Genomic DNA, 72,089 nt, shown 5'->3' with positions numbered 1-72,089 from the left:
CTGACATCACATTCAATGGCAGGCACAGGACACCCGTGGCCGCCAGAGGACATCAGGGAGCAAGTAATAGAACTGGAACTCACAGCCTCGACGTCTGACTCCAGATCCAGGGCAACTGTTACTGGAATATGACCTTGCTTTTGAAATTCCGTCTTCAGCTTGGTCTGTTCAAGTCTCGTTGGATGGTCTGTCTCAGTCTGGGGACAGTGGTGGGATGATGTCTAGGAGGGAGGATTTTAGGAGATCTGGCATCCGGAGTCAGCCTGGAGCATTTTTTTCTTGCCTCTAAGGAAGTGTAACAAAGACAAAACTTATTTAAAGCGTCTGGTGTTTGATCTTTGATCCCTAATGAGAACACTTTTTTTTTTTTCTTTCAAGAAGACTTGTCATTGTAGAATCATTTTGAAGCTCTAAAGCTGTATTCGGTAGTTTGCAACTTTTAGACTAATGCACAAACACATTTCCAGTGAAGGAAATGAAATAAAATTTTGGGTCAGGATGCGATCAGAGAAACTTCCCAGGGCTTGCATTGGCTGAATGAGAATTATAATTGTATACAGTCCTGCTTTCCTTTTTTCCTTTCTTTTTCTCTCCCCTCCCTTCTCCTTTCTCTCTTGGAGAGGATGCGTGACTATATTACATAATAGGTGAGTGGCGCATCCACAAAGGAGAAGCCTTTTGTAGAGTCATTTTCTAAAGGATGCTGTTTTTCTGGTCTTCCCACTGGGGCACCAGAAGAGTAACAGAAAATTTTAGGTGAATGTATTGACTCTTGAGCACCCTCCCTCTGCCCTCCAATGTCCTTTTGACTTGGGACTTTAGGAAACATATTAAAAGATTCATTGGAGTTCCCCTCGTGGCTCAGCGGTAATGAATCTGATTAGCATCCATTAAGACGCAGATTCGATCCCTGGCCTCGCTTGGTTAAGGATCTGGCGTTGTCATGAGCTGTGGTGTAGGTCGCAGACACAGCTTGGATCTGGCATTGCTGTGGCTGTGGTATAGACCAGTGGCTACAGCTCCGAGGGGACCCCTAGCCTGGGAACCGCCATGTGCTGCAGGTGCGGCCCTTAAAAAAAAAAAAAAAAAAAAAAAAAGATTCATTGAGCAGAATTACATGGACTCCTTGAAATAAACTGTACAGTATACTAAATATATAAGATAAAAATGGTAATAGCTAACTCAATTCTGGTAGAATCTACCAAGTGCTACTTTCCAGGTATGAGTGAATTCCTTCCAGGGATTACTTCCTATGGCACCTGTCTTGACGGGTCCAAACACCTTTCCCCCCATCTCCCTTGATCCACAGCACTCCTCAGCTTCTGCTTCTTATCTCAATTTACTATTCTCAAAGTTCCAAGTCTCATGGTCCACCATCACTGAAAGTCAAAACTTCTAAATACCTGGCAGCATTCTGCCCAATGAGATGGACTGTCCACGCTTCAACTGCTAACATTTTTTTTTTGCTCACAACCAAGTGCCTCTCTGGGTGTTAGCCTCAGCATTCAAGGACCATGTTCTCCAAGATACCCCCCTTCTCCCCTGTCATGAGAGCAGCCTCATGCAAAGGGAATGAGGGAGGTGGGGAGTGGATCGTAGAACTGGGTGTTCGCAGCTTGTTTGCAACAACTCTGAGGAGCCACTTAGCTCAGTGCTTCCCATGGAGTCACGAAGCCCCCATCCCGATGGCACTGGAGCCCAGCCTCTCCCTCTCCCTCCAAGTTCTGCTTCCCTCTGTCTCTTAGAGATCTTGTTTCTTTCCCATAAGATAAACAGTGTCCTCCAGAGAAACCATCGCCCCTCCATCTCCGCATCCATTTCCAGGAAACCCAACCTGTGACATAGCAGAAGTCCTTTTTTTTTTTTTTTTTTTTTTTTTTTGCCTTTTCTGGGGCTGCTCCTGCGGCACGCGGAGGTTCCCAGGCTAGGGGTCCAATCAGAGCTGTAGCCGCCGGCTTACGCCAGAGCCACAGCAACGTGGGAGCCAAGCCTGGTCTGTGACCTACACCACAGCTCACAGCAACGCCAGATCCTTAACCCACGGAGTGAGGCCGGGGATCGAACCCGCAACCTCATGGTTCCTAGTCGGATTCGTTAACCACTGCACCACGATGGAAATTCCTTTTTTTTTTATTTTTGATTTGGGTAGTATACTTACATATTTATTTGGGTTTTTTTTTAGCATATACTTGATTTATGGTTTTGTGACAATTTCTGCTGTGAGTGACCAGTCAGACATACATATACGTTCTTTTTCTCATAGTATCCTCCATCATGGTCTATCCCAAGAGACTGGATGTAGTTTCCTGGGCTGTACAGTAGGACCTCATTGCTCATTCATTCTATCTCAACCTGTTTATACGTTTCTGCTTTGATTTAACTTCTGGTATAGCCATCCCCTTCGGGCATACATTTGCGTTCCAGCTGGAGGGAAGTGCTCTCAACGTGCCATCAGAGGTCTTTGGATTCCAAGTCCCCCAACTCGCCCTTCAAATTGACATCCCAGATATAGAATGACACGGAGAAAAAGAAACATCTTGGGGTCATTAATGTGTGCAGTGTAATCCAGCCCAACTGCCCAACTTTCCTCTCTGCCATTGTTTAGAAATTTAGGACCCCAATTGCCAAACGGTCTCAGGGCTTGTGAGTGAAACGCCTGGGCCCCTTTAACCTTGGACCTAAACGATGCTCTTACCGAAGGAACTTTCCATCTCTGTGATAGGACTTGGAATATTTTCCTGTCTGGGTGACATCACCTAAAGTTTTGATCTCCGCCACCTTCGCTTGGAGAGCTGCTCCTTTGATAGACGTAGCTGGTATAGGAAAGAGCAGAGACAGGTCTTAAAAGTGTGGGGGCGGAGGAGTGGGGGAGGGGACGCCTCCATCCGTGCTTTCTCCGAGCCTGTTCACATTCCACAGTTTATGTGCTGAGACCAGGGCATGTTTGGTGAAGAAAGTTATACTTGACTAAATTGTCCTCCTGACGTAAACCTATAATTTAAAAATTATATATATTTAGAGCACAAGTCAAAACAGGAAACACTTTCCCAAAGAGGATAAAGATATTTATGTGTTAAAATACTTACTATTACCATAGGAGACCTGGGTCCCAGTATTTAAATAGAAAAACTCTGAAAAAATAAGGAGAAAAGGAGCAAAGAAGTCAACCTACATGCCTGCTTCTGGATGGGGCCATGGGCACTCTTGGGTTGGCAGATATTTCTTCCTTGCTGTCCTTCTCGGAGAGACCCTGGTGCCCACTGCCCCCCACATGGGGGCCGTTGTAGCAGCAGAGGTTGGAATGAGGCAAAGCATGACAAAAAGGAGAGGATGTTTTTGTGTGGGGAGCGGGGAAGAGGTTAAGGGACAGGATAAATGAACTTAAAACTCAAAGAAAGCCAGAGCAGAAGAAAGGAATCAAAAGTTGGGCAGGGAGTTCCCTCGGTGGCACTGCAGTAATGAACCTGACTGGTATCCATGGGGATACGGGTTCGATCCCTGGCCTTGCTCAGTGGGTTAAGGATCTGGCATTGCTGTGAGCTGTGGTGTAGGTTGCAGATGCAGCTCAGATATGGCATTGCTGTGGCTGTAGTGTAGGCCAGCAGCTGAGCTCGGATTTGACCCCTAGCCTGGGACCCTCCATATACCGCTAGGGCAGCCCTAAAACAAAAAAACCCCAAACCCACAAGGTATCAAAAGACTAAATGTGGAATTTTTTTTGTGGCATAGCAAGTTAAAGGATCCGGCATTGTCACTGCAGTGGCTTGGGTCGCTGCTGTGGTATGGGTTCAGTCCCTGGCCTGGGAACTTCCATAAGCTGTGGACATGGCTAAAAAAAAAAAAAAAAAAAAAAAGCCTAAATGTATTTTCCATGGCCACCCAAGGAAGCACTAACAAAATAAGAAATGGAGTTTAAATACCATTCCGGGACTTATTTTCTCCTAGACAGAAGATGATGGCAACCTTTTATGAGAAACATTATTAGTTTTGTTGGTTCCATGAGGTTCGTAGTCATAGCTCCTTTCTTACCTTCATTGAATTCCATTTTTATCTCTTCATGGAGTAACCATTCACTCATTCAGTGCCATCTCTCAGGGTATGTTATTCCTTTAACAAGATAACTTTGTCTTTTCTAAAGAGGGGGGGCAGATTCTAGGCATTCAACATGCATTTGAACAAAATGAGATGACGCATTGGAGAAAAGTAACTTTGAAATAAGCACATAATTATCAAGCAATCGTCTTTCTACCTATCATGTTTGGAACTATCCTATTCTCATTCTTAATTTTGTCCCCAAATTGACAATGCATAACGAAGCACCTCATAATTATACTTTTTTTTCTGTTTCTTTCTTTCTTTTTTTTTTTTTTGCTTTTCAGGGCTGCACTGGTGGCATATGGAGGTTCCCAGGCTAGGGGTCGAATCAGAGTTATAGCTGCTGGCCTATACATAGCCACAGAAACGTCAGCTCCAAGCCATGTCTGCAGCCTGTGCCACAGCTCACAGCAACGCTGAATCCTTAACCCACTGATTGAGGCCAGGGAGCCAACCCGCAACCTCATGGTTACTAGTCAGATTTGTTTCCGCAGCACCACAACAGGAACTCCTGCGCCACAATGGGAACTCCCTTTTTTCTTATTTAATCAAGTGGAAGGAGAAATTATTATATGTGCAAGAGCCGTGTTTTCCTTTCTAGTGAAGTGTTCAGCCAGGATCCTCAGCCTTCTTCCCACAGGGAAATAATAGTTTTGCGTTATCAATCCTGTGACTGAGTACAACATTTGACTATAAGAAAGCATCGCATCAACTAGGCCAATTTAAAACATGTATTGAAGAAACCTAACATGCGCTTAAAAAGAAAAGAGCCGTCTCACACTGTAGAATTCTATACTTCGAGTCTATCTATGGCTTAAGTGTTCCTTTATGATAATTCCTTAAGTACACCAAAAAGGGAGGCACTAGATTCTTACTGTAGTGGGGTCCTCATACTTAGTGACCATCCATGGCAAGCTGACCCTGGACCAGCTCCAAAATGCAGTGGCTGTATAACAAAGATGATTGTGCAAAGCTTTCATTATTGAGTGGTCAGTGAGATAGGAAGCTGTAAGCCTGACATTGGAAGAAAAATAACTTCATCGCTGGGGAGAAAATGACAACTCTAGGACAACACTGCCACTCATCTATGGCTCAAGGGCAAGGTGGTGCTTGAAGCCCTTGGAACAATGACAGGCACCGTCTCAGCAATGACACAGACACCATAAACAAGCTTCTTTAGATGAATAATTCCATGTATTCATCATGACAGCCCTGCTACTTAAGTATCACTTTCCCCATCATGCTGGTGGGAATCAGAGATGAGAAGCTGAATAACTCGACTAAGACCTTTTACCTAGAGAGGGGTTCAGATGATAGTTTTCCAAGCTGGATCACTTCAATTCCAGGGTCTGAGTGCTCTTGACTATGCTAGGTTGATTCTAAACCTCTGAATTCGGAGAAAAGTTGAGCTTCAGGCTTTTAGGTCCGGAGCTTTAACCCATGCTGGTGAAACACAGCTGCCCTTGGTAGAGTATACACACATCGGCAGTGTGGTCCCCTGGGTAGAGAGGAGGGGCTTTCTGGGGAGAACCATTACAAAGTAAGAGGCAGAGCTGAAGCCTCCAAACAACGAAGGTCCCAGAAAGATCAAAGAGTTAATCTTGGGGTTGGCAGCTGGTGAGTATTTTTAAGAGAGAAGCCCAGCCCAATTTTTGATATTCCCCTAAAGAACTCACATGCAAGTTTAGAATAACACAAAGGCCTTGGAGTCACTCACTGTCTGTTCATTATTATTAAGAAAGCTGAACATTTTAGGGCCACACCCACAGCATATGGAGGTTCCCGGGCTAGGGGTCAAATCAGAGCTGTAGCTGCTGGCCTATGCCACAGCCACAGCAGCTCAGGATCCGAGCCACATCTGCAACCTACACCACAGCTCATGGCAATGCTGGATCCTTAACCCGCTGAGTGAGCCCAGGGATCAAACCTGCATCCTCATGGATTCTAGTCAGAGTCATTAACAGCTGAGCCACGATGGGAACTCCAAGAACACTGAACATTTTAATATTTTCTATCCTAATTGAAGAATAATGCGGCTTTTTTCCCCCAATAGGGGCACTCAGCTTGATGTACCATAAATACTATCATAAAATCTGGTATTTTTTGTGTCATTTTCCCAGTAAATAAAATAATCTGACTTGTAACCCCAATAAATTATTAAGATATTCTTTTAGGGCCAATACTAATGCTCCTTTGATATTTAGAGTCAAAGAGGGGAAAAAAAAAGTAATGCATGCTTCCATTTTCTACAGTAATTCCAATTCCACTTGATTAAGTTCCCTAAGTGTTGATTTCCAATGGACAGAGACTCAATCTACCTACAAGTGTTTACTTAATGTCTATTAAAAATCATATTATGGCTATTATTCCCTGTTAGCCTGAGCCATTTGTAGTGAATTTCTCATATTTCCTGTCATTCTTCTGGTGATTTTCTCTTTATAGCTTCTATTTCCCCCCATTAATCCTTCAAAACCCCTGGGAGGTAAGACTGTGCATATAATTTCCTCTTTATTCTAAAATACTGTTTAGAGTTTTGCTTTGAAATTGCTTTTAGGGCTGAATGTTTGGCTTTCTTAAGTGAACCTGTAATAAACACTGTTGAATTCTCTCCAAATTACCTCGAAGAATTACCTGCTTATCTGGAAGAACCATCAGTGTAATTTTAAGGGATTTTATTTTTATTCGGTGGCTCTGGGTCTTTGAACTTCCCTGCCTCCATTTTTCAGTCTTTCCACAGGAAGAGCTCTGCTGCGAACAAGCACTTTGACTCATAAATGCAGAAGGGAGTGTTTTTGTTTCTACTTTGGTGCGTGTGATTCTAGCTCCAAAGGAAGCAAGATTTCCCAGATTAGGACAGTTTAGTCTGGAAAGGAGACCGGTTAAAGAGGGTGTGATTAAAACGTACTTGGGGATTGGAGAATGCTTCTGAAAACTATAGGATCCTGCCCCCCTCCTTTGAACCTTTCACAAAACTCCACAAAGAAACACTCCATGAACCGGAGTAACAGTAGACGTTTAGGTCTGGTGATAAATTCCTCGTACAGGGTTTAGGTACAGGTGCCATTATGAGCCCTATTTTGCAGAGAAGGAAACTGAGATGCAGGGAAGCTATGTGACCTGCTTCGTTAGAATCACAGAGGAAGCCACGGACTAGATGGTGCCCATGGCTGGATTCCAGAGCCCAACCCTTTTATTATAGTCGTATTGTGTTATTTATTATTAATGATCTGTGACGTGATCATTACTCTTGAAAACCAACGAGTAGCTAGACGTAGGGAATAATTGCACCAAAAGAATTTAGGAATCCTCCCTGATGATCCACCAGTTCGCATGGGTAAGCAGAATCAAGGTGCTGCCCAGGCCAGTACTGTTCTCCTGGAGGTAGGTTAGCGCGACCAAGTAAAAACACCAGCAAAGGAGGTTCAAAGTCTGCCTCTTCCAGCTGCAGGACCTGGAGATGTTATAAAGTCTCTCCAAACCTCAGTTTCTTTATGTGCTAAAGAAATGCAATAATAGTAACTATTTCGGAGGGTTCAAGGGAGCCTTCATTCAAGGATGACCACAGTGTTCCCTCAATATGAGTTATTATCATTGTTTTCTTGGAGAGGGTATAAGAAAGAAGCGTGATGCTGGCAGAACCCAGTGGAGGCATTGTATTCACTCCTGTAAGCTGGTGAGAGGAGGGCAATAAACTTGTCTCCCTTGAGTATTTGTGTCTATTTGTTACAGCATATCATGCACTCTGCTGACCTATCCTAATGCACAATGTCTTTTCTGTACTGGCCACTGCAATGGTGATAACAGCAGCTATTCTTCTTCCTTCCTTCCTTCCTTCCCTCCCTCCCTCTCTCCTTCCTTCCTTTCTTTCTTTCTTTTTAAATTTTTTGGTCTTTTTTTGTCTTTTCTAGGGCCACACCCACAGCATATGGAGGTTCCCAGGCTAGGTATCTAATTGGAGCTGTAGCCACAGGCCTACACCAGAGCAATGCAGGATCCGAACCTTGTCTGTGACCTACACCACAGCTCACGTTAATGCTGGATCCTTAACCCACTGAGCAAGGCCAGGGATCGAACCCACAACCTCATGGTTCCTAGTCAGATTTGTTAACCACTGAGCCATGACGGGAACTCCAAATATATTTTCTTTAATGCTTACACCATGCAGGTACTGTCCGTAACTATACTCAACTAGTTAATAACAGTCATATTCTTTTACTGAATAGTGACCATGTATTGTAGGCACTATTCTAGGTTCTACATATACTAATTCATAGAATCCATAAAACTACCCAAGAAGGCAGGTAGTATTTTTCCCTCATTTTACAGATGAAAACACTGAGACACAGAGACGTAACAATTTGCCTAAGTAACATCCAAGAAGAGCTAAGATTAGTATTAAACTGAGGAGTTCCTGTTGCGGCTCAGTGGCAACTAACTCATCTAGTAACCATAAGGATGAAGATTCGATCCCTGACTCCACTTAGTGGGTTAAGGATGCTGCGTTGCCATGTGCTGTGGTGTAGATCACAGACGTGGCTTGGATTTGATGTTGCTGTGGCTGTGGCGAAGGCTGGCTGCTGCAGCTCCAGTTGGACCCCTAGTCTGGGCACTTCTGTAGGCTGCAGGTATGGCCCTAAAGAGAAAAACAAAAAACAGAAACCTGAGATACACTGGTAGCAGAGCCTGTCCTTTTAGCCACTGCACTGTTATTTCCTCTCTGTTCTATGGACATTTCACGAATCTCTATCAGGGAGGTTTTGGGGTTTCCAAGGAAACCTTTAGTAACTTGCATCTCTCCTGCATCTCTGTTTATTTTTATAAAAATAAAATAGGAGTTCCCGTTGTGGTGCAGTGGTTAACGAATCCAACTAGGAACCATGAGGTAGCAGGTTCGATCCCTGGCCTTGCTCAGTGGTTTAAGGATCCAGCGTTGCTGTGAGCTGTGGTGTAGGCCGGTGGCTACAGCTCTGATTAGACCCCAGCCTGGGAAACTCCACATGCCACCGGAGCGGCCCTAGAAAAGGCAAAAAGACAAAAAATAAGCTAAAATAACATTAAATAAGGAGTCAAGATATTTTATTATTGATGTCACGAAATTAGAGAAGCTCATTTACTGTGAGAACCTACAGGCTTACTCACTGACTGCAGAAATAGGTAGAATTATCCTCCCAAGAAAGCCATGTTGCATTCGTGTAGAGAATCTTACCTCAGGAAGACCAAGGCTTGGGAGAACCAATGGGCAGTCAGCTTCCCATGGGAAGGGCTTCCTCCAGAGAAGGGAAATTGAGCTCTGCCTGCCCGGCCGTTTCCCTCAAATGCGTCACGGAGGCCATTCCGTCTCCCCAGAAAGGAAGGGACCAGAGAGAGATTTGGAATTACACTGATTGAACTCCCTTTGCAGAAAATGAGTTCCTTTTCCTAATAAGAATGGGGCATTAGTGTTCAAAGGACTGGGTTAAAGCATTTTACAAGAATTGGCTGCGAGCAGACATGAAGTTGAAAAACAAAACAAAACTAGGAGTTCCCGTTGCGGCACAGTAGAAATGAGTCCGACTCGTATCCATGAGGATGCCGGTTTGATCCCTGGCCTCGCTCAGTGGGTCTGGGATCTGGAGTTCCTGTGAGCTGTGGTGTAGATCAAAGATGCCACTCGGATTCCGTGTTGCTGTGCATGTAGGGGAGGCCAGTAGCTGCAGCTCCAATTTGACCCCTAGCCTGGGAACGTCCATATGCCACAGGTGCAGCTCTAAAAAGCAAAAACAAAACAAACAAAAAAACTAAGGCTCAGAGAAGTTTAAAGATGTGTCTAAGATTGTAAAGTGGGTTTCCAGTGGAATCAGGACGTAAGTCCACACTATTCTTCACCCTGAGTACTGATGCTTTGCTCTCAGAGGAGGAGGCGTTATGCTTCAGCAAATTGTCTGGCTACACATGTGAGTAAATCTCAGAAAAGCTTTCAATACTAAAGAGGGCAGCAATCAGATAAAATATTTCTTATTTAAATCAACAAAGGCCTACTGTATAGCACATGGAACTATACTCCATCTTTTGTGATAACCTATAAGGCAAACACATCTAAAAAAGCATCTGAATCACTTTGCTGTCTACCTGAAACTAACACAGCATTGTAAATAAATTATACTTCAATTAAAAATTTTTTGAGGTTGTGGGTTCGATCCCTGGCCTCGCTCAGTGGGTTAAGGATCCTGCGTTGCCGTGAGCTGTGGTGTAGGTCGCAGACTCGGCTTGGATCCCGCATTGCTGTGGCTCTGGCGTAGGGCAGCAGCTACAGCTCCGATTAGATCCCTAGCCTGGGAACCTCCATATGCCACGGGAGCGGCCCAAGAAATGGCAAAAAGACAAAAAAAAAAAATTTTTTTTTTGGTTTTACTAAATTAAACCATTATTGAAGCAGGCAAAAATATATCTAGGTATTATTCTAAACATGCATTCATTATTATTAAAATGAAAACGTAAGTGACTCATCTTTAATATATATTTTTTTCTTTTTAATGACCACACCTGTGACATATGGAAGTTCCTAAGCTAGGGTTTGAATCTGAGCTGCAGCTGAAAACCTACACCACAGCCACACCAATGCTGGATCCTTAACCCACTGAAAAGGATAGGGATTTGACCTGTATCCTCATGTTAACTCTGTCCTGTTCTGAACCTGCTGAGCCACAATGGGCACTCCTAATCTTTTTTTTTTTTTTTTTTTTTTTTGTCTTTTGTCCTTTTTAGGGCCACACCTGTGGCATATGGAGGTTCCCAGGCTAGGGGTCTAATCAGAGCTGTAGCTGCCAGCCTATGCCACAGCCACAGCAACACCCGGATCCTTAACCCACTGAGCAAGGCCAGGGTTCGAAGCAGCAACCTCATGGTTCCTAGTCGGATTCGTTTCTGCTGCACCACGACAGAACCCCCTAATCTTTTTTTAAAACAGAAGTTTGTGCGTGGTTTTGTGTGAGGTTTTGTGTATGTAAGCATCTTCATATTGTGATAAACTTGTGGGCTAAGTGACAAATTTATGTCTATTCTTCTTTTATAAGAATAAAAAAAAGTTTGAAATATTGCAAGAATGACCAAAATGTGACACAGACATGAAGTGAGCCAGTGCTGTTAGAAAAATGGCATTGATAGACTTGCTCAATGCAGAGCTGCCACAAATCATGCTTCCACTGTTTTCTGGTGAGTAGTCACTTGTTATTTGTATGATTGTTCCCTCTCTGTACTCTATCTCCCCACCCACCCCGTGCCCCCCAACTGTCTACTTTTAAGGTTTGGTCTTTGTCTTTAGTTTTAAGCGTTTGACTGCTATTTGCCTATGTGTCTATTTTTTTTTTTTTTTTTTTTTGGTATTTATCCTGCCTTAAATCACCAAGTTTTTGAATCTATAAGTTAGGTCTTTCATCAACCTCTCAAACTTTTCTACTCTGTCTCTTCAAATATTTCTTCTGTTGTAGTCTCTCTCTCCATTCCTTCAGGGGTTACCACTTAATATTTATAAGCTTGTTTGATATTGTCCCGGAGATCTCAGAGGCATTATTCTCTATTTTCATCTCTCTAATTCTCACTCCCTCTCTTTATCCTATTGAAAATCATTCTGTCTTTCACCATTAAGCACATATTTGCTAGCAGTTTTCCTGCAGATGCTCTTTATCAGAAAGAAAGTTCATTTCTACTTCCAGATTGCTGAGAACTTTTATTAGGAATTGGTTTTAGATTTTGCAGAATTTTTCTTCTTTATTGATAGAGATGATCCAGTTTTGTGGTTGTTGTTTGGGTTTTTTGAGCCTATGCCACAGCCACAGCAACACCCGGATCCTTAACCCACTGAGCAAGGCCAGGGTTCGAAGCAGCAACCTCATGGTTCCTAGTCGGATTCGTTTCTGCTGCACCACGACAGGAACCCCCCTAATCTTTTTTTAAAACAGAAGTTTGTGCGTGGTTTTGTGTGAGGTTTTGTGTATGTAAGCATCTTCATATTGTGATAAACTTGTGGGCTAAGTGACAAATTTATGTCTATTCTTCTTTTATAAGAATAAAAAAAAAGTTTGAAATATTGCAAGAATGACCAAAATGTGACACAGACATGAAGTGAGCCAGTGCTGTTAGAAAAATGGCATTGATAGACTTGCTCAATGCAGAGCTGCCACAAATCATGCTTCCACTGTTTTCTGGTGAGTAGTCACTTGTTATTTGTATGATTGTTCCCCTCTCTGTACTCTATCTCCCCACCTCACCCCGTGCCCCCCAACTGTCTACTTTTAAGGTTTGGTCTTTGTCTTTAGTTTTAAGCTGTTTGACTGCTATTTGCCTATGTGTCTATTTTTTTTTTTTTTTTTTTTTTTTGGTATTTATCCTGCCTTAAATCACCAAGTTTTTGAATCTATAAGTTAGGTCTTTCATCAACCTCTCAAACTTTTCTACTCTGTCTCTTCAAATATTTCTTCTGTTGTAGTCTCTCTCTCCATTCCTTCAGGGGTTACCACTTAATATTTATAAGCTTGTTTGATATTGTCCCGGAGATCTCAGAGGCATTATTCTCTATTTTCATCTCTCTAATTCTCACTCCCTCTCTTTATCCTATTGAAAAATCATTCTGTCTTTCACCATTAAGCACATATTTGCTAGCAGTTTTCCTGCAGATGCTCTTTATCAGAAAGAAAGTTCATTTCTACTTCCAGATTGCTGAGAACTTTTATTAGGAATTGGTTTTAGATTTTGCAGAATTTTTCTTCTTTATTGATAGAGATGATCCAGTTTTGTGGTTGTTGTTTGGGTTTTTTGTTTGTTTTTATAGTTTGCTAATATTGGGAATCACGTTGATTAATTTTTGACTATCAAACCAACCTTGAATTCTGGGGATAAAGCCTAGTTGCTCTCTGGGGCCAGCAGTTCTTAAGGTGGCTTCCAGGATTCCTGTCCGCTGGTATTCACCTTCTTGTCTCATCTCTTCCCCTTGATTCTGGACATGAACTGTGATTTGCTGCTAATCAATGAAATGCAGCAAAGGTGATGGAATCTATATGATTCTGTGTACATGATTATATGGTTACACTACATTAAACTGTAGCACTCATCTTACTTAGGTCTCTCACTTTCTCGCTGGCTTTGAGGGAGCAGATGGTCATATTGCTTCCCCAAGTTGCAGGGAGCTGAAGCTTGCCTCTAGGAGTGAGGACAACTTCTGGCCAGCAGCCATTAAGAACCTGGATTCTTCAGTCTTACAGTCACTGAACTTTGTCATGAGTTTTGTCAACAGAGGCATGAATTTGGAAGCATCTCACTCCCTTCATGAGGACCTAGCTCTGGCCAACACCTTGATTGCAGAGAGTCCAGCTAAAGCATGCCCAAACTCCTGACCCACAGGAATGGAAAGATAATAAATATGTGTTGTGTTGAAAGCTGCTAAATTTGTGGCGATGTTCTTCTGTTGCATAAGGTAATTGACAGATTTTGGTGATGGAAGTGAAGTGCCCATATAACAAACACCTAAAAATGTCGGAGTAACTTTGGAACTGGGCAGTGGGTAGAGGCCAGATAATTTTGAAAGGCCTGAGAGAGAGAAAGCCTAAATTGTCTTGGAAAGACTGTTAAAAGAAATTTGGACCTTAAGAATGTTGCCAGTGAAAGCTCAAAAGGGAATGAGGAACATGTTATTGGAAACTAGAGGAAGAAAAAGCCTTGTTACATGGTGCCAGAAAACTTAGCACAATTGTCTTCTGTAATTATGTGAAAAGCAGAACTTGAAAGTGGTGAGCTGAGTTATCTAAGGATATTTCCAAGCAAAGTGTTGAAGATGCCATTGGGTTCCTTCTTGCTACTTGGAATATAGTGTGTGAAGAGAGAAATGGAGGGAAAAAACTGTTAAACTAAAAGGAACCAAGCCTTGATGAGTCTGAAAATTCTCAGCCTGTCTAAATGGCAAAACATGCTGATATGGAAGGCAGCTTCCAAACACTCTCCAAAAAGTGCACTCTGGAGAACAAGATGAGGGTGTGACTATACAATATTTTACTAAAATCTCAGTGTGATCAAAAGGTTAGAGTATTCAGCCACACAAAGAGCCTTTTCAAGAGATTAAGGGTGTGCCTCACAGATCCTCTAGGAAATTCAAAGGCATGTCATCTCAGCAGAAGCCTAAGGTAGAAAAGGGATTTTTTTCAAGAAGATCTGTGGGTGCAGCTTTTGTCTAATGGAGTAAATGCCAGGAAAATCAATGGAAGCCCATGAAGGCCTTGAGAAAATTGTTTCAGAAGGAGCACTGCCAGCTTGGACTGAAAATACAGACAGAGTAACATAACAGAAGACTGTCGTAACGCCCAGATTCTCTGGGAAAGAAGCAGGTCAATAGAACTACTCAGCAGCAAACACATATACAATAATTCTGCACCCAATTCTCATGTGGGGAGGGGGAGCCAGTTTTCTAGCACCAACAAGCAATTCTCTGATACCAGCTAGGCATCCTATAATTCAACTTACTTCTTACATTATCTACCCAGAGACAGTATCAGATCCCACAAATTAAGGGCTCAGCCCCACAAGGCTGCCTGCCAGCCCTCTAGCGCCACTTCAGATGCCAGTTATGAGTCTGGCTTATCACCTGTGCTTCTGATCAACTGGCTGCAGATTGGAGGTTCCAACAACCCCCTGCATAGCTTTGATTAATTTGTCAGAACTGCGCATAGAATTAAGAGAAATATTTTAGGTGCTAGATGACTAGCGTCTTATAAAAAGATATAACTCAGGAATAGTCACATCTTGGAATCGATGGATGGAAGAGACGCACACGGCAAGGTATGGGAAAGGGCATAGAGCTTCCACACCATCCAAAATTTCATGTGTTCACAAATCCAGGAGCTCTCCAAACTTTCTCCATGTAGATTTCCAAGGAAGCTTCATTACAGAGACCTGAGTGATTAAATCACTGGCCATAGGTGTTTATTTTAACTTATGGCAACTGTGGCACATAGCAGTTCCCAAGCTAGGGGTCACATTGGAGCCGCAGCTTCAGGCTTATGCCACAGCCACGGCAACACCAGATCTGAGTCACATCTGCAACCTGTGCTACAGCTTGTGGCAATGCTGGATCTTCATTGTTCCCGCCGTAAGTTCCCATCATAAATGCCCACCACAGATCCTTTATAAGCCTAACATCTCCTAGCAGTTGGTGCTGGTACCATCGTGAGCTCAGCCCATCCACTGCAGATGCCTTAAATTTATCTGGCTTTACCACCCTTTCCCAGGCTAGAGGTCAAATCGGAGCTACAGCTGCAGGCCTATACCACAGCCACAGCGACTCAGGATCCAAGCCACACCCATGACCTACACCACAGCTCATGGCAATGCAAGATCCTTAACCCACTGAGTGGGGACAGGGATCAAACCTGCCTCCTCATGGATACTGGTCCAATTTGTTTCCACCGTGCCACAGTGGGAACTCCCCGTTTCAGTTTTAGTTTGATTCAGTGTCCCACTGGCTTCAGATGGTTAGGGAGAAGTCAGTTTCTTCCTTTGGCAGGTCTTATAATCTGAGGATCTGAGAGTCTCCAGATATGGCTTTGTACTTTATCCAAAGGCGCCAGTTTTCCAAACCATGGGATATCTCTCTTTGCCTTATAGCCTGGAAGCCAGGCTCACAGGTGACATCTCTGTTCCCCTGAGATCGGAGAGCCTGGGCTTCCTGTCCCACCTCCTCACTCGGACAGTGTCCTATATGCTCCCCTGCCCTGCCCCCACCTTCTGAGATCACTTGGGCAAGATGCCCTCTTATCTCATGGGAGACCTCTCTCAGCTCTCTGGTCCATGAACTTGGTTAAGACCCTATAAAAACATGTGGTCTGTGGGTATAGATTTACTCTGTGGCTAGAGGCCCTGGGCGTTCTAATTTCTCACACGATGTCACACCCTGCCATTAGCATTGTCTTACAAGTTTGGCAGGTGCCTCCCTACCACCTATAAGTGGATCTCTCCTCTTCCTGTGGATTCATCTTGTTTTGGTTGTGAAAGAAAGCATGACCATATTTTTCACTGCCTACACCACCACCAGAAACCAGAGATCCCCGAAACTTTGTTCTTAACACCCCACTTTGTAGAAAATGAAAAGGACCTCTCTCTCACCAAAGTTGAGATTTCCTGCCATAGACAAAATTCCATCTCTTGGGAGTTCCCATTGTGGCTCATTTCAGTGGAAATGAATCCAACTAGTATCCATGAGGATGCAGGTTCCATCCCTCAGTGGGTTAAGAATCCAGCATTGCCGCGAGCGGTGGTATAGACTGCAGACTCAGCTAAGATCTGGCGTTGCTATGGCTGTGGCTGTGGCCAGCAGCGGTGGATTTCTAGGTTTGGAAGGACTTTTAGGGATGAGCCAGTTCAGTTTCCTGGCTGACACTTCTTTCTTAGGATCTCTCCCACTGAGCCAGTCTTCTGTGTGTCTTTTGAGTGCCTGCGTGTTAATGTGTGATCATTTCTGACTGCAGTTGACCCGACCATTGCCACTGCCCAGGGCTCATTTTGTTCTTTCTGAATTTGGTACATGAAACCAAACCGACCCTCAGAAAACTTTCCAGGTGCCCAATCAGCTTTGGTGTGGTTCCCATGAGGGACTGAAACATGGATGGTGCCAGAATGAATGGATCCATATGAATCCAGGATCTCTGGTCTTATTTGACTCCTAAGTTGCTTAATTGGGGTTTGAGTTCTTTTGTTTGTTGTGTTTGGAACACTAACATCTATTCATTTTGTGCTTTGTTTGTTTTTTTTTTTTTTTTTAACTTGGTGGTCTGTTGTGGCAAGAAAAGTTTAGAGGAAGCCCTGCTCATGGTAACACACAAACACCATTTAATAATAACTTTGTATGTATTTAAAAACAGGACCTATAAATCCTAAACTATTTGTCATTTTATTGGTCAAGTGGGAATGTGCTGTGGTTAATGTCATTATACAAAATCATGTTAGCTACCGCTAGGAAACACGTGATATCACTCTTTTTAAAGGACAAATTAGCACATCTTGTGACTGCTAAGTAATCTGTTCTGGGTATGGAGAGTGCTGACGTTTCATGGCGAAGCAAGATCCTCTCCTCTGATCTGAGCAGATCCGTATCCTGCCATCCTTGTTGAGCAATCTCTCCAAACAATTTAAAAGAAAACAATTTACTAAGAGTGGGGATTACCTGGCAGTAGTAACACAGCCACTATGGACTATTAAGCTTCCAGAATGTGTCAGCAATGCACAAGGTCTTTTAGACACAAATCCTCCTTTTTTTCTTTTTAGGGCCACACCCTGTGGCATCTGGAGGTTCCCAGGCTAGGGGTAGAATCAGAGCTGTAGTCTTTGGCCTACACCACAGCCACAGCAATGCCAGATCCAAGCCACATCTGCAACCTACACCACAGCTCACGGCAACACTGGATCCTTAACCCACTGAGTGAGACCAGGGATTGAACGTGCATCTTCATGGATACTATTCAGATTCGTTTCCACTGAGCCACAGCGGGAACTCCCTTCATCTTTTTTTGGTCGGTTTAATTTGCGGGGTCCAGCTAAAAATGGAAGAGAAGAGAGAAAAAGTTTTCCCTCCCCAGCAGAGGCTGAGGTTCAAGGACAACCAGGCAAAGAAGGATCCAGGTACCACAGAGCTGAGGTCTTAGCAGGAGAGGGAGGCATGTGCAGAGTCGTGTAGGTGGCCACAAAGCAGGTCACTCTGACACAGAACTAGTCCTGGGTCCAATTGCCCTTGCAAGGTAAAGCCAGTCTGCTGACTCCAGGTTATTGCAGGGCATCAAGGCAGGAGACCAAGGCACCTGATGCTCAAAACACTCAAGAGGTTGCAGGAGAGCATTTTTTTGTTTTGTTTTGTTTTTTGTTTTTGCCTTTTTGCTTTTTCTTGGGCTGCTCCTGTGGCATATGGAGGTTCCCAGGCTAGGAGTCAAATCAGAGCTGTAGCCACCGGCCTACGCCAGAGCCACAGCAACGCGGGATCCGAGCCGCGTCTGCAACCTACGCCACAGCTCATGGCAACACCGGATCCTTAACCCACAGAGCAAGGCCAGGGATTGAACCCGGAACCTCAGGGTTCCTAGTCGGAGTTGTTAACCACTACGCCGTGACGGGAACTCCAATTTATTTATTTAGTCTCTTTAGGGCCGCACCCATGGCCTATGAAGTTTTCAGACTAGAGGTCAAATTAGAGCTGCAGCTGCTGGCCTCCACCACAGTCATGCAGAGCCATGTCTGCAGCCTACACCACGGCTCACAGCAACACTGGATCTTTTAACCCCCTGAGCAAGACCAGATTGAACCGGCATCCTCATGGATACTAGTCAGATTTGTTTCCACTGAGCTGGAACTCCCCAGGAGAGCATTTTTAAAGGCCAGGAGAGAGCAGGTGGGTGGGTGCACAGAGTACCTGATCCGCTCATGCACAACTCTCTGGTTGATGGGCGGTGGCAGGGCAGTGTCACAGACCTTAACGTTATCAACCCTTAGGGGTCAGTGGGTGTGTGTTTTGGGGGGAGACATGCTTATGCTCATCAGCTTGTTGAAGCCTCTCCTTTGGTAATGGTTTTAGCATCAGTAAAATAGCTCAGGAAATATGCATCAGTACTGCTATCTAGGTACTTCAGAGAGAAGCTATAGCAGAGGATATGGGGACCGCATCTGTCCTGGGAAGACCTCCTAGCATCCTGCTTGTTTCCAACCCTCCATAAAAGGGGCTCTGTTCCCAGCCATCATTCCACACTGGCCTATGCTCTTTCAGAAACTGGGTCACAGCCAAGGGCAAGGGCTGAGGACTGGCAGACTTTCCCAGTTCTGGCCACGAGGCTCTGCCACGAGGAGGTGAACCCTCCGCCACGCCTGTCTCCTGCCTTCCCTGTGCAATGCTGGTTCTCAAACCTCCAAGGCCCCTGGCCCTTGAAAGGAGAAGGTCAGCAGCATCCCGAGACCCTGGACAAAGCCACACCTTGAACCCTGGGCAAGGGTGGCCCCAGGATCATCCAGCGCCTCAGCTTCTAACAGGCATCAGCGTGCAATAGCAAGGCCAAACTTCCATGGAGCAGCAGAAGTCCCAGGACCACTCCGGCCTCTGCCCTCCTCTCCCGCTCCCTCTCTTCCATCCCCTAAACTGATTTGCCTTTGATCTAGCCCATTATAGACATGTTTACACTCTCAAGACAAGAATACAGACAAAAGTAATGAGAGATGAACATTGAATGGCTGAGCCCAGCTCAGTGGGGCTGGGCGGGAAGCTGAGTCAACCAGCTCTAGCAGCAGAGGTTTGCCTCAGACGGCCCTGGCCTTGCTCTTCCCAAGGTCCTTTCTTTGTAGAAGTTGCCTCTGTGACAGCCACTGCCACAGAACTGTGCCATCTCCCCTTTAAACAAGTTCCAAGGACGCTCCAGGCCCCTCACCCCAATACCTGGTGTTCAGTGAGCACCAGGCATCCTCTTCCTCCCACTCTGCTATCAGTCGTGGACACCTTAGTGAGAATTTTTTTTTTCTAACAATTTACTTAGAGTCCAGGGGGTGACAACCCCTCTGCTCCAGCACTCCGGATATCAGCATGAAGAAGAAAGATGGTCCGAACTAAAGCCATTTCAAACTGTCTTGCTGAGAAATAGCTACATGATTTATGTTCTGGAAAATGCAAAGCATCAATTTCACGAACATGCAAAGCATCAATTTCACTTACAGGCCAGGCCCACTGTAATTGGCTTCTGTCTGCAGGCACCCTATGGAAACCTAGTGTGCTCTAAGAGAAAGGCAGCAGCCGTGTCGGAGTCCTTTTTGCATGATAACCTGTTATTTTGTGATCGATGTAATAGCCTCCTAGGACTCTATGAGATTTTTCTATTCCAACTGAAAAGAAATACTGAAAAGCCAGGGGGGGTTTCTTTCTTTTCTTCTTCTTCTTCTATTTTTTTAAAATGACCAAGTACAACATTATTACCAGTGATCCCAGTCTGGGTCGCCTTCAGGAACCAGGAAAGAGATGAAGTCGTCTGTACCCACTTGGCAGCTCTTTACTCTGAAGCAGGAACCACGACCAAGGTCAAGCGAGCAGGCGGCATCTTTCATTACCACGGAGCGAGCCTCCAGGCCAGCCATCAGAGGAGAGCCTTCTGGTCTCCAGCAAGTCATTATGTACTTAGGATTATCATTAATTTTCTCTCCCTGAAGTGATTCTGATGAATGGGAGGGCTGTGGGCTAAAGCCTGCCTGCATTCCGGGATAAAAGGTTCTATGTTCAATTTTCTAAAAGTGCCCTTAGAGAATCCGCAATGTCCTGCCCCTTCCTAAGAAGAAACCTGAATGTGTGCTGCCTTCTAAAGGAGAACTGAGTCCTCTTAGTGTAAAAGCGTCCAGAAGTTTGGAGGGAGGGGCCACCGGGACACTTTGGAGTCTCTCCTGACCCCTCCTTCTTGGGACTAGCTATGAAGATATAGCTGTTATTATTGATTTGGACTTAAGAACCATACAAGTCTGTGTGGCTTCTGTTTCTCCGTCTCATATGCTATTAGCACAGCCTTGGCCTACTTTCTGGGAATCCTACATAAACTCCTACAAGTGCTACTGAGCCCAGTGCATTAAGCCCATGTAGTAAGTCTGGTGCATTAACATTTTGCTGATGGATCCACACAGCCAGGGCTCCTCCAACTTGGCCCATCCTCTTGGCCACATCCTCAGGTGTCACATTTAATGGAGGACATCGGCTCACTTAGACACACTGAGGATGAAGATGGTGTCTGAAAGCCAGAAGACACCCAGTGGGCTAGGCTCCCTGTGTCAGATGGGGTTGGTAAGGACCCAGAGGCTCCAGGCAGAAGTGGCTTGGAGTAGACAGTGTGCTCACATGTAGGGCTCTGTAGCACCATCTTTTTTGAGCCATTGAGACTTAGGGGCATTGGTTGCCAAGCTCTAAAGTGTTTATTCATTGTCATGAACCAGAAGTGCCTGTAGATATGTCCACGTGTTAAAAGCTATGCCTTCTGGGTGGGGCCCTTGTGAAGGACACTCTGGGGCTCAAAGGACGATGACTCCCCATATTCAGGGGCCCTGGTGTGTCACATTCCTCTATTTGGACCACTCCTGCCAGCAACCAGAGTTCTCTGTGGCATTTTAGCCTGTGCTATTAACATCTGCCATACATGCCACGCGTTTCCTCCTCGTAGTGCTAAGAAAGGCCAAGCTATGCAGGCCAGCATCCTCCAATATCTACTAACTCCTCCCTTGCAGTAGCAGGTGGTGCTGCAGCTGACCCACGCACGTGAGCAGAAGAGCTCTGTCCACACACAATAAAGTTCTTCAATTTCCATATGTTCTGATATAGTTCTAATGCCTCTATCACACCACAGACCTAGCAAAGTCTTGATTTTGCTTTCTTTCAATCACCCAAATGAATAATCCCACCTCAGACACCAGAGGGTAGCAGCTAGATGTCAGCTCAATAGTTTGGACACACGGAATGGAAGTCAGCTCTGTCGATAGACTCTGCCCTCAGCCCTGGGGCTCTTCACTGGCATTCTTGGCCACTGTTCTGAGTTCTGAGTTTTCAAGGGGCTAAGGTGAGCGGTCCTGGTCTTGGGCAGAAGGGAGGCATTTGTTCAGGACAGCTGGAATTCCTAGTCATAACTTATAGTCATAAAGCCTGTATGTGATGACAGGAAGCATAAGAGTTAACTCTTGACTCTCACGAGGAGCTCCCAGATCTTGGTCAGGCATGCTCAGAATTTGAAGTTTTCATTATCATAAAGAGTCTTCTGGAGAGTTCTGGTATGTATGTATTTATTTATTTATTTATTTTGCAGAATCTCAGGGACATAGGAATCAAGAGAGAGATCAGGTAGGACATCACTGTATTTCACCCAGAACACCTCCCGCCTGTCTTCTCCTAGAGATTGTGGCTGAGGAGGATTTGTTTGGGACAAGGATTTTTATTGCTTATAAAACACCCCCTTAGAACTGTTTGAAGACTTCTGGCTTAGACACTCTCAAAGGCCCAGCCCCATTCTATCTTTCTAAGGTTTGGAGACCCTAGCTGCCGTGTAAAGCCCATAGTTTGTATTTTCACTGAGAGACAAGTGAACCCATCCTGTGACCCTGGCTGGAGGCTGGCAGAGGCTGCAGGAACACACAGGCCTGGCTTGGGCCCCGTGGAATGGAACATTAAGCCACCGCATTTGGAGGCAGATACTAGCACAGTTGAAAGATGACTGTTGCTAAAGGAGTGAGAAATGTAATGAGGTCCCACTGCCCAGCAGAAACATCAGTTCAGGGAAGCAAAACGATGGAGGGCTTTTGAAGGTATAAAGGAGAATTTTTGGATCCCCCACACCCCTCGTCTACAGCCCCCTAAGCTCCCTGAAAGGAATTGTAAGAATATTCCAGTAGGTTTGGGACCGTCAGCAGGAAGTTGGTGCAGCCTTTTGGGCAACATCATCTCTTACTCTTTTTCCTGACATACCAGCTCTTTCAACCACTATCCCCTTGCTAGTGTGAACAAATCCACAACCCTAGAATATTAGTTCCTCCGAAGAAGTTGACCTTGTATTTACAATAGAGGAAGCTGGTCCATTTTATTGAGATTAATCAGTTTGAGGGAAGTCTTTTGTCATATACAACATCAAACAACTGATTCTTCCGCCTTAAACAATTTTTTTTTTTCAAGTAATTCCTTTGAAGTTAGGTAGCCTCAAGCTCTGTGTGAGAACAGCTATCGAAAGTGCTGGGTCATTGAGGCTTTGCGTTTTCAGTGTTGAGGACCATGTACGAAGCCTTCAGGCACAACAGGGAATCTGAGATGCCCTTTCAAAAAGGGACCGGTAGAGTCAACCTTTTATCTGCGCTGGGATGCGATTTAGATATTATTTCTGTACTCTTGTATATCTCCTTATAAATGCTTTTGAGATAGTAAGGCTTTTTCTTTATTGCGACTGTATTCCATTCAAAACTCAGGACCAGAAACATGTGACAGGACGCTCTCTTTAAGATAAAGCCATCTTACTGTCACGGGGACAGTCAGATGAGGTGGATGCTAAGGCTGTGTGTCTACAGCGAATTGCTCAGCGTCTCTTGATTGAAAGCTTTGTCGAAGTGTAGTTAGGAGCACACACGTGGAATCAACCTGGGTCACATCACTTTAAAAGCTGAGTGAAAAAAAAATAATAAAATAAAATAAAATAAGTAAAATAAAAGCTGAGTGATTCCATTTAGAGTGGAAAAGCAATGAGGTCCCACTGTACAGCACAGGGAATGATCTCCAGTCTCTTGGGATAGAACATGATGGAAGAGAGTATGAGAAAAAGAATGTATGTATTGACATGACTGGGTCACTCTGCTGTACAGCAGAAGTTGACACAACGGTGTCCATCAACTCTACTTCAATAAAAATAAAATTAAAAAAAAAACCTTTTAAAAGGCTAGGTGATCCTGGGCAAGTGAAGCTGAGTGATCTTGGGCAAGTTACTTAACCCCTCTGAGTCTTGGTTTTATACCCCTACCAAGGGCATGATAACGACACTCGTCTCAAGAGGGGGTTGGGAAGATTAAAGCACACCCAGTCAGTGTGGATTATTCTTCTTATGGACCTTGATTCTCTACCCAGTGATGAGTTTGTATAAGACCGCCTCTAAGATTCTTTTCCATTTGAACATCCCGTGATCTTCAGGTTTGCTCAATCCAGGCTTCTTCCTCCAGAGTTTAACATGTACAGCTGGTCCCAGGGGTACAGTTGAAAAGAGCCCTTTTCTGCTGCTTCTTGCTGGGGTGACCAAGTCCTAAAGAACCCTGCTCTGGGAGTTCCCATGGTGACTCAGCAGGTTACAAACCTAACCAGTAGCCATGAGGATGTGGGTTCGATCCCTGGCCTTGATCAGTGGGTTAAGGATCTGGCACTGCTGAGAGCTGTGGTCTAGGTTGCCAATGTGGCTTGGATCCTGCATTGCTATGGCTGTGGCCAGCAGCTGCTGTCCGATTTGACCCCTAGCCCGGGAACTGCCATATGCCACAGGTGTGGCCCTAAAAAGAATCCTGCTCTGGCACTCAGAACAGGCTGGCCTAAGAGAATGGCAGGGATGCTGAAGGCTGGACTGGAGGGTCTTCAGTGGGACAAGTTGTAGGAGTGGGCGATAGACCATAAATCAGACAGGAGAGACTCAGCTCCAAGTGCTGAAAGGAGGAATTGGGGTTCGGGAGGGACAGGAAGTGGGGGTTACAGGCAGGTGTCAGTAGAGACTTCCTAGCTAGGGAGAAGCACACACATGAGGCTCCTGCATGGAGGGGGTCCTGAGCAGGTCAGTCTGGAGGTGTGGTTCCTGGTGCCTGGCACTCAAAGTGTGTGGCCACTGGACTAACAGCAGGACCCCAGACTTGGTTGGAAATTGAGACCCTCAGGTCCCACACAGATCAATCTGTGCATTTTAACGGGACTCCCAGCTGGATAGGTGGATGAATGAAGCACAGCCTAGCTTTCATCCAGTTCTTTGAGGTAGAGACACTTACAGTGAGATTTTTTTTCTTTTTTTTTTTTTTTTTTTCTTTTTATGGCTGAACCTGTGGCATATGGAAGTTCCCAGGTTAGGGGTCAAATGGAAGCTGCAGCTGCCAGCCTACATCATAACCACAGCATCGCCAGATCTGAGCCGCATCTGTGACCTACACCACAGCTCGTGGCAGTGCCAGATCCTTAATGCAGGGATTGAACCTACATGCTCATGGACGCTATGTTGGGTTCTTAACCCACCAAGCCACAGCAGGAACTCTGAGATTTTTTTTTTTTTTTAAAGGCAAGTGGGAAATAGTGCCCAAAGCATGAAGTAGTCCTTGGCTGAGAAACTTCCACAGAGAAACCTGGTTTTAATTTCACCTTCCCAAAAAACTAAAATTTCAAAGATGTCTTCAAAACATGTTTTTCCTAGGCAGAGCATTAAACCATCATTTCTAGTGGCTCTTGCAGCAAATGTCCAGCAGCAAGTCATCTGCAATCTTCTGTTCTCCTGTCACCTGTCACAGGGTGGAGATGCCTGGGAGAGAAAAACCAAATGGGATTCTGTCCAATGATCCCATGCCCTGGTGGGCCTCCGCTTTCTTACTTGGAGGGAGTTTGCTGTAGGACATCAAAAGTCAGTTTTGCCCCATGGGAGACTCAGGAGAGGCTGACAGCCTTGGATTCTGGGAGCCCCTGATGGGGCCAGTCAGGGGCTTGTCCCAGGAAAATCTGTGAACTATGGGGGTTCACCATTTTTTTTTTAATTTTTTAAGTGCAGGGATCTGAGCTGTGTCCTCCACCTCCACCTCAGCTCAGAGCAACACCGGATCCTTAACCCACTGAGCAAGGCCAGGGATCAAACCCGCCTCCTCATGAACACTGTGTCAGGTTCTTAACCCACTGAGCCATGGCGGGAACTCACAGGTTCACCTTCTTACCTAGCCATCTCTCATCTCTTTTGCTCACAATATTCTCACTTGTTTTATGGCTAAGGGGGCTCAGGTTAGGTAATTTGTCCAACATGAGGACTCTTGCATGTTGTTTCCAGAGGGGGAATCTAAATGGGTACCTCTGTTTCTGAAAGCGTTTGGGTCTCAGCTCCCTGGTGTCTTGCCTCTGACCTTGTGGGCCCCTCCTGGGATTAGGTGAGGTGGCTGTTCCCCCAAAAATGTCAAGTTCCTGTTCTGATCATTGTTCCAATTTTAATAGAGTGGGCATTTGTTTCAGCCTGCTTCAGCCGGATCCTGGAAACCACACGCAGGGATGTGAAATGAGCAAATCACAAAGGCCCCAGAAAAAGTCGTATTCTGCTTCAGCTCAGAGACAGGGCATTTCTTTGAGGTTGTGATGCTTCTATTAAAACAGAACATCAGTCAAATAGGAAACGTTTTCTGGGTAATGGGAAAGCACTCAGACAAAACATTTAAAACTATCAAGAGCTAAAAAGACCCTCCCAGCCAAAAAGCTGGGGGGTGAGTTTATTTTCTTGCTGGGGGCATGAGAAGTGCATGCCCAGAAGGGTCTGTGTGGAAGCCATTTGTGCAACATTGGTCTGGGGCGCAGTCTCAAGATAAAAGTCAATTTTGAGGTCTTGCTCCTCAAAGTGTTGGCCCCATTAGCCAGAAGCTCTTAAGAAATGCAAAGTCTCAGGCCTTCTGACTCAGAAACTGTATTTTTTAAACATTTTTTTTATTATTATTACTATTGTTATTATTATTATTTTGTCTTTTTTTTTTTTTCTTTTCTATGGCCTCACCTACCGGCATATGGAGGTTCCCAGGCTGGGGGTCTAATCAGAGCTGTAGCCACCAGCCTACTCCAGAGCCACACAAACATGGGATCCGAGCCTTGTGTGTGAACTACACCACAGCTGACGGCAATGTGGAATCTTTAACCCACTGAGAGAGGCCAGGGATGGAACCCAGAACCTCATGGTTCCTAGTTGGATTCGTTAACCACTGAGCCATGATGAGAATTCCACATTTTTTAAACTATAGTTGATTTACAATGTTCTGTCAATTTCTGCTGTACAGCAAAGTGACCAGTCATACACACACACACACACAATGTATATGTGTGTGTGTGTATATATATATTCTTTTTCTCATACTATCTGCCATCATGTTCTAACCCAAGAGATTGAATGTAGTTTCTGTGCTTTACAGCAGGACCTCATTGCTTATCCATTCTAAATGTAATAGTTTGCATCCAACAACCCCAAACTCCCTGTCCTTCCCACTCCCCCTTCCCCCTGGCAACCACAAATCTGGTCTCTGTGAGTCTGTTTCTGTTGTGTAGATAAGTTCATTTGTGCCATATTTTAGATTCCAGATATAAGCGATATCATATGGTATTTGTCTTTCTCTTTCTGATTTACTTCACTTAGTATGAGAATCTCTAGTTGCATCCATGTTACTGCAAGTGCCATTATTTTGTTCTTTTTTTATGGCTGAGTAATATTCCATCGAGTGTATGGACCACATTTTCTTAATCCACTCCTCTGTCAATGGACATTTATGTTGCTTCCATGCCTTGGCTATTGGGAATAGTGCTGCAATAAACATAAGGGTGTGTGTATCATTGCTCCTATATACTTCAAGTTTGAGAAATCCTGTTGGAAGGTAATTCATTAGGAGTCTTAAGTCTTTATGACTCAGGAGATGATTGGAATTACCCTCCTGGCCTTTGAGAAACACTCGTGCTTTACTGGGGGTTCTTCTTACCAAGAGGCTGAGCCTTTGGGGAGGAGTAAAGAAAATCATCTGGCAACTGTATTGGGTGTATCATATCTGATGCCAATTTTTGAAGGCCCAAAATATCATAAAATGCCCTTCAAACAAAAATGACATTGACATTTGAATCTCTGATGGGCATTGGGGACTGACCTTGCAGGAGATCACAGTCTCCTTAGGAATATCAGCTCTCTTGGTGGAAAAGATGTGCAAAGGGCCAGCTAATGGAACATCCTGCTGCTGGAGTTGCCAGGGCAGGCAGCTCAGGGTAGCACTGTGAGCCGAGGGGGAGGGCTCTACCTGGACAGGGAAGCATAGCAAAGAGTGGAGGCATTCTTTACCTTGAAAGGGCTGGTTTCTCTGGTTAGGTGAGTCTGGATTGATGGCACTAGGAATTTAACTTAATGAGGGCCAATCCTCCCCATGGGAACTTCTTAACAATGTAGTTCTGCCTCCAGGCTGGGCTTGGGGCTGGGATGATCAGGCAGGGGAGTTTCCAAACCCTCTTAGTCTGGCCTGAATTCTGCTGAGAAGGATTGCTGTTATTTTTGTTATTTCCCTCCCATCCATGTGGACTTAAAAGATTTGGCAATGCCTAGACTTTTTCAGCCTGCCCTGGCCCAGAACCCTGAGTCCAGTTTCTTTCTGTTCTGTGGTCTATGTTTGCACAGAACAGATGTAAAGCTGTAGACCCCAAATTCAAGTGATGCCAGGTGGGCTTCTGTCTCCACTGCCGGTCACCTGGGAAAGTGACTCACCCTCCCCGTACTTGGATTTTTGCAGCTGTAATGGAGCTGATAAGCATGCGACCTTGACAGGGGGCCTCAGAGAACTGTTCTGAGGATTTTTTTTTTTTTTTTGCCATACCCATGGCATGTGGAAGTTCCCAGCCTGGGGGTCCAATGAGAGCTGCAGCTGCTGGCCTACACCACAGCCACAGCAACAGAGGATCCAAGCCAGGTCTACAACTTACACTGCAGCTCATGGCAACAACAGATCCCTCATCCACTGAGCAAGGCTGGGGATCGAACCCATGTCCTCACGGATACTAGTCAGATTCGCTTCTGCTGACTACAATGGGAACTCCTGTCCTGAGGATTAATGAGTTAACACATGTTAACATGCTGTCTGATGCCATAAGCTTAGGACACATAGTAAGCATAGTTACCATCTTAAGACATCAGATTCAGAACCCACACCCAGGCACTTTTCCCCCATAGGGGAAAAGGAAGAATTGAATTCCCATTAGCCACAAGGAAATTGGGGTCACCGCCCTCTCTGCCCCAGTCTCGGGGTTCTGAGTGTCCCAAGAAGAGGAGGAGGCACCCTGGGGGGAAGGAAGGCTGGAGTTTGGGATACCCAGATGCTCTGAGTGTGTACCTCGACCCAACTTGACCCCACCATGCAGAAAGTCTGGGGCTAGAACCACTGCCCTCTGTATATATGTATGACTGGGTCACTTTGCTGTACAGCATAAATTGACAGAACAGGATAAATCAACAATAATAAAGGGAAAGTTATAAAAAAATAAACGATCAGAAAGTTCTCTGAGGCCACAGGTTTGTTTAGGTGGTTCCTGCTTGGCTGGAAAGCCTATGCATATTGGAGCCGCTCGGCTAAATTCTCTGCATCCTGGCAAAGTGGAGTTCAGCCTGAGGTCAGGCTCTGCTGAAATTGGCACAGTGACATAATGTGAGATAAGCCCCGGGGGTTTCCCTTGGAATTTACTGCTGTCCTGTTCTCCAAGCTGGCATTGCCACTTCAGAAGTTTATCCTGGGGCGGGACTGGACCAGCACATTGATTCCACCAAGATAAAAACAAGAAAATCCTTTAGGAAGAGAGAGCTGCTTTAGGGGACAGATAAACTAGCTACCTAAAGGGCAGACGGTCAAGGACATGGAGTGACATTCTGGCTCATACCAAGCTGCTTCTTTTGGCACCAACAGCAGCCAGGAGACCTATTAACCCTTAGCAGACTGTTCGTGTCTGTGTTGGCTTTGTTTTTGTTTTGTTTTGTTTTGTTTTTTTCAGGGAGACTACCTTTAGCATTTATCTTGCAAACCCAGAAAAACAAAGAACTCCCAAACTGTCCATCTCAGCCAGCCCATGGAACTTTGCCTAGTCATAGGAAAGAGTTACAAGAAGTAGGCAGAAGTGTCATCACTTGGAAACCAAACCGGGATCGGGTTCGATCCCTGGCCTTGCTCAGTGGGTTAAGGATCCGGCATTGCCGTGAGCTGTGGTGTAGGTTGCAGACACAGCTCAGATCCTGTGTTGCTGTTCTTTTGTCTAAATATGTCTTTGTTCCAAGAACTGTCATCCTTCTAGTTCTCTAAGTAAGCTCTTGCTGCATCGGGTTCCTGTGTTGCTGTGGCTGTGGCGTAGGCCGGTGGCTACAGCTCCGATCCGACCCCTAGCCTGGGAACCTCCATATGTCGAGGGAGCGACCCTAGAAAAAAAAAAGGCAAAAAGACAAAAAAAAAGCAAAAAATAAAATATTGGCTATATTGCCTGTGCTATACAATATATTTTTAAGGTTTGTTTTTATCAAAGTAGAGTTGATTTACAATGTTGTGCCAATTTCTTTTTTTTTGTTTGTTTGTTTGTTTGTTTTTTATTTTCCCACTGTTGTGCCAATTTCTGCTGTAACTTCATATGCTTTGAGGAGACCAAAAAAGAAAAAAAAAAAAAGGCTACTATTAGCTAACTCATTATTTTGCGCTCACATCACCCTTAAAATTGAAAGTAGATTAAGTTTGGGGCAGTCACTTGGAAGATGAAGGCACAAAGTGTGTTAGGTTATTTATCTAGAGTCTGCATTTTTTTTTTTTTTTGTCTTTTTGGGGCCACACCTTTGGCATATGGAAGTTCCCAGACTAGGGGTTGAATTGGAGCTGTAGCCGCCAGCCTACACCACAGCTCACAGCAATGCCAAATCCTGAACCCACTGAGGGAGGCCAAGGATGGAACCCGCAACTCATGGGTCCTAGTTGGATTCATTTCCACTGCGCCACGATGGGAACTCCTAGAGTCTGTAATTTTTTAATTGTCAAAATAGAGTCTTAGAATAATGGCTCTCGCAAAATTATCAGAATCTAAAATTCCACCTGCTAGGAAAGGAGCAAACGATAAGAAAACAGACCCATGTCATGGACTCAATCAAAGCAGAGCTTGTGAGTCTTGGAGGTGTGAAGACTCAGCTGAAGCTCTACATTTTCTGATCCAAGGGACAGGGCTATATGTTGGACATGCTAGGTACTGCCTGGGGCCGGGGACAAAACACAGACCCTGCCCCTATGTTCAAGTTGGGGGATGGGATGGGGTGGGAGGTAGACAGAAAATAGATAAATAAACAAGAACATGCCCTATATCTGTGCGTTAAGATCTATGGGAGAAAAATAAAATAGAATAAAGGCAATTGGGAGGAGCAGGCTAGGAGAAGGGGTGCTATTTCTGTGGGTTGGTTGGTGAAGGGCTGACTAGTGAGCAACATTCAAGTAAGCACTGAGGGAAGAGGGTGAGCCAGGCACTTATCTAAGGAAGGAACATTCCAGAAGGTCTTTACAGCTGATGTAAAGTCTGGGAGGAGGGCGGGGGAGGGTCTGGTGTTTTCAAGAAGACCAAGGCGGGAGGCAAAGAGTGGCAGGAGAGGACTGCCAGAGGGATGAGGGGACCAGACCACCCAAAAACTTAGAGTCATTGAAAGGATGTTGAAAGGACCTTGGCTTTTATTTTCAGTGCGATAAGGGGCCACGGGAGCAGGTGAATTTGGATCTGACGTCTTGAAAGGATGACTCTGGTTATTGTGTTATGAATCTGTGTTGGGGGTGGGGACGCTGGTGAGGCAGCTGTCAGGAGGCCACTGCCACAGCCGGGGAGAGGTGAGCATGGCCACCTCGGAAGGGACCGGAGGACAAGCTGAAGATTCCGGAGCTGGGGGCCTGAAACCCTGGAAGGTGGAGTTGCTGGTTGACATGAGGGGCAAAACAGGGGAGGAATGGAAATGGCAGGTGTGGAAGCAATTCAGTTCCAGGCCTGGAAGCCAAAGGCAGATGCCAGGCAGGCACCAGATACATGAGTCTGGAGTCTGGGATTGACCATGGACTTAATGAGCATTTACGCCATGAAAGATGACCGCCATTCTGGATGGTATAAAGATGAACACATGTCTTGGCAGTAGTGTATGCTTATCCAGGTGAGACACGTTTCCAGGGGTCAATGGTAAGTTCTAGAAGCTGCACCTGGGAGCACCTAAGGGCGAGGACTTTTTTCTTTTTACTTATCTTTGTTCTCCACCGCAGCTGTACAATCTCTGCAAGTAGGATGTGTTATAGACATATCTATAGGGCTAAACCCATAGAAATAGAATTAATGTTTAAACCCCCTTTCACAGTAAATGCAATGAACCAAATCACCAGCAATTTTTCTTCTGGCTCAACTTACCTAAAATGAACCTCTCGCCCAATTCGGCTCATTTTTTTCAACACATCTTTCAAGATTTCAGAAAACATATTGTACCTGGAATAACAAGCCTCACTAAGAGAGGGAAGTGGGGGGGGGGGGCTTGCATTAGCTGAAGAAAACCTACACGGCAATGAAGCAAGAAATATGCTCATTTTCTTTGCTTTCAGCAGATTTGTTTATAGCAACAGTCAGAGAGACTAAACATATAAATTTAGAAAATGATCTCTCCCCTCAGGAGACTCTAGAATCATATAAACCCAGTTAAATCAATTTAACTAAACCACACACAATTCATTCCTTAGCGTGGCTCCTTCTGTTTCCCCTTTCCAAGATCTCACGACACTTTCCGGGTATCTGGAAGGGGAGTCGATAAGGAACAGCACCCTGAGGCAAACAAAATAGGCAGTGAGCTTCCAGGAGGAAAACGACCAATCCCTTTAGAGACACGACCTTGCTTATAAGATCCTTTTCTTTCCTGACCAAAGAGGGCTGGCCTTTGGATTAAGAGCAGAGGATCCATTTCTTTCAATTCGATGACATTTCAGACACCATTGGATATAATTCCATTGTCCCTGCATTTAGTTTCCAAAGTACTTTCGGCCTGCAGTCTTCGGAATCGAGCTTTGGTGATTCATGTCCTGCTCCACAGACTGCAGAACATGTCCTGGGAAACAGAGGTCCATAGACAGGGTCTTGCAGCAGGCAATCACTTCTAAACTGTGTGATCTTTCTCTCTGAAAGACCAAACACTTCTTAAAATGATGCCACTAGTGGCCAAGTGGTTGGGAATCCAGGATTGTTACTGCTGTGGCGCAGGTTCAATCCCTGGTCTGGGAACTTCCACGTGCCGGGTGAGGCCGAAACAAAAAAAGATGAGGAGTTCCCGTTGTGGCTTAGGGGATGCGTGTTCCATACCTGGCCTCACTCAGTGGGTTAAGGATCCAGCGTTGCCACAAGCTGCAGTGTAGTTTGTAGATGCGGCTCAAATCCAGGGTCGCTGTGGCTGTGGTGTAGGTTGGCAGCTAAAACTCGGAATTGACCCCTAGCTCAGGAACGGCCATACACCACAGGTGCAGCTATAAATAGAAAAAAAGAAAGAAAAAGGATGCAACAGTTGATATTCAAATTTCAAGAACTATTTACAAGCTCAACTAAATCTTCCAGTCTGGAACAAATGAAGCAAGCAGTCGAACTTATTTCCCAACTGCACCAGACTAGCTCAAAGCAGTTACAGCCTCTCCAGAGGGCTTTTGTGGATAAGAAACCATCTCAGGAGAACTTGGAGCCCAGACACCCTCTTTCCAGACCTCATGGTTGTTTACTCTTTTCTGCCAGCCACCAGGAACTACATTCATCTTGCAGCCTGAAGAAATAAGATTCTTGTCATGAGCCAGAATCCCTCACCTGTTATTGCCAACTGTCTCTAGAATCATCATGAAGTGGCCTCTTTTAGTTTAATATTTTTTTCTATTCTTACTTTTTTCTATTCATATATATATATATATATATATATATGATTATATATATGTCCATAATCTAATATAGATATTAGATAAATGAATGAAAAGTCTAATTTATTTTATTTTATTTTTTAATGGCCACACCTGCAGCATAGGGAAGTTCCCAGGCTAGGGGTTGAATCAGAGCTGCATCTGAGGACTACGCCACAGCCATAGCAACGCCAGATCCCAGCCATGTCTGTGATCTATTATGGCAATGCTGAATATTTAACTGAGCAAGGCCAGGGATCCAACCTGCATCCTCACAGAGACAAAGTGGGGTCCTTTAAAGGCTAAGCCACATATGGAGTTCCTGTGGTGGCGCAGTGGTTAACGAATCCGACTAGGAACCATGAGGTTGCGGGTTCAGTCCCTGCCCTTGCTCAGTGGGTTAACGATCCGGCGTTGCCGTGAGCTGTGGTGTAGGTTGCAGACGCGGCTCAGATCCCGCGTTGCTGTGGCTCTGGCGTAGGCCGGTAGCTACAGCTCTGATTAGACCCCTAGCCTGAGAACCTCCATATGCCGCGGAAGCGGCCCAAAGAAATAGCAAAAAAAAGAAAAAAAAAATAAAGGCTAAGCCACATTGAGAACTCCTATTGATTTTTTTTTTTTTAAAGTACAGTTATCCCATCTAACCTACACAGTTACATGTATGTGTCAGAAGAGGATAAGATTAGAAAATGGTAAACACACGGAGTTTAATGAAAGGATCATACCCAGCGATGTGGGCAGAGAACCCAACAAGGACCAACGAATTGTCTCCGGTGCAGCAGTGGAAACCCACAGCCACCTCTGAGCCTAAACCCTGCAGAAGCTGTAGGATCTCTGGATGGGGGGCTGGAAGCCAGAGAATAATGCAGCCACCCTCCGATCTGCCGATCTGCCTCTAGGAGCTGCCCCTGGCAGAAACCCCTGAGGAAGTCAAAGGGCCGAAGATGCTCCGATTGATGCCATCTGCAGAGATCAGCTTCCAGGGCACAGAGAAGACAGAAATGCAGAGCGAGGGTCTGACCTACAAAGACAAAGAGCCGGGCACTGGTGCTTCTGGCACGTACAATTCTGCTCATCCCCCGGCATTTGTGAGCCATCAAAGACCATTAGGAAATGTGCTGGACATGCGTGTGGACGCCAAAGCTCACAGCTCTGCTGCCAGAGCATCACTGCGCTGCCAGGGCACTCACCCGGGTGTACATCCGCACAGCCTACGAGCCCAGGGACCCCGCAACGTCAGGGTTATCCGTTCCCAGTAAAACCACACACCCTAAAAACCAATGGAACCTCCTGTTCTACTCAAACCGTAAAGCTAGTGTTTATTAGCACCGTGTACCTCTTTTATAATAAAAGGAATTATGTTTTTTTTCCTGGCACTTCTCGTAGGTCTACGCTGCAAAGGATGTGTTGTACCGTTAACATCACCGAGGAGCAAAGCAGAAGAGACGCATGCAAAAGGAAGTGACAGATCTTGCACTTTTTAGTACTTAGTAAACTTAATAAATGAATACAAATTAGTACCTGGTAATTTACTGTTCCTCCCAGCTCCTCTCTGTCTGGTTAGAGAGGGCACGGACAGGCAGAGGCACACACAGGCAAATGAAATTCATTTGAGAGGAGGCAAATTGGCACCTCCCTGTGCCAGGTGACAAGATTGCCCCCATTTTCCTATCAGCAAAGAGAAGTCATGGCTATAGGTGACATCAACAGCATGATCAGGGGCAGGAGTTCTTGTGCCGTTAATCTGGCAGAAGAGCGCAGTGGTTGTGTTTGAAAATTACGTTGTTCAAAAATATATTGTCCTCCCACTATTGTATTTAGAATGGATAAGCCATGAGGTCCTGCTGTACAGCGCAGGAAACTATATCTGTCTCTTGGGATAGACATGATGGAAGATAATACGAGACAGGGAATGTATATACATGTATGCCTGGGTCACTTTGCTGTACAGCAGAAATTGGCACAACATTGTAAATCCACTCTACTTTGATAAAAACAAACCTTAAAAATATATTGTATAGCATAGGCAATATAGCCAATATTTTCTTTCTTTCTTTCTTTCTTTTTTTTTTTGTCTTTTTGCCTTTTCTTTTTTTTATAGGGCCACTCCCACGCATATGGAGGTTCCCAGGCTAGGGGTCGGATCGGAGCTGTAGCTACCGGCCTACACCACAGCCACAGCAACACAGGATCTGAGCTGTGCCTGCAACCTACACCACAGCTCATGGCAACGCCAGATCCTCAACCCACTGATCAAGGCCAGGGATCGAACCTGAAACCTCATGGTTCCTAGTCGGATTCGTTAACCACTGAGCCACCGTGGGAACTCCAATATAGCCAATATTTTCTAATAGTTATCAATGGAGTATAACCTTTTAAAAAAAAGAAACTTTAGTTTTTCACAGGTGAATTCTACTTACATACTAACAGATTTGATTTTTTAAGTAAATAAAAATCAATTATATTAGAATATGGGTTTGCTTTTTAAGATTTAAAGGTACTAGCTTTGTTTAAAGCCATTGTTGAATATATTTAAAATAGCCATTGTTGAATGTTTTTGGCTTTCCTTTTAGCTCCTTTTCCTTTGTTCCAATTGGAATAAAGTGATACGTGTGGATAGAAAAATTTTAAAAATTACTTTGTTTACCTATTTAAATATTCTTTACCATAGAGCAGATGTTCTTATTTGTAAGATATGAAGAAATTCAAACCTTGGGCAAGCTACCTTTGATTTAATCAGCCTGTTGTCAATTTAGAAAGGGTGGATGTGAGCTGTGCATTTTGAGAGCTTGTTTTTATTTGGTCTTTTGTTTCTGTTTTTATTTCATTTTGATCATTACTGCCCACATCCATAGCCCATATATTTATTGCCAACATCTCGGAGGCCCAGCTCTTGCTTTCCAGTTTGGTTAGAAGTAAAGAATGGTGGTTTGGTAGAAAGCACAAATCCTAAAAGATAAAGTACTTGGGAAGTTTCTCCCTCCCCACTGCCGGCTGCCTGCCAGCATCGGCAGAGGCAGATACCGTCAGGGATTTCAAATGTCTGGGTATCATGTTCCCAGATAAGACCCAGCCATCACCTCGGGGCGGATGCAAGAATGAGTGGAATTTAACCATTTTATTTATTACTAGGGATTGCAAATAACTTTGCTCCAGGTTTATTAAATTTCCAAAATGGTCTCTGGGTCATACGGAATGGGAATGGGAACTTTTTATCTGCAGCTTTCTGATTGGGTACCGAGTCCACAAATTCCTGTGTGACCTTTCTTAATTTTTTTTTCCCAGGCTCTTTGTTATAAAGAATGATTCACTGACGATATATATAAACATTTTTTTTTTTAAAGGAAATGCTGGGCTACGGCATTACATGCTCATCACATTTCCTAAAATCTTTAAAAAGCTATTATGTGTTGCAAAATGACAAAGGGTTGAAGAACCCCACCAGGACGAGCCAGTGGTCTAAGAGTGTGATTCGAGGTGGATGCACTGGTTTAATTTAAATGCTGCTGAAGAAGCTGCTCCTCTTTCCCAGGCTTTTACCCATCTTGAAGCGCAAATGTTTATTTTTTAAAGCTTCAGGGCAATTCGATTGGCTTTTTTGGACTGGATTTTTTTGCAGCCCTTTGGAATTTGTCAGATCAGATATTAGCGTACTAATATCATTACCAGAAAGTGAGACTAGCTGCCATTTTCCACCTCGCCAGGGGCCAGCCAGAACAAGCATCTCTTGATAAAGATGTTGAACTAAGCCCTTGGCTCAGTTTTTTCAAACCCACAACCATGTGCATCTAGAGAAGGTCCACATGGGGCACTCTCTTCTGCAGTCATTTGGGATCAATTAGAAAAATGGGGGGGGGGGTTTAGATAAAATTTTTCCTGCTCTCTGTGCCCAGGGAACAAGTTCAGCAGAGAATCAAATCAGAAGGCAGATTTTCATCAAGAAGTTAAATTCCAAAGGGCCTTTCTGTTTTTCTCAAGTCAGTGTTTTTATGCACAAGGACATGTGTGACCATTCTTCCCAAGTGACTAAGGATTTGTGACGGATACGAAGATTTGTGTCCAAAAGAACCAAAGAAACTGGAATTTTGTCTTGTTTCGTTTTGAAAGAACCACGTATATTCCTCCCTTTCCTGGAAAATATTTTCGGCAGGTTTCAAGAAAATGTGCCTTCCCACTAAGGTGGTCAAAATAGAAAATCAGAAAACATAGGAATGGGGAGATTTAAAATAGTTACTGTCACTTAACGTTACATTTAATTCTGAGCTTCCTGGCAGTTTAGGGAAAGAAGAAACACAATGGATTACCCTGTTTTCAGCATCTGATGAAAGGGAGCATTGCACTCTTTCAGAAGGTACTTGCTTTTCCTGTTACTAAATTATAAGAGGGCTGTGTCCAGGGGGCCCTCCTATGGTCGACAGAAAATGCCAAAAAAAAAGTCTTTTTCTAACCCCCCCAAAAATACTGGGAGCACAATACTGGAAATATACCCAAAGAAACTAAAGCACTGCCAGTGATTAGTATGGTCTTAGGATTATTCCAAGACACCAGGCCGCATATATTCTAGTTTTAGATTTCCTATGAGATAAAACACCCCTAACATTGCCTTTTAAATGTATGTGGGAGAGTTCCTGCTGTGGCAAAATGAAATAGGCAGTGTCTCGGGAGCCCTGGGACGAAGGTTCAATCTCTGGCCTGGCACAGTGGGTTAAGGATCCAGCATTGCTGCAGCTGCAGCTTGGATCGCAACTGCAGCTCAGATCTGATCCCTGGCCCTAGCAGGTAACCCTTTATGCCATGGGGTGGCCAAAAATAAATAAATAAATAAATAAATAAATAAATAAATGTATATGGGATTATTTTCATTTGTTCTGAGTAAAAAATAATGCCATTCTCTTCCTGAGTTGTCATATTTTAGAAATTCTGAAAAGACTAAGAATTCTAAAATAAAAGTATATACATGCCATTATGACAGCATATCAAAAACCAAGAGTCCTGGAGTTCCAGTCATGGCTCAGTGATAACAAACCTGATTAGTGTCCATGAGGACTTGGGTTTGATCCCTGGCCCCACTTAGTGGGTTAAAGATCTGGCCATGAGCTGTGGTATAGGTCATAGAAGCAGCTTGGATCTGGCATTGCTGTGGCTATGGACTAGGCCAGCAGCTGCAGCTCCGATTGGACCCCTAGCCTAGGAACTTCCATATGCTGCAGGTGTGGCCCTAAAAAGCAAAAAAAACCAAGAGTCCCCAAGATGTGCTTAATTGAATATGAAAATGTTTTCCATTATTACTATAACTGGTCACTGGAGCTTTTGTTGTTGTTGTTGAATGGCCACACCTACAGCACATGGAAGATCCTGGGCCAGGGACAGAATTCAGTAAAGGCGGGGGATCCTTTAATCCACTGACTGGACGGGGATGAGCCTGTGCCTCTGCACCGACCCTAGCTCCTGAAATTGATTTTTTTTTTTTTTTTTGGCAATCGATTCTTAACTCACTGCACCACAGCAGGAACTCCTGGTATGATTTTTTGTTTGGTCTCCATGGCTCAAAGGAATGTAGTGAAATAATAAAAATCATTATCTGAGATTTGTTGACATAAAAAAAGGAAGTGCTCAGTTTACGAGTGAGCAGAGGGCTGTGGAGACCCAGGCAGGACTCCGTGTCCCGGGAGAACCATGGCTTCTATTCAGCATGGATGCACACTAGGCATCAAGGGTGCTTCCACTGGGGCTCAAGCTAAGTTCTTGCAGGGGCGGGGCGAAAGCAACTGGGTTCTCCAAATTTAACTAAATTGGCACTGTGGGAAAACTTCTTTTCCACATAACAGCCCACACTGGGTACTTCGTGTAGGCCCAGGTCTGTTATTAAGAGAGCTAAAGTCGGGGCGTGGCTTTGCACCACAGTTTCCATGAGCTACCATCTTGGTACCACAAAGTCCCTCAGCAAAAGTTAACCCTGTGACTTTAGGGAAGGAAGGAGCTCTAGGGAAGACAACAAATTCCAACTCTTCAAAAGAGGGCTGGGTTGGCTTTTTAATTGCATCTATATTTAACTGATCCCAGGGTTTTCCTCCTTGGGCTCTTCTAGCTTTATTCCAAACTGCCTTATTTGACTATTTCTTTTGTCTAAATATGTCTTTGTTCCAAGAACTGTCATCCTTCTAGTTCTCTAGGTAATCTCTTGCTGCATTATGACTTCCTGGCTTTCACAACCTTTGCAAATTGTTACAAGCTTTACTAAAACATTTATTCTTCCAAGTATCTATTAAATAAACTCCAAAAAACATCCAACCAATACTAATTCCTATAGACTTTGCTCCCTTTTCTTCCATCTCATTCTACAGCCATTGATTATTCTCCCTTGGTCTCTCTCCGTGGGGTTTGGTGTGTCCTAAAACAATCTCACGATTCCCCTCGTTGAACTTCACTCATTCATCTTCTAGCTTCGTTGTCAAAACGTGGCAGTCAGTACCGAGATTGTTATTCAACGTCGTGGCTCCTCACTCATTAGCATTCACTTATTCACTCTTCATGTACTTATTCTATATCTAGTATGTGTGGAGCATATTGATTTGTTAAATGAATTTTAGATTTTAAAAATATCCATCAGAACTATTTGCAACAGCCAAGACATGGAAACAACCTAAATGTCTGACAGATGAATGGACTAAGAAGATGTGGTATATAGACACATAGAATACTACTCGGCCATGAAAAAAACAAAAACAAAATAATACCATTTGCAGCAACATGGATGGAACTAGAGATTCTCATACTAAGTGAAATAAGTCAGAAAGAGAATAAACAAATACCATATGACATCACTTGTGTCTGGAATCTAATATATGACACAAAGAACCTTTCCACAGAAAAGAAACTCATGGACTTGGAGAACAGATTGGTGGTGGCCAAGGCGGAGGAGGGGGAGTGGGATGGACTGGGAGTCTGGGGTTAATAGATGCAAACTATTGCATTTGGAGTGGATAAGCAAAGAGATCTTGCTGTATAGCACAGGGAACTTTATCTTGTCACTTGTGATGAAACATGATGGAGGATAATGTGAGAAAAAGAATATATGCATACGTGTGTGTGTGTGTGTGTATGGCTGGGTCACTTTGCTGTATAGTAGAAAATTGAAAGAACACTGCAAACCAACTAAAATGGGGGGAAAAATCATTAGAATGACCAAAAATTTAAAAATTAAAAAAAAATCCATTCAAATTGACACTAGACCCCAAGGCATATCCATCACCTGAGCACCCTTACCCTGAACCCTCCCTGTGGCATCTGTGCCTTTGGTCCAATTTTCCAAAGCAGCAGAAGAGAAAGGATCCCAAGTTATAGATGATGTTTCTGGATGTGAAAGGAGATGCCATCAGGTCAGGACATGGCTACAGTGGCCCAGGACAAAACAGAGGGAGGACCCAAGTGCTACGCATAAAACCAGTTGTGGGGATATTAAGTTTCCAGCAGCAGCCAGTGGGGGAGGGAGGTGAAAGCTGCAAGGAGTCAGGGACTGGGAGTTTGAGGACAATGGTGGGAGCCTGTGGTTCATGGTGAGAGCAAATGGCCAGTGAGAAATTCCCAGGGATGGAAATGCACTGGAGACTTTAAAAAAAAAAAAAGTGTTATCTAGTACTCATTGAAAAATCCTTTCTCTGCCAGCTGGGATGTGAGCTCCTATTACCCTTAAAGCCTCAGAACAACCAGGTATAATAAACATTCTGCTATAATCAGGAGTTGTATGGACTTGGTTGATAGGGGGCTGGGATTCACATTTAGGGTGGGGTAGGGTGAAAAGATGTGACCAATAACAGGAGACATGATGAGACTGATCAAGAACTGGATGGGGAGTTCCCGTCGTGGCACAGTGGTTAACGAAGCTGACTAGGAACCATGAGGTTGCAGGTTCGATCCTTGGCCTTGCTCAGTAGGTTAAGGATCCGGCGTTGCCGTGAGCTGTGGTGTAGGTCGCAGACATGGCTCAGATCCTGGGCTGCTGTGGCTCTGGCATAGGCCAGTGGCTACAGCTCTGATTAGACCCCTAGCCTGGGAACCTCCATATGCTGAGGGAATGGCCCTAGAAAAGGCAAAAAGCCAAAAAAAAAAAAAAAAAAAAAAAAAAAGAACTGGATGGAACAAGGGAGAAACAGTGAACCTCTGAGAGTCTGCAGACTTCGTGTTCCTTTCCAATGGGAAGTGTGAGCTAAGGCTGGAGAAGTTGGCATTTAAATTTTGCAAGAAGACTGAGGAGTTCCCACTGTGGCACATCGGAAAGAAATCTGGCTAGTATCCATGAGGATGCGGGTTTGATCCCTGGCCTCTCAGTTGGTCGGAGATTCAGGGTTGCTATGAGCTATGACGCAGGTCACAGATACGGCTCGGATTCCGCATTGCTGTGGCTGTGGCTGTGGCATAGGCTGGTGGCTCCAATTGGACTCCTAGCCTGGGAAAACTTCCATATGCCATGGGTGCAGCCCTAAAAAGCAAAAAATAAAATCAATAAAAGAAGACTTCCCCTGAAGGTTTAAACCTTCTTTAAAGAATTTGGAGGCACCAAGGATGTTGATATTTAAAAACCACTGTGGGCCTCTTGAGACATGGCTTCCTCATCTATAAAATAAGCATCATGCACTAAGGTAACTAAGAGGGTTAAATGAAACATTACTGGCGAACATGGTTGCTTTGGGCATGATGGGATATAAAAAAAATGTTCCTTTCTCCTCCCGGAAGACACATCTAAGAATTACACATGCACTTACAAGAAAGTCCAAATGATGCTTTTATATTTGTAGTCATTGGCCAATATTACTATTTGTTGACAAGTTTGGAAAAAGCCTGAGGGTGAAACACTTCACTCTGTAGCCTGTCCTGTTGATGTTGGTGATTTAGCCAACATGAATGTATTTAGGCAATTTTGAAATTCACTGTGGTGGTTTAAAAATGGCCCCCAATTCTGTTACTCCTTCCATGGGGGGGGGTCATATTCCTTCCCTTTGAATTAGGGTGGGCTCTGTGGCTGTTTGACCAACACAGGATGGTAGAATGTGGTAGAAGTGGAATATTTACTCAGTTTCCAAATCCAGGCTTTGAGAAACTGGCCGCTTTCACTTTATCTCTTGGAACACTTGACCTGGATGCTCTGAGCTGCCATATCGTGAGGAAGCCCATGATCACTATTTAGAGAATGTGTGTGTGTGTGTGTGTGTGTGTGTGTGTGTGTGTGTGTGTATTGGGGGTGGGGGGAATGCCTGCTGAGCCCTTAGCTGTTTCACTCCTCCAGCTGTGCAGGAATTCCCAACCAAGGTTCCAGACATTGTGGAACAGAAGCAAGCCTGCTATGCTTGGTCTGAATTTCTGACCTACAGAATCATGCCCATGACAATCAAAGTTATTTTTAAGCTGCCGCACTTGAGGGTAAGCTGCTATGCTGCACTAAGTCACCAGAGCATCGACGGTTATAGTTTACTTCCCAACATTATTTTTCAGTTCAATTCAGGATTAGGTGCTTCCTAAATCTACTTGTAATATGTATTTCAATTTTTAGAAATTCACATAAACTCACTCAACTTCAAGAATTTCAGGCAGCCAGTTCAGGTGGAGGAAGGTGAGTGGTTTATGGAAGCAGAGCCACTTGGTGTGCAATCCCAGCTCAGCTAATTCATGATGTAAACTTGGCTGTTCAAAATCTTTTGTGGGAGTTCCCACGATGGCGCATTGGAAGTGAATCCAACTAGGAACCATGAGGTTTCAGATTCCATCCCTGGCCTTGCTCCGTGGGTTAAGGATCCGGCATTGCCGTGAGCTGTGGTGTGGGTTGCAGACACGGCTCAGATCCTGCATTGCTGTGCTGTGGTGTCGGCCAGCAGCTACAGCTCCAATTGGACCCCTAGCCTGGGAACCTCCATATGCCATAGGGGCAGCCCTAAAAAGAAAAAATTTAAAAAAAAGAAAACCTTTTGTAAAGTACCCGATATGACGCATTATTGCCCAGATGCCCACGCCACCCCCATCTCCTGTTCCCTTTACTTTCATGTGTCGTTAGTATTTTAGAGGCAGGAGAAGTGGATTCCTATGGATTCTGAGGTCAAAAGACATGGCATTCAAATCTATGCATTTTGTATGTGACCTCTGAAAAATCACTTAAAACCTGAGTCTCAATTTTCTCTAGAGTGTTACTGAGAAGGGTCACTGAAATAATTTATGTCAAGGGACCAGCAGCATTCCCAGCACAGAATAAGTGCTCAGTAGCTAGAAGTTACTATTGTCATCATTGTCACAATTTATGTCAAACACAAATGTTAAGCAGACTGTCTTATGAGGTCAAGCTTATGTTGAAACCATGTTTTGTGGGAGCAAAAAAAGAGGATATATTTCAATCATTTTAAGTCTTTTCTAGGATGTATTTCTCTTCCTCCAGAAAGGGGGATTAATATCTGTTCCAGCAGATTCGGTTAGATGGAAACTGTCATCTCTCAGGAAGCAAAGGACCACAATGTCTATAATATAAACATGACCACGGGGTTTATCTCCTGTGAGTCAACTGTTTAAAAAAAGAGAGAGAGAGAAGCATTTCCACTTTTACGAGCGAGCGCTTTTATTCCTAGTTTCATCTGTTATAACCACAGTGTCCACCCTTATCTCAACATCTTAACTCAATCCTGCAAACATGTTTTTGAAAATCAGGGTAATTAAGGGACTTTCAGGACACATATTTCTGCAGCAAGCTACATTTCCTCTCTGAAAGGAAGAAAGAAAGAGAGAGAGAGGGAGAGAAAGAAAGAAAAGAAAGAAAGAAAGAAAGAAAGAAAGAGAGAGAAAGAGAGAGAGAGAGAGAAAGAGGGCGGGAGGGAGGGGGAGAGAGAGAGAGAGAGGGAAGGAAGGAAGAAAGGAAGAAAGAAAGAGAGGAAGAAAGAAAGAAAGAAAGGAGAGAAAGAAAGAGAGAGAAAGAGAGAAAGAATTGAATCAGGATGGTTGAATACAGACCCTGTGGGATTCTGGAATCTTTTAGGGAGTGACAGAGCACGCACTTACTATGAGTCCTTTTGCATAGAGCCAACTGCTGTTTTTGAAAAGCTTTAGAAACTTTGCCACTGATGCAAAGAAAGCATCAAACAGAAAAATCTTTCCCCTTCTGTATTTTCTAGATTGAATGTTGATGCTGAACCGGGACACCGTTAAAGCCCTTTGGGAAGCGTGGCAGGTCCGTAAGGAACATCTCATCCTCCATTTAATTCAAGGACTGACTGAAGCCTTGCCTCTTTCCTCATCCTTCTCAAAGCTGTGTGCCTGGCAGATGAGAGCAACTTTCTCCAGGGAAATGCGAGAACTTTGCTTTAGTCAAGAGACGAAGGTCCCTGGGATCCTTTGCTAGAACTTTCAAGTAAATTCCACAAAAGCTCTGCCTGCACCAGCCAGAGGATAGTCTTGGAGAAGGAAGCACGTATCGGGGATGGTACACAGTAGGTCAGTTTTCAGTACATGTGGGTTCTCTTCTCTACCAACTAGGAGCCCTGCCCTCTATAGCTTTCATCTTGTTTAGTATTCACAGCAAATAAATAAGAGAGAACTCTGGAGAAAGAAAGCTGTGTTTGTGTCCCAACCAGACAAATACTGCAAGTACCAGTTCTCCCACCTATACAAGAAGATCATTACAAAGGTAGAATAAAATAATGTATGTAGGAGTTCCCATTGTGGCTCAGTGGTAATGAACCTGATTAGAATCCGTGAAGATAAGGGTCCCATCCCTGGCCTCACTCAGTGGGTTAAGGATCTGGCATTGCCGTGAGATGTAGCATGGGTCTCAGAAGAGGCTCAGATCCTGTGTTGCTGTGACTGTGGCACAGGCTGGGCAGCTACAGCTCAGAGTCGACCCCTAACCTGGGAACCTCCATCAGCCACAGATGCGGCCCTAAAAAGACAAAAAATAAAATAATGCATGTGAAGTTCTTAGCACAGTATCTGGCACATAGTTAGCACTCAGTAAACATTAGCTAAAAGTTACAAGTTAAATATTATTACATCCACTTGAAACATGAGGAAATCGGGGCTCAGAGAGTTCCAGCAACTCAGTCTGGTCCTACATCCAGTGGCGAATGGGGAGAGAGGAGCAGAAATTTGATTCAAATCCAGATCGTTATGACTCCAGAACCCCACACTGAATCTGGTTTGTGTTTGGGCATCTCTTACCTCCTGACACAACAGCCAGGCTAAGCTGTCCCTCTATCTACCAGCTGGAAAGAAAAGTACTTTCTACAATACAGTAAGAACCTAAGAATCCGTACTTATTTTTGCTTTATTTATTTTTCACTGCCTTTCCTAAACCGACTTGCCAGAAACTTCGTTCCTGCCTCACTGCCTACTGATGGGCTCTCCGTGTGCCCTGAAGGAGAGCGGTGTGGGAGTGGACCGCTCTTTCCTGTCCTTTGGGGAAACTTAACAAAGACGAGGAAGGGAAAAAGTAAGCAAACATATGACAAAAGGAGTCAGACCTCACACGGACCCAGGTTGACTTGGGCGAGTCTCATTCAGAAGACCCCTCGGTTGGATAAAGACAAGAAACTCGCTCTGAGTCTCCATTAAACGCCTGCTGGGAACAACATGTGATGGGCTTCACCGAACATGAGTCAGAAACATCTGGATCACACTTCCAGGGAATGATCTAGGGATTGAAAAATTTAGAGGAAGAGAGGCTTGGCCACCGGCAATCTTGGGGTTCCCCCAAATCCCTCCAGCCTTGCCAGAAGATAGCCTGAGATAGACCCAGGTGATGGGGTCATGGTGGTGGAAAGTCTGAATGTACTGCTCAGGGCTTCAGTCCCGCTCCAGGTCAGCAGCGGGGGATGGGAAGGGGATCCTGTTGGAGCCACATCCCTCCTTTTCTCTCTACGAGGCGGCGAGGATCTCATTAGACTCAAGTTTGGGACCACAGGTTCCCTGAACGCATCTTTTGTGGATCTTGCTGGTGAAAGATAACGTGATCTCGGAACAAAACTTCTTCTATTTTTAGGTACATTGTTGATGGTGAAACTGGAGGCTCCAGGGCTTGTTTCATAAACATACCAGAGATTTGTCCCACGAGACAAACGGCTTGAAGTTCTTGCCAAGGGCAGTTTATGGTGAGCTCCAAGGGATCTCAAAGACCCTGGCATCTTCTGGGTTGGAGTTGTTGAGCGGGAGCGGGGAGGCATAGAACGAACCTGGAAACCTGTGGGCTCGGTCACTGTCCCTGTTTTCCACTTTCAGCTCTTCAGGAAAATGACGGGCTGAAGTTAGGACAAACCCTGATGCCTCCTCAATACAGATGGAGAAAGCCACCAACCGGTATCAGGCTGCCTGGCCCTCCTGTGCCCAGGGCCATGCCACTGGCTCCGGGACGTCACTGCACTTTCTGCTTGCGGAGGCCTGAGCTGCTTGACTAGCCATTCTGGTCTCATTGCTGGAAGGAGGCAGAGGCTGGTGAGATGATCCTTTGAATTAAAAGAGAATGGCATAGGGAATTCCCTGGTGGATCAGTGGGTTAAGGACTGGCAAGGTCACCGCAGTGGCTCAGGTCACTGCCGTGGTGCAAGTTGGAGCCCTGGCCTGGGAACTTCCGCATGCTGCAGGCACAGCCAAAAACAAAAAAGGTGAAACTGAAAAAAAAAAGAGGGAGAATGAAACAGATGTAACAGGCCTTTCCAACTCTCTAATTCATGTCTCTTTTAAAATTGTCTTTAATTTTCAGCTTCTTCCATTCCATCCTGACCCAGTCAGTTTGTTTGCATGATTCAGGAGAAGCGGCAAAGAGCTTGTCTGCTGACCAAGCACAGGCTGAGCTGCAGTGGCCCTGGGAGGATGCCCCAGCTCATCCCCTGCTTTCTGGGGCCCTGGCTCCTGACCCAAGCCACTTGTGGCCACTTGGTCTCCTCCAGTTAAGACTTTGTTGGAATTTACAGGCATACCTCCTGCCTCCTGTCCACATCCTAAAGCTCCGACTCAATCCTCCCCCGATCCCACATACCAGGGTAAAGAAGCTGAAACCACAGAAAGACTCTGACCTGGAATATTCAGCCCTCACCCTGATACCCCATTGCCATGTGCGTGAGAAGGCTTGGAAATGTCCACTAATCCTCTCTCTCTCTTTTTTTTATGGCCGCACCTGCAGCCTATGGAAGTTCCCAGGCTAGGGGTCGAATCCGAACTGCAGCCACCGGCCTAGGCCACAGCTACAGCAACGTGGGATCTGAGCCGTGTCTGTGACCTACAGCAGAGCTCATGGCAATGCAGGATCCTTAACTCATTGAGCTAGGACAGGGATCAAACCCTTGTCCTCATGGATGCTAGTAGGGTTTGTTATGGCTAAGCCATGACAGGAACACCTACCAGTTGCCTTTTGCGATGAAACACTGACGTTTTAAGGCAAACCTGCCCGTACTGGCACAATTAAAACCTTGAATCAAACCTGGAGATGACAGCTGTAATTATTAGAGGATTCATCACTTTTGTATTCTATTCCAAAGTACTTACACCCAATCACAACGGACCAGCCTGCAGCGCCTTCCTTCCAAACTAGTTCCACAAGCTGACAATGGACCATCATGTAGCCTCATCAGAATGAAGGCGAGGCCTCCCTGCTGTCAGCTGAGCCTTGGTCCTGCTGCAATGCTCTTACAAAGCCACCCGGGGTTCCCCGTCCTGTGTGATGACCTGAGTGTGTCTGGTAGGCTGTGTCCAGGGCTCAGCTTCGGTAATACCAGGAAGATGACGTCTATGTAAAATCTGCTGATGACTTTCAAAAAGGCCATGGTGCCTGTGGCGACTGACTTGGAATAGAAATACTTAATAAATAAACTCGGGCAGAGAAGGAGAAAGAAAATAGCACTTCCCCACCCCACCCCACCCAGACACTATTGTATTCCTCCAGGGGGTAAAGGGTGATATGGGACGTAGGGTTTGATGGGGGCTGGGCAGTAGTGATCTGGGCTACACTTCTTTTTAGGGTAAGGAGGAGGCAACCAATATCTGACTACAGCAGTAAAAGACTTGGCATTCTCATCCTTACACTATCCCACATTATTATTATTATTATTATTATTATTATTATTATTGGCCATGCCCAGGGCATGCAGAAGTTGTGCAGACCAAGGATCGTACCCAGGCCACAGCACGGTCAACACCAGATCCTTAACCCATGGCGCCACCAGGGAACTCCAACTTTAACCCACTTTGATGGTAAACAAGCCAGTGCCATCTTTTTGTCAATGCGTAGCTACTGCAGAGTAACTGGTTGTAGAGTTGGCATGGAGAAAGTACATGTTTGTTTTTCCTTTTAAAGAGATTCTGAACAACCATCAAATTTGAGAAATCCTCAACTACTGCACACCATGAGTCTGATTCTTACCCTAAGAGCCTTCCACTTTGGTGCGCAAGCAGGGCCTCCTTTTGCCTGGTTGGGGTCCACTGGGAACTCTCCCTTGAGCAGGAAAGATAACCTAGCCAAGGGGCCCCTAGTGGCCTGAAAGTGTTACTGCAGTTTTCATTAAAATCGGTAGGTATATCCACTATTGGTCTCTGAAAACACAGTCCATCGGCCTTGTGTGTTTAGTAAGGATAGCGAACCTGTTATATCAGAAATCAAACACATGTACCTGGAATTAGCACAGTGCATTGGTTTAGCGGGATCACTAGGAGGAGCCCTTGCTTTTTAATAATAGTTGCAAAGCCATGGGTTAATGAACTCAAGAAGAGTTTTTAGGTTTAAAAAAAAATGCAAAGATTAATTTTGAACAATTATCAAAATAACACAGTGATAGTCTTGCTCGTTCTGAAAAGATTTTGGGCCCATTATAGAAATATGTAAATTACAGAGAGATGTATGGAGGGGATGTAAAAAAAACGAAAGGACATAACCTGGAGCTTGGAATGAGGTTAATAATTCTCTCTCTCGCCCTCTCTGTCCTTCCAAAGGATAGTAGATAATATACCCTCCTGTTTTAAACATTTCCCTCTGGGATTATTCTTTTACTAACCCAGTACATTTTTGACTGTCAGTAAGTTTCTCAGAAATGAGGCACAGAATTATGGATATTATTCACCTCTACCCATTTAGAATCCTTCCTGTATTAAATACATATCACTGGGAGTTCCCAAGTGGCTCATTGGGTTAAGGATCTGGTGTTATCACTGCTGTGGCACAGGTTTGATCCCTGGCCTGGGAACTTCCCCATGCTGCAGGCACCTATCAATAGTCTTAAATTGTATAGTGTCCACAAAACTTTATGGTGTAGCTTAAATTAAAAAGCAAACAAGCTATAACAACATAAGTCAATATATCCCTAATTTCTGCTTTATATTACAAACACTTTAAGAATTCCTAAGGGTATACTTCTTATTTATTTTTTGTCTTTTTAGGGCACAGCTCATGGCTAATGGAATTTCCCAGGCTAGGGGTCAAACTGGAGCTGTAGCTGCTAGCCTATGCCACAGCCACAGCAACAGGGGACCTGTGCTGTGTCTGTAAACTTTGCCACAGCTCACAGCAATGGAGGGTCCTTAACCAACTGAGTGAGGCCAGGGATCAAACCCACCTTCTCATAGATACTAGTCAGGTTCATTACCGCTGAGCCACAACAGGAACTCCCTAAGCTTATACTTGATAGAGGAAATAAACTCACCCTTTCACCTCATTTCCAATGAGCAAGAGTATAAGCCCATATTTTTTGTTTTTTTGAACCTCTCATAGGAGTGCCCTGGTGGCTTAGTGGGTTAAGGATCCAGCTTTGTCCCTGCTGGGGCTTGGGTTTGAACCCTGGCCTGGGAACTTCCACATGCCTTGGGCACAGACAAAATAATAATAATAATAATAATAATTTTTTAAAAAAGATTAGTTTAAAAATAAACCTCACTTCAACAGTATTCAAATCCAGAAGAACAAGACAGGTGGGATGAAAGCGAAATTACAGGGTTTAAGACTTTGTCTGCCCCATCCATAGATGTTCCATAGTTTTCCTTTTAGGCAGGTAAAGGTGTCCCTACCAACTTTTGAGGTTTTTTCCCTTCAGGATTATGGGTGGGTTTCTGACTCCTATGATTTTCTTCTCTCACAAACGTTGGTCATTCACAATCACCACGAGTCTGGAGAGATTTTCTGTATCTTAAATGATTGTAATTGTAAATTGTCAAACTGACAGTGCTGTGGTTTACGTAATGTTACAGAGCCCCATTAGCTCCTGCTCATTTCAGAATAAAACGATAAGACCAAAGGCTGTGTTGTCATTTCTCTGATTTCTGGTCCATATTTTCATAATTAGACACACAGCACATCAGAGGTGAGCCCAACAACACTTTGTGTTTATTTTTTTAATTTTTTCTTTGTTTTTGTTGGTTTGGTTTTGTTTTGGCCATACCCATCAGCATGTAGAAGTTCCCCAGGCCAGGAATCGAACCTGAACCATGACAGCAATCCTGAGCCGTTGCAGTGGCAACGCCAGGTCCTTTACTGCCAGGCCAACCAGGGAGCTCCAACATGTTGTGTTTAGGTATAAGCTCTGGGGGGCAGTGAGGAGCTTGAAGTGAGTTCTCTTTGGCCAGGCGTCTTCAGAACAGTACCCTGCACCCAGCTCTTCATCACCAGGCAGGGCCATTGATGTCTCAAAGTGTTTGGGAAGAACTAGCTTTCTCTTTTATTGACTTGCTGTGAATAAGTAATTTTTTTGTTGTTTTTTTAGGGGCACACCTGTGGTATATGGAAGTTCCCAGGCCGGGGGTGGAATCGGAGCTGCAGCTACCGGCCTACACCACAGCCACAGCAATGCCATATCCAAGCCGCATCTGCAGCCTACACCACAGCTTTCAGCAACACCAGATCCTTAACCCACTGAGCAAGGCCAGGGATCAAACCTGCATCCTCAGGGATACTAGTTGGATTCTTAAGCCACTGAGCCATAATGGGAACTCTCTAAGTAATGGTTTTTGAAATCTTTTTTTTTTTTTCCTTTAGGAGAGACAACCTTGTGAACTTCAGCTACTCATTTCCCTGGACAGAATGACAAGCTGGTGAAAAAAAAAAAAAAACTAATATGCAAAGCTGGGTCATATGGCATATAGAGAAACATTTTCTCCAGTATCGAAAAATGTTACCTCTCTGTTAGAATTCAAACTCCTGTGTCTCTCTAAGTTCATCTGAAAGGCAGACAGAATCAATTAGCAAGGCCTTTCACCCTCCGGCAAAAAAGGAATTTCTGCAAGAATGCCTTCCAGAAGCTCTTCGTTGCTTGACGCTGGCTGTTTGGCTGAAGTGAAGGCAGAGACACAACTTTGGGGCTTCCCCAGGGGACAGGAACCGGCTCCATCCTGTCTCTCTTCCACCTCTGTCGGCTCGACTCTCTACCCCCAGGGGGAGGACCACGGGCACGGCCGAGGCTGGGGTCAGCTGTCAGGAGACAGATCTGTTTAATATTTAGCTTTGAAGGGAATTGGCTGAATCAAAGATGAAAGGGATCGGCTCCAACGGATGGGGAAAAACAAAAACAAGTCTCCATCGTTTCAGGATTTCCAGAGGAAAAAAAATCAAAAGATGATGTCAAGGCAGGTAAGAGAAAGAGATGGAGGGAGGAAAGGAGGGATGGAGAGCCCGCTCTCAAAAGCCCCATACGTCCCACATCCATCTGCCAGCTTGGCCTGGTGCCCACATACCATTGAGACATGCAAGGACCACTCTCAGGGATGGTTCTGGAACAGAGCTTCTCAACTGTAACGTGCTTACTGGCCCCCGGGGAATCTTGTTTAAAATGCATGCTGGGAGCTCCCCCTGGGGCTCAGTGGGTTAGGAACCCAACATAGTGTCCATGAGGATGCGGGTTGGATCCCTGACCTCACTTAGTGAGTTAAGGGTCTGGCTTTGCCACCAGCTGTGATATAAGTCAAGGATACAGCTTGGATCTGGTATTGCTGTGGCAGTGGTGTAGGCTTCGACCCCTAGCCTGGGAACGTCCATATGCTGTGGGTGTGGCTGCAAAAAAAAAAGGAAAAAAAAATGTAGATTCTGATTCAGAAGGTCTGGGGTGGACCCTGAAATTCTGCACTTTTACCAAGACCCCAGGAACTACTGAGGCTGGGTCCCCAGGGGACAGAGTCTAGAGCACATTGGCACATCTCAGTTCTGGCCATTTCTCAGATCTGGCATTGCTGTGGCTGTGGCTGTGGCATAGGCTGGCTCAGGCTGGCAGCTGCAGGTCCCATTCGACCCCTAGCCTGGGAACTTCCATATGCCACATGTGCAGCCCTAAAAAGACCAAAAAAAAAGAAAAAAAAAGAAAGAAAGTAAAATGGCCCCAGTGTGGTCCCACCCCTTTTGTACCAGGTTGGGTCAGTGGGTCAAATGGAATAACACAACAGCAGAGCCGACATGTCACATATCCCAGATGAGGTTATAAAAAAATACCTTGGCTTCTTCCTAAGCTTCTCTCTCACTCGGCCCTTAGCCACTTGCTCTCTGGGCAGCAGGAGGCCATGCAGCAGGCAGTAGCATGTGGCCCTCGGCTGAGGAACAAAGGCCTCCCGCCTCCACCCACATGGGAAGCTCCTTCAGGCAAGCTTGTCCTTCAGCCAACAGCTGGACTGGGGCTCCTGCAAGACCTTGACCCAGAACCACCCAGGGAAGCCCGTTCTTAATCCCTGACCCCCCAGAAACTGTTGGATAATAAGTGATTGTGGTTTTAAGCTACTCTGTTGGGGACAACTTCTATGCAGTGACAGATAACAAAATACAGTGGCTTCCAAGTTATTCTGAGGTATGTGGAGACAAGAGGCATGTCACCATTTGGGTGGCTGGGGCCCCGGGAGGATCGCCTGTCCTCCAGGGTCCTAGTCCAGCCCTCCCAACAATGGTGCTATGACATCTAAGTGCCCAGGGAGAGTTTATCACATTTGCGCTGCAGGGTCAGATATTCTTTCAGTTCATCTGCCTGGTAAGGAACCATGTGCTGGAGTTCCCTGGTGGCTCAGTGGGTTAAGGATCCGGCTTTGTCACCGCTGTGGCTTGGATTGCTGCTGTGGCACTGGTTCCATACCTGGCCCAGGAATTTCCCTTGTGCCATGGGCATGGCCAAAAAACAAACATGTGTTAGAAGAACAGGAAGAGCTAACATTTGTGTCGTATGGGACAGCTTTCTGTCCCAACTGTTTATTTGCAAGCTACTAGGTCTTTGGAGATTGGCTAAGGTCACTCAATTAAAGGAAAGAGCAAATTTTTTTGTGTGTCTTTTTAGGGCCATACCCTCGGGATATGGAGGTTCCCAGGCTAGGGGTCGAATCGGAACTGCAGCTGCCGACCTACGCCAGAGCCACAGCAGCCCGGGATCCAAGCCGTGTCTTCAACTTACACCACAGCTCACGGAAGCGCCGGATCGTTAACCCACTGAGTGAGGCCAGGGATCGAACCTACGTCTGCATGGATGCTAGTCAGATTCATTTCTCCCAAGGAAAAAGCAGTTTGACTCAGAACTGGGGATCTAGATTCTAAGGTCTGACTTAGAAATGGTACGAATAAATGATTCATGGTAAGCATAAATAATGCATTTAAATTAAATAAGTATTCATTGACATTAGCTTCACTAAAGTGATAGGTAGAATTAAAACTGGTATAATTTGTTCTATGTTTTTAAAAAGTCATCTTTGGGTGACTACAGCTGTGGCATATAGGTCACAACTGTGGTTGGGCTCTGGTCCCTGGCCCGGGAACTCCATATGCCTCAGGGCGTCCAAAAAAGAAAAAAAATCGCCACATCTCATATGTGAAATTTGAGGTGATTTTACTATATGTCTAAAGGAATTCTGGATTGCCTTTAGTGCTCTTTTTGGCTAACCCATCCACCTTCCCCTATTTCTTCTAATAATCAATCATATAGCACTTAGGGGCAGGGTATTTTCTAAGTGCTTTACATAAATAACTTAATTCTTTTTTATTTAACTTTTATTAAGGTATAGCTGATTTACAATGTCATGCCAATTTCAAATTGCTTCTTATTAAAACTCTATGAAGTAGATACATTTGTGCTCTATTTTATTTTATTTATGTATTTATTTTGCCTTTTTTTTTTTTTAAGGCTGCACCCGCGGTATATGGAGGTCCTCAGGCTAGGGGTCGAATCAGAATGACAGCTGCCAGCTGACACCACAGCCACAGCAACACCAGATCCAAGCCGTGTCTGCAACCTACACCATAGCTCATGGCAACGCCAGATCCTCAACCCACTGAGCGAGGCCAGGAATCGAACCCACACCTCATGGTTCCTAGTCGAATTCGTTTCTGCTGCACCACAACGGGAACTCCTAATTGTGCTCTCTTTTTATATACGGAGAAACTGAGTCACAAAGAGGTTAATTCATGCATCGCCTTATCCGTCATCTATTGCTACACACAAAAAAACCCTCCCCAATTTAATGACAAAACACAATTGTAATTATTAATTGTTCTCACTCATCCACGACTCTGGCAAGGATCCGCAGGAATGACTTGCCCCTGCCCTATGTGGTATCAAGGTGGGGCTGGGAGTCCACTTTTACAATGGTTCACATGTTTGGGAGATTGTCACCTGGGGTGTCAGCCAGGGCTGTAAGCCAGAGGCCCCCGGTTCTCTGCTTTTGTTTGTTTATTTATAGAAGAAACTTTATTTTACAAAATGATGGTTATTTGTCTCCCAGAAATTTCTGGGCACCAATAAAATGGTCCATTTTACAGCTCTAGCTCCAGTTCTTCTTACAGATTAAAAGCGCTCCCAAGACCTGTGACTGTGGGCACTGATGAGGACCCAACATGCTTGGGTCCCGTTAAACTCCTGGTGTTTGAGCTGTGTGGATGCTGGCTTCCTGGTCCTGCCACAGCCCCTGAAGCATCTGGTTTAGGAGTGTAGGGTTGCAGTCATTTCGAGGTGGGGCAAGGCTGGCAGTTCTCTTTATACTCCACCACCGCCTTCTTGGCTCATCCTGCTCATTCTGATTTGGGATCTGCAGCATTCTCTCTGTAGCCCCCATTCTGACCTTGGCACCAAGGGGCCAGTACCTGAAACAGCTTTGGGATCAAGTCTTTCTCCGTGAGCCTGAAGTCAGCCCTGCACATGGCTGGTTCATTGGACTTCCCGTGGTCCATCATTGAGCTTCTCCGAGTGGCCCCTCAGCCTGTCCACACTTGCCCATGACGCCTCCACACGTTGCATCACAGGAGTCTAAGCAAGTGGATGCAGGATTTGAGACTGATCAAGGCCCAGGTGGAGCAAGACAAGGCCCTGGGAGACGGTGGCTGCTGGTCCCAGCCTCTCTCCTCCCGCAGAGCCAGAATTGGGCTGTCCAAGGGCTGCTTGGGCTTCCTCATAGTATGGTGGATGGAGTCCCAAGTAGAAGCATGGGGCATTTTTCTGACTTTGTCTCAGAAGTCACAAAACATTACTTCAGCTACCTTCAACTGGCTGAAGCTGCTGCAAAGGCCCACCCAGATTCCAGAGGAGGAGAAATTGTCTCCATTTCTTGATGAGGGGAATGCCAAAATTTTTAAAGATTCTAGAACAGCACGTGGGGTGGGAAATATTGTGGCCGCCTTTGGGAAAATACACCCAGATACACACTACTGATTGAGATCGAGTTAACCCAGCTAGTCTCAGGGTCCAGGCTCTTACACCATAATACTGTCTGTCTTCCTGCTTTGATGCTCCTCCTGTAGCAAAATGAGCGAGCAGATGTTTATCATCTTTCTTATCCACAGCAGAAGACCTCTCTTTGTAGAATTACAGAGATTCTGATCTCCAATAGAAGTAGCCATTTTAGCTTTTTCTTATTCAATTTTAAAAGTGAGGGGCGTTCCCATCGTGGCTCAGTGGTTAACGAATCTGACTAGGAACCGTGAGGTTGCAGGTTCGATCCTTGGCCTTGCTCAGTGGGTTAAGGATCCAGCGTTGCCATGAGCTGTGCTGTAGGTCGCAGACGCGGCTTAGATCCCGCCTTGCTGTGACTGTGGTGTAGGCCGGTGGCTACAGCTCCCATTAGACCCCTAGCCTGGGAACCTCTATATGCTGTGGGAGTGGCCATTGAAAAGGCAAAAAGACAAAAAAAAAAAAAAAAAGTGAATCAGGAGTTCCCTGGTGGCTCAGCTGGTTAAGGATCTGGTGTTGTCACCACTGTGGTTTAGTTACTGCTGTAGCACGGGTTCAGTCCCTGACCTGGCTCCTTCCACATGCACCACACTTGGGGTGGAAAAAAGAAAAAAGTAAATCAAATACAAGTTTTCCAAGTGCTTTGGAAAAAAAAATATATAAACCATGCAGGCATTCTCCCTCTATGGCATTCATCCCCGTCACCCGAGAAGCCTGTGGGAAATGAAGGGCACTGATTCCCCTGCAGAGATTCTAGTTTATAAGATTTGGTTGGAGGGCTCAGAAATCTTGACTTTTCTTCTACACCCTGAGTTACTACAACGCAGATGCCAAGTACTCAGACACTGAGAAATGACTGAAGACATTTTCCATTCTTTTTAGCTGGCCAGCACCTTTAAATACTCCCCTATGTTTGGGAATTCCCTCTCTTACCTGTCAGGGCTGTCCTGCTCCTTCAGAGACCTGCTCCTTCAGCCTTCCTGCAGGCAGGGACACGCTTTTTCAGCCTCACTGGCAGCCAGGACACAGGGGGCGGGACCTAGATATCAGCCAATCAGATGCAGTTACGTGAGGCTGTAGCAGATGGCCCTGCTGTCCGGAGCTCCCTGTGGAAGTAGACACCTTAGGCTTCTGGAGACCAGAGAGACAGCATCTCTGCTACTAGAGGCCCAAATTCAGTATCGAAAAGACAAATTTTCAGAGTTCCCATTGTGGCTTAGCAGGTTACAAACCTGACTAGTATCCTTGAGGCTAAGGGTTCAATCCCTGGCCTCGCTCAGTGGGTTAAGGATCCAGTGTTGCCGTGCCTGTGGTGTAGGCCTGGAGCTGCAATACAGATTTGACCCCTAGCCTGGGAACTTCCTTATGCCACAGGTGAGGACCTAAAGAGCAAAAAAAAGAAAAAAAAAAAAAAAAAAGGGGAAAAAAGACAATTTTCAGTATCTATGCTTTGATTTTTTTTTTTTTTAGTTTTATTGGTCTTAACGGCTGTCCTCAGGCCAGGGATTGAATCCGAGCTGTACCTGCCACTATGTGGCAGCTGTGGCAACACCAGATACTTTAACTCACTGTGCTGGGCCAGGATCAAACCTGCACCTCCACAGAGACTAGAGATACTGCAGTCAGGTTCTTAACCCACTGTGCTACAGCAGGAACTCTGCCCTGCACTCTTGTTCTTATTTATTTTTCTAAATTTTATTTTATTCTTGTAAAACACTTAACATGAGATCTACCTTCTTAACAGTTTTTATTTTCTTTTATTTTTTCTTTTTACAGCTGCACCTGAGGCCGTTGGAAGTCCCCAGCTAGAGATGCAGCTGCTGGCCTACACCATAGCCACAGCAACACCGGATCCTTAACTCATTGAGCAAGGTCAGGGATTGAACCTACATCCTCACAGACACTATGTAGTGTTCTTAAGGTGCTGAGCCAAAACGGGAACTCCTTAACCTTTTTTTTTTTTTTTTATAATGACTGTAGATTTTATTTTATTTATTTATTTATTTATTTTTTGTCTTTTTGCCATTTTCTTGGGCCACTCTTGCGGCATATGGAGGTTCCCAGGCTAGGGCTCGAATCGGAGCTGTAGCCTCCAGCCTAAGCCAGAGCCATAGCAACGCAGGACCCGAGCCGCGTCTTCGACCTACACCACAGCTCACGGCAACGCCGGATCCTTAACCCACTGAGCAAGGGCAGGGATCAAACCTGCAACCTCATGGTTCCTAGTCGGATTCGTTAACCACTGCGCCACGATGGGAACTCCCTTAACAATTTTTAAAGTAGACTGCACACTACCCTTGACCAGAAGTATGAGGCTATACAGAGATCTTTAGGGCTTATTCATAATCTTATTCAAGATGATTCATCTTGCTTCACTGAAGTTTTATGGCCATTAATTAGCATGGCCATATACTTTTCACTGTTCCTGGATACATTATTTTCAAGACTGTTCTTCTGGCCCTTCCAGGGAATCTGTGAACTGTTAAATATTTTTCAATTAATTTTGTGTCTACTTAAATGTGCTGAGGAGGCGTTTTCTTGTTTGCAAACTGAAGAAGCTTGATTGACTCGGCATAAAGCATTTCAGACTTTGAAATCCTTGTTATTATCATTATTCCTAAGAGACAGCAAAGTCTATGCTTTTTTCCCCCCTTTTTCTTTTCTTTTTTCTTTTATCCTTTTACAGCCACACCTGCAGCATATGGAAGTTCCCAGGCTAGGGGGTTGAATCAGAACTGCAGCTGCTAGCCTATGCCACGGCGACAGCAATGCCAGATCTGAGCCCCGCCTTCAATCTACACTGCAGCTGAACCCATTGACCAAGGCCAGGGACAGAACCCGCATCCTCAAGGACACCATGTTGGGTTCTTAACCTGCTGGACCACAATGGGAACTTCCAAGTCTATGCTTGACTGACATCATACTTCTGCTTTGCTCATGGTTGATGCCGGCTTCTTACAGTCAATGTATAAAGATGTTTAGCTGCATAGATGGCAGTGCCCGTGCTGACTATTTTAGGTGTAAATTTCTAGCATACGGGGCCCTCATGTCTTTGACTGGTTTGGAAAAACTCTGAGCACACCACCATACATAAATAACTCATTTATTGTAAAATGAGCATCACCAATTCAATCAGGTCTCAGTGGAACAGAAGGATTTTGAAACTCAAATAAATGCTTGATTAACAATAAACATCACTGGATGTAACAAACTTCACAATAATAAAGATCAGTTAGACACTATGGCAGGCAGAGTTCATTGTAATGAAATTTGACTTGTAATGAAATTTGAAACATGATTTGAGCCAGTCCTTATATAGTGGCGAGAAAAGGCAAAGGCAGAGAAACACAGTAAACTAAAACTGAAAGGAGCTTATTTGTTTACAAGTAACAAGATTAATCACAGGTCATTTGAGGAAAGGCTCCCCTGGAGTCTGTCTGTATTTAGACAGAGGCTCATGTTAGAGTATATGAATCATAGGCAGCCTTCAGAGTCTCAGCACTACGGACTGATGTTCTGATGCTGCTAGGGTGGGAACATAGGGGCAGGAATTGTCTGATGATGTATCACAGTCCAGTGGGGTGACCTGGATGAGCAAGACAAGAGAAGGCAGTTCCTCCGTTAGGAAAAAATAAATACATTGAAAAGAAGAATGAAAGAACTAAGCCTTTGGAGTCCCTGCTGTGGCTCAGTGGGGTAAGAACCCGACTAGTGTCCATGAGGATGTGGGTTCAATCCCTGGCCTTGCTCAGTGGGTTAAGGATCCGGTGTTGTTGCAAACTGCCAGTGTAGGTCAAAGATGCAGCCACAGCATTGCTGTGGCTGTGGCTGTGACTGTAGCTGTGGCTGCCAGCTGCAGCTCCGATTTGACTCCTAGCCTGGGAACTTCCATATGCTGCAAGTGTGATGAAAAAAAGAAGAACTAATCTTTTGCTGCTGCTGCTGCTGCTGCTGCTGCTTCTTCTTCTTCTTCTTTTTTTTTTTTTTTTTTTTTTGTCTTTTTAGGGCTGTACTTATGGCATAGGGAAGTTCCCAGGCTAGGGGTCGAATCAGAGCTGCAGCTGCCTGCAACAGCCACAAGCCACAACCACAGCAATGCCATATTTGGGCCACATCTTCACCCTACACCATGGCTCATGGCAATACCAGATCCTTAACCGACTGAGCGAGGCCAGGGATTGAACCTATGTCCTCATGGATACTCGTTGGGTTTGTTACCACTGAGCCATAACTGGATCTCCAACTTTTGCTTTTTAAAGTGGCTGTCTTTTCCATGATTACTCCAAAGGTTCACTTTCTTCTGCTATTACTGAACCCATATTTCTTATCTAGACATAATTGCCAGGTAAAACAACATAAACACTTGCGGCATAAGTGTAGCTATTATCTTAAAACTCCAAAAATTCACCTGACAACATCACAAAATAAGCCCGACCTGGCACAGATCACCAAGGTGGAGTGCTGGTTGTTTAAATACTCTCTGTCAAGTTTGAACCCATCCTTTTATCATTGGCTTTGCGATGCTGATGCAGGTGGCTTGCCTTTGCCAGCAGGGTCTGTGTGAGGCTCCGCCAGCAGGGGGCAGTAGAGAGGAGCCTGGCTCCTCCCTGTTGGTGTCTTTCCCTGGGCAAAGCTGTTTGTTCCCCGAATCGGCCACTGATTCCAGCTGGCAGGATTTCTAGCATGCCTAGGGCCAGCATTTTTGTGGCTCCAGTGACACCTGACCAGATAATGGGGGGTCTCCTCAAAGTTCCTAAGGCACCAGCACCTGCAGGGCTCCTTCTCAGAAGCCCCAGTTTTAGCTTCACAGGCCTCCCTCCAAACTTTTATGCTTGATTAATTTCATCCTGTTTCCTTTGACACCCCCCCCCCCCAGCTATAGAGGTAATAGCTGCAACAAAGCAGTTGGTGCCTTAAGGTTCCTTTTCTGCCTTTAGAATACCCGGTACCTGGGAAACCATTTACAGGACTAAATTCTGTCTTCTGAAAAAGCTGGTGTGTTCATAGCAACACTATTCACAATAGCCAAGACATGGAAAAAATCTAAATGTCCATCGAAAGAGGAAAGGATAAAGACGAAGTGGTGCATATATACAATGGACTGTTACTCAGAAATTAAAAAAAAAAAGGCATTTGCAGCAACATGGATGCAACTAGAGATTCTCATACTAAACGAAGTAAGTCAGAAAAAGAAAGACAAATACCATATGATATCACATATGTAGATTCTAAAATGTGGCACAAATTAACCTATCTACAAAACAGAAATAGATGCACAGACATGGAGAACAGGCTTGTGGTTGCCAAGGGGGAGGGGGAGGGGGAGGGAGTGGGATGGACAGGGAGTTTGGGGGTAGATGCACACTGTTACATTTAGAATGGAAATCAGTGAGGTCCTACTCTACAGCACAGGGAACTATATCTAATCTCTTGGGATAGAACATGATGGATGATAATATGACAAAAAAGAATGTATGTATATGTATAACTGGGTCACTTTGCTATACAGCAGAAATTGACAGAACATTGTAAATGAACTATACTTTAATTTTTAAAAATTTTAGTAAAAGCGGTGTGGCTCCTATCACTTGATGACACAGACAAGCTCCAGGCTTCCTCCCTCCTCAGATATATGAAAATCAAAGGCAGTCACTGGCTTGAACCTCAGAAAACATTTTTCCAACCAACATACTGTAATTAGAGTATGGAAGATATGTTTGATGCATTTGTTAAGTTTAAACTATCACAATTTCAAAGAACTCTGTTCTCAACCTGTTATAATTTTCTCTTTGGGAAGTAGTGAGCCAAGAAATCATAAAAATTTGGACCTTTAGTAAGGGAACTAACGATCATCTAAGTGAATTCTCTGATACAGGAAAATGGAATTCAGAGAGATGAGGTTACTCACCAAAATTCATTATTAGCAATAAAAACTGGACTTGAATATAGATCTTTCAGTCACACAACTCACAGAACCCCAGAAAAAGGACTCAGTGAGGGAGTGACAGTAATAGTAACCTTGGGACAATTTGAACAAGTTTTCTTGCCAAAAGCAATCAGAAAGCCTAAAAAACTATTTTAAAAAATCCTTGAAGTTTTCAAAAAGCTAATCAAGATAAGATTTAATCAAGCCAAAACAAAAGTAAGATAAGCCTTGAGAGACTGGGAAGATAGAGATAACTGTGCAGGGAGTTCCCTTCATGACTCAGTGGTTAACGAACCCAACTAGAATCCATGAGGATGCAAGTTCAATCCCTGCCCCGGCTCAGTGGGTCAGGGATCCAGCCTAGCCCCTAGCCTGGGAGCTTCCATACACTATGTATGGCCAGAAAGAAAGGAAGGAAGGAAGGAAGAAAGAACTGTGAAAAACTCACTAAGTGTGAGAGTCTCTCTCTGGTGAACCCTTCACTCTCTGGTTAAGACATAGAAGAGACGAACACAAGGAGAAAGATAAATCAGCTCTCAAATGGATTTCAGGTCAGCTCCAGATAATCCAGGTGGCACAGAAAATCCCAGTCCCTGAAATTGGATTTAGATGTCCCAAGAGTACTAATGGACCCAGGTGCCTGGAAGAAGAAGAAAAAACTCTGGAAGAAAAGGCCTCACATTAATTTCCACAGTTTTCAAATACAGTGTGTAGTACAAAAATAAAGTACATACAGGCACAAAATAGAGATAAGACAACATAAATTAAAACCAAAAAAAAGAAAGGAAATATAAATAAAAAACATAAATCAGAGGAACTCCAGATGGTATAATTACTAGACACGGTCTTTTCAATAACTATGCTTACTATGTTCAAGAGGAATAAGAAAAAGATTAAAAACCTTGAAAAAGAATTGGGAAGTTTGAAACATGACAAAGAAGATCTGAAAAGGAACAAAGGAGAAATTCTAGAACTGAAAAATATAAAACCAATATTATGAACCCAGTGAAGATAACAGCAGGTTATTTCTCAAGGCAATAAGAGCAATTTAGATGCAGATGAAGAAAATATCAGTGAAGTGGAAGATAAACCAGAAGAAAATGTATGTAATGAAGAATGGAGACTCAAACTGATAGAAGATACAGAAGTGAGGATTAGAAAGAGAGGGAAATGTGGCATTAAGGAATAGGTTTGTTAGCTTTTCAGGTTTTCAGGTGGGAGATTTCTGAACATATACAAAGGCAAGTGAGAAAGAGCCATTTGATGGGAGATGCTGCAAATGCAGGAGGAGGAGAGAAGATGCCTTGAGGCTTCTAATGAGCAGGAAGGGGGTGGAGTCTTGAACAAGGGTGGGGCTGGCCAGGGGCAAGAGGAAGGACATATATCTTCTTGGTACTCAACAGAAGGAATGAGGATGGGCAGGGTGTGGGGACATTTACAGGTGGGGGAGATAGAGTGGGTTAGAATTTAGGAGTTTCCACCCAATGGCTTTTGTTTCCACCAAGACGAGGAAACAAGATAATTAGCCATGATTGATGGAAGAGGTGGTGAATAGGGACCTTAAGAAGAGTGAAAAGGTTTTAAATGTGGAGGAGGGAAGAGAACCAAGTGGAGAAACATAGAAGGATGTGGGAGATGATGAAAATACAATTCTGGGACTGCCTCCCTCAGCATTCAAGAGTTGAGGGGTAGGATTTACCCAGTGGAAGAGTATGGATTTGAGAAGGTAGGTGAATTGATTCTGGGTTGGCATGTCATTGAGTAAATCTGACCCAAGGTCAAGTGCACTAACACTGATATTTTGCAAATAGAGAGGGCAAGGGAACAAAAACCCAGGGTTCACAAGGTCAACCTGGCCCCATCCTGCCTCCCCAGAGGTGAGATGTTTTCTAGAAAAATCTAAGCAGCAATCCGGACACCTGCTTAGATTTCCTATGTCTCCCTTCCATCATCCCAGGAAATGTCCCACCAGGTTACAGCCTTGCAGGTAGGAGACAACATGCTAATTAACACTCTTGGTCACAAACACCGAGAGGCAAAGCTTATATATTCTTCAGACCCCTTCCAGCCTAGATTCAGACCGGAAGTAAAACAATTTCACTCTGGGGCTAAACCCACCACGGCACCAGTGAACTGCAGAGTGACCCGGGGCGAAAACATTTTTCCAAACAACAGCTCATTTTCCAATTAAACTATTCAACCTCATGGAGGCTTAATTTTTCCCTTTCTCCAAAGTGTTGAAAACATGTTCTTAACTTAGACGAGAACTGCCATGACAACCTTTAAGATTTCCTCATATTGGGAAAACAGAGGGAATTAGCACCGGCTGAAAGAAAAGCAGGGCCCGGAGAGACACGCAGGAAGATTTCTCTATGGCCAAGCAGGTAGTACATGAAGATTGTCCCAGACTTTGAAAATTTAGTGCTTCTGTGATGTGTGAATGAGGCCCTGCAGGCCAGGGACTGCACTCCTGCATTCGTTTTTGATCTCTGTCCGTAATGAGATGCCAGCAGCCTCTACTTCAAAGCCTTAACTGATACAGATAATCTCCTGAAAGGCCCCCAGAATCTCAAGTGATCTCTCAGACTAAAGTATGGGGGATTACAGAGACACCAGAGCAGATGATGGAAGAGGCATTTCTTGTTTGATAGTTGCCCTTTGATTTCTTTTAAATGTCCTCGTTTCCCGACTCCAAAGGGGCAGTCTAGAGCTACCACACTATTAACACCAAAGGTTGTCATTGTCAGATTACTGCGAGGACCATGGGACATCCATAAATTTTATCTTTCCTTTTTTTTATTCCCACTGTCTATAAAAACACTGCCAGTCTGGACTCAGTGACAAATGTGGTGCTGGGTAACTGTATCCAGCCGGCTGTGGAGACTGGGTTTTCCTGACCCATCTGTAGCCACTCAGAGATTACACTCAGATTCTTTTGAGGCTTAATCTCCTCTCTGTGCATTCAAGGATGGGGGTGGGGGTGGGACGAAAGGCCACAGGCTATGAGAAACATTCTATAAAACAGCATGAACATGAGTTTCTTAGATCCAATTATGCTTTGAGTTGAAAGCATGTAATTTTCAAGGCATGTTGTACCAGGAAACATATCTGGAGTATTTTATGCTGGACAACCTCACACTGTGAAAGCAAAACAGCAGGGCAAGTTTGATCCTCATGACCCGGTCTTTGGTTATCTCCAGGCATGAAAAAGCAGCATCATTTCAGTGCTCCAAGAAAACACGTGAGACCCAAAGGTTAAAGTCAGTCTGCAAGAATCTGCTTAAAAATTACTTGACACCCTCTTAATATGCATATAATTTACTCTAAAGAATTATTTACAATTAAAATAACTGGAGTTCCCATCATGGCTCAGTGGTTGACGAATCCCACTAGGAACCATAAGATTGCGGGTACGATCCCTGGCCTTACTCAGTGGGTTAAGGATCCAGCATTGCCGTGAGCTGTGATGTAGGTCACAGACGTGGCTTGGATCCTGCTTTGCTGTGGCTGTGGCATAGGCTGACAACTGTAGCTCTGATTCAGCCCCGAGCCTGGGAACCTCCATATGCCTCGGATGTGGCCCTAGGGAAAAAAAAAAAAAAAAAGACACAAAAAAATTATGAACTATATTACAGATTCTTCTGAGGAGAAGCCGCATGTGTCAGCATCATCAGAACAGAGACCACAGCTGAGTTCACAGACCAGCTCAGGGCTGGCAATATGTTGGTTGACCAGTTGACTGATGTGATCATGTTGGCAGATGGTTGAAATGCTCTCAGGTAACAAAAAAGCAGGTAGGTACCCAAGATGCAATCCTTGCTTTACTAGAGAATGGAAGCTGTGGTCTCAGCCACAGTGTCTCGTATTCCCAGGAGTTTGATGACTTGACATTGCTCATGTGGGTAAAACTCACCCACATCCTCTTCCTGGGCCCACAGCTGGATGGCACAGCCCCATCTCTTTGCATCAAGGTGCCCATGTGGTTTGTTCTCACCAATGGAGATGGAACAGAAGTGGTGTGATCACTTCTGGACAGAGGCAGCTTAAAGGCAATATGTCCCCTCCACTGTCTTTCTTTCTCCTTTGAAACTAAATGTCAAGGAAGATGAGGTCCTAGAAGAGGAAGAGCTATATAAGAGACGTGAATGACCATGTGGAGAACAGCACTGATTTGCCCTGGGCTGTGTTATGAGCAAGAAATCAGCACTTAATACACTAAATCATTGAGATGTGAGGGCTGTTTGTTACAGCAGTTAGTCTATCCTGACAAATACAGAGTATAAGTCAGAGCTGTCATTTGAACTCAGCTCTGTGTAAATCTGATTTGCAGGATTTTCTATAAGAGGAGGAACTTTAAAAATACAAATGTGGAGTGTCAATCAACTGTAGTCTCATTGTCACCTTCTCCAGTTTCCTCCCCTGTGCTCCCAGTCTGAGTTGGGAGTCTCTTGCTCTTGCTTCTGTTACCTCCCATATAAAGATTTTTCTCCAGCACCTGCCACGTAGTTAATGCTGAATGGATATTTTCCTCTAAAACCATAGAGGCAACGTAAGTGTAGCCGTCACTCACTTAATGTTTATTTATCCAAACTTAACTAAAGAGAACCTTTTGTTCCTTGAAGATTCAGCCTAACAAGCTGACACCATCAAGACGAAGTCAACCAAAAGAAGACAAAAAAAAAAAAAAAAAAAAGAAGAAGAAGAAAAGAAAGGAAACAAAACACTCTGTGTTGGATTCCATGGTGCTTCAAGTATGATTAGCATGCACTGGTCTATAAATGCAAAGCTCACGTCCATTCCAGCTAGGGACTTGGGTCACCTGGCAGTGATGTGAAAGGTACAGGTAGGCACCAGGGCCCCACCTGGGTTAGAACCTCTTAAAGATGAATGATCTGGACACGCACCTGGGTGATGCTGCAGCCCAGTCCAGGCTGTACACAGGAAGGCAAGGAACTGTGCTCTGTCTTGACTCTACCGCAGCACTTGGGGGGAGGGGCTGTGGGGAGTGTGTCCTCTTCCCCAAAGCTGGCCTTGGAGAACCCCCCGGGCCTCTGGGAGTCCCTCCTCCTTCTCCGGCACAGAGAAGAAACTCTGGTCCACAATGTGCCTTCCCCATCATGCGAGACAATCTGATCACTGTGACCTCATCCACAGAACCCTGGAGCCACAGGAAAATGGGGCACAGGTGATAGACTACACTCCCTATAGCAGTGGGACTCAAGTGGTCAGCGCAGCGCAGCTCAGATGGCATTTCAAAACCATCTCAGGACACAGCTGGGCAGGATCAGGAAGGACCTTGTTCTTTCTTTTGGACGAAATAGAAGGCAGCAAAGCTCTCTGTTGGCATTCTGGTGCAGCGGACTTAGAGCTTTGATTTTAAATACAGAATGTGACCTTTAAAAAGCTTGAGATTGATTGCTCAATTGCCTTCTGCTGTTCTAACCAAAATATCAGAAGGGAAAAATGATCCTTAAAAAGGATTCTCTCTTTGTCTCTTCTCTTGTCCCTTCCCTACCCAATGCTTCTCCACTGAACAAAGCCATGTCCTAGAGACTGACAAGAGGTCTGCCCCTGGGTGGGGCACAGGGCAATGCATGGCTTCACATGTGACAATGAGCTGGGGGAGTGCCAAGGGTGGGTACCTGGAAACCACTCTCTCCCTGCACCTGTCAGGCGGATGTGTGGGACCTGGGCTCTCTGGACACTTTCGTTCGCCAGGCTCTGTGATTCTGTGAGTGGTAGACGCATCTCCACGCAGATTCTGCTCACCTGGCAAATACTCTTCCTTCCCCTCTCACCTCAACTTTCCACTAGTTGTTGAAAGCTGAGGATTGTTCTAAGGATGAAAAGAATTCATACACGGGAAGCAGGTTGAACCGTGCCTGGGATGCGGCAAGTCCTGCTTATACAGTGTTTATGTTCTGAATGGAGTGAAAACTCTTGGTAACTAGTCCTGGAACAGTACATGATTGGTTGCATTTAATTTCTCAGTGACTCATGGTCATGCTCGTGAAGGGGCATTTCCTGGGTGAACCTGGGAAGGTAGGAAAGATCTAATACCATCCCATACCCCTCTCATCCTCTGCTCAGGCTTTCCTCTCCATCTCCAACTGTGACAGGCTTATGTCTGCTCCCAGTGCCTCCAAGACAGCTCCCCACTGGACTGGCACCCACCTGGGCCCCGGGATCCAAAATGCTTTCTAATTCCAAGTCAGCAGCACCCACACGTCCTGCACAGCTAACATTAGCCAGTTCCTGTCATCAACGTGAACAAACTCATACTCGAGGTTTGCATGGTTAATAGGTTAAAAGTGTTGGCCCTTTCAAGGTGGGGCTGGGGCTGCAGTGTCTTGAAATGTGTGTAGTAGCAGAAACACTCTTTGGTTTGGCATCAAAATCTCATGATTTTTTCATTTCAGAAATAGTCAAGACTGCCTCGTATGTGTCTGCATTGTCAGGCACTGGGATATGGTGATACTCAAGACAGAGAAAGTGAACCTTCCTGGAATTGGCATCCTGTAGGTGAGACAGATAATAAACTAATAAATAATATACTGAACACATAAACAATTATAGGGAGTTCCCATAGTGGCTCAGCAGGTTAAGAACCCAGCTAGTATCCATGAGGATGCAGGTTCAATCCCTGGCCTCACTCAGTGGGTTAAGGATCTGGAGTTGCTATTGCCATTGAGCTGTAGTGTAGGTTAAAGATGCGGCTTGAATCTGGCGTTGCTGTGGCTCTGGTGTAGGCCTGTAGCTGCAGCTCCAAGTCAACCCCTAGCCTGGGAACTTCCCTATGCTGCCGGCTCTGTCCTAAAGAAGAAAAATAGGGAGTTCCCAAAGTGGCTCAGTGGACATGAATCTGACTAGTATCCATGAGGATGCAGTTTCAATCCCTGGCTTGTTCAGTGGGCTAAGGACCCAGCTTTGCCGTGAGCTGTGATGTAAGTCACAGACACAGCTCAGATCTGGTGTTGCTATTGCTGTGGTGTAGGCCGGTGGCTACCGCTCTGATTCAACCCCTAGCCTGGAAACCTCCATATGCTGTGGGTGCGGCCCCAAAAAGAAAAAAAAAAAGCGCCCATATATTATTTTTTACAAAAATAAAAGAAAAATAAATAAATAGATGAAATAATTTTCAAACCTTTAGGGTTTTACATGCTGCTTGTGACCCAGTCCTGTTCCCCTTCCTCTCAGGCAAGCGGAGTTGGTCCTGAGTGAGAGCAGGTTGTACCTCCAGGCAGGGAGACAAAGAGATGCTTTCCAATGCCTGATGAACAGTTGTTCTGTTCTGATTTCCCTTGACCTTGACCTGGACCTTGACCTTGCCTGCCATCAGTCCTGTGCGCAGCTCCAAGCATACCAGATGCCACAGTGGCCAGCCTGCTGCAGCCTATAAAATATTTATACTGATATTTCAAATAAATACATTATTTACTTTAGAGCCGATCAAATATTTACATGTCATGCTAAATATACACCATATTTGTATTGCATGGTTTTTCCTGCTGCAAGTCAGGAGACGTGTTTGGAATGTTCCCCTCCAGTCACGAGGAAGGCATCATGTCAAGGGAGAGTTGGGGGGGGGCACTTCAGGAAAGAGAAGCAAGATGTCCCTACCTCCTGGAAAGATGCTTCTTAGGAAGAAGCAAGATACTGAAGATGTCTGGAAGAAAATCATTGTGTCCTTGAGGTCCTCCAAGGTTTTTTGCTACTGTTATGATTGAATTGTGTCCTCCACTAAAGGCATGTGTTGAAGCCCTAACTCCCATACATTAGAATGTGACTGCATTTGGAGACATGGCCTTTAAATAGGCAATTGAGTTAAAATGGGGCTGTTAACTACAGAACAGAAACAGACTCACAGCCATAGAGAACAGACTTGTGACGGCCAAGGGGCGGGATGGACAGGGAGTTTGGGGTGAGTAGATGCAAACTATTACGTTTAGGATGGATAAGCAATGAGGTCCTACTATACAGCACAGGAAACTCTAGCCAATCACTTGTGATGGAACATGATGGAAGATAATATGACAAAAAAGATTGTATGTATATGTATAACTGGGTTACGTTGTGGTACAGCAGAAATTGACAGAATATTATACATCAACTAGGACAAAACATTTTAAAAAATAAAATAAAATAAAATGAGGCCATCAAGATGTGCCCTAATCCAATCTGACTGCTTTCCTCACCGAGAAGAGAGGGGGACCCACAGAGACACCCCAGGGGTGCACACACAAGGAGGAAAGACCATGTGAGGATTTGGCAAGAAGGAGGCCGTCTGCCAGCCAAGGAGAGAGGCCCCAGAAGATGCCACACCTGACGACACCTTGATCTTGGACTTCTGGCCTCCAGAACTGTGAGAAAATAAACTTCTGTTGTCTAAGGCCCCCAGTCTGTATGTCTCGCAATGGCCACCCCAACAGCCTATATTTTTAGTAGGCATCTACTTTTAATTTAATTTAACTTTTTTTGTCTTTTTTTGCCTTTTCTGGGGCTGCTCCCGCAGCATATGAAGGTTCCCAGGCTAGGGATCTAATCAGAGCTGTAGCTGCTGGCCTGCGCCAGAGCCCCAGCAACACGGGATCTGAGCTGCGTCTGCCACCTACACCACAGCTCACGGCAACACCGGATCGAGGGATCGAACCCACAACCTCATGATTCCTGGTCAAATTCGTTAACCACTGAGCCATGACGGGAATTCCTACTTTTAATTTTATGGGCATAATACCTATAATGCATATATTTTTTGTTCTTGATCCAAGATAAGCACCCAGGCCTCTCTGATTCAAACTGACAGAAGCTCTCACTGGGAGGGTTGGAGATATGGGTCAATTGAGTGCATTCAACAAACCAAGAAGCAGGGCAAGGAGCTCAGTAACATCTTACCTAGTGCTTTCGTGGTCCACAAAATGCTATAGAAAACCTTGGCCACTCTGCCCAGGTGTCCAGCCACATCCCAGCGCTGCTCCCCCTCACGATGGGTCACCCAATCTCTCTGAAATCCACATTCATTCTGAATTGCACTTTGACACTGGGAGGTGTGCCTTTGCACAAAAATGCCTCTCAAGCTGATCTTGTAGCCCTTCTTCTGCCTCCTCCTAAGCCCAGAACCGATGGACCACACCCTCTTCCTGCCTTTGTTCATCCCACCTGCCCTTCCTTATGTGTCTGTCTTTTCCATCACCAGTCTAAGGTTCTCTGTGGAACATACAGACTCTCTATGAGTTGTCTTACCATCTTGTGGAAAGCCTCTCCTAGAAATCAAAGAAGGCTCCTGTTGGAACAATGGCCGAACTTCTGCATTTTCTCCACATTGAAAATGAGGTGGGAAGCTCAGGGAGTGGGCAACGTCTTCCTTCCTGCGGACCTCAGGGGTCCTCACTCAGACAGACAAGCCATTTGCGGTGACTGCTGGATGGGCTTTGCCCAGCCCAGGTCGGCAAGAGTGGCTGCCGGTGCACCTGCTCATCTCTCCTCACAGCATCTCTTCATCTGATTTTCCTGAGCCACGCCCTCCAGGTAATCCCACCCCTTCCGCTGTGTGTGACATGTAACCAGGTACTGACTCTCCCTGCTAGGTGTCAAGTTGAGATGCGACCCTATCCCTCTGGAGATTGAGCTTTGGATGGAAAACTTGGAAAGACCAAAACACTGAAGATTCAAACAAGACTCCAAAAAATACGTATTTGACTGCCAGAGCTGGACTGACAATGGGAGGACATACCTGGTGAAGTTACCCCACCAGGCACCTTGCACCTCCTGGGTAAAAGCGTTGGTCAACCCGTCCATTGGAAAGCTGACCTTGATTTCCTCTGGCTCTGGGCCTCCTGATTTGCTGAAGAATGAATGGCACCATTACCGAATGACAGAGGCTGCCTGCCTTCAGCGTGAGGGTGGCAGGGGCCATGTCTGGGGCTTTTAGATCCAGGCTTGGAGAGAGGCAAGAATAAAAGAAGCAGAGGCTGTCAAAATAGTTTATTGGCTTGACTCACTGGGTGCAACAGCTGCCACAAAAAAAAACAGATTCCTCAAGAAAGACCAGCCAGACGGCATGCGCTTTCAAGGGGCCCTGATGAGAGCAAAGATAAGGCTTTGCTTTTAAAGTATCATGCTTACCTTAACTGGGATTCCATCTACAAACGGGCTTATGAGTGTGTGTATATGTGTGTGTGTGTGTGTGGTGGGAAGGACGCAGGGATGTGACAGTACCAGGAGCCCTGGCGTACCATGCCACTATGGGCGTGTATTTCCTT

The sequence above is a fragment of the Sus scrofa genome, chromosome 10 (assembly GCF_000003025.6).
Source record: "Sus scrofa isolate TJ Tabasco breed Duroc chromosome 10, Sscrofa11.1, whole genome shotgun sequence".
In the NCBI taxonomy this organism is placed as follows: Eukaryota; Metazoa; Chordata; class Mammalia; order Artiodactyla; family Suidae; genus Sus; species Sus scrofa.
This window is presented reverse-complemented; position numbering follows the sequence as displayed.